The sequence below is a fragment of the Anolis sagrei genome, chromosome 4 (genome assembly GCF_037176765.1).
Source record: "Anolis sagrei isolate rAnoSag1 chromosome 4, rAnoSag1.mat, whole genome shotgun sequence".
NCBI lineage: Eukaryota > Metazoa > Chordata > Lepidosauria > Squamata > Dactyloidae > Anolis > Anolis sagrei.
Genome location: NC_090024.1, coordinates 146,897,998 through 146,966,027, shown reverse-complemented (window position 1 = coordinate 146,966,027; position 68,030 = coordinate 146,897,998). Strand labels below are relative to the sequence as shown.

At 42.3% G+C, this 68,030-nt stretch overlaps 1 protein-coding gene and 1 long non-coding RNA gene across 2 annotated transcripts; one reads left to right on the top strand and one right to left on the bottom strand.

Annotated features, from left to right (window-relative positions):
- Nucleotides 1-14,614: 14,614 nt before the first annotated feature.
- ALG14 (ALG14 UDP-N-acetylglucosaminyltransferase subunit) lies at nucleotides 14,615-57,204 on the top strand. Its single transcript, XM_060773957.2, has 4 exons — nucleotides 14,615-14,819; nucleotides 17,761-17,912; nucleotides 28,226-28,348; nucleotides 55,830-57,204. Exons 1-4 carry the CDS (start codon nucleotides 14,669-14,671, stop codon nucleotides 56,058-56,060), a joined length of 657 nt encoding a protein of 218 aa, XP_060629940.2. The 5' UTR covers nucleotides 14,615-14,668; the 3' UTR covers nucleotides 56,061-57,204.
- LOC137096962 (uncharacterized) lies at nucleotides 23,242-42,641 on the bottom strand. The gene is made up of 2 exons (XR_010909848.1): nucleotides 42,532-42,641; nucleotides 23,242-23,658 (listed from the first exon to the last, which is right to left on the bottom strand). It is a non-coding gene; the product is annotated as an uncharacterized lncRNA (long non-coding RNA).
- Nucleotides 57,205-68,030: the final 10,826 nt, after the last annotated feature.

The window sequence follows — 68,030 nt, the reverse complement described above, 5'->3', positions numbered from 1 at the left end:
AGAGCCACTCACATATCAACTAGATCGTTCCAAGAACTCTTAACTTGACTTGTAGCTATATATGAAATTCTCCCCTTCCCACCCTACCCCTGACTATACTTGTTAAAAAAGATTGTAACCTTGAAAGAATAACGAGAATAGAGCATTTCCATTATCCAAAGAGAATCTTTTTTCTCTTAGGCATGCTACTACCTTGAGGACTTGAGAGCTGAGATCAGACCAAAGACCAATTTGTCCCACCATTGTGTTCGCACAGGGTCTAGTTGCCTATAAAAATGCCTAAGTAGAACAGGAGTGTAATAGCATCTCCTCAATATTCAGAAACCAATATTCAATAGCATACCTCCAGCAGGGACAGGAGACAACAATAAAGTCAGTATGACTAGTATTCACTGAAAGCTTCACTTATTATTTAACTCTAACTCCCTTTCAAGGCCATCCAAGAAAGTAGCCATTACTACATCTTCTAGTAGTACAGCCGGAATGTCACTTATCCAAAATGCTTGGAATACTGTCTTGTTAGTCAGTCACAATGTTGCAATGTAGACGTATGAACACATGTAATTATTTCCTAGCAACATTCTTAAAAGCCAGACAGTCATCTTGAGGGATAGAGTTCTGCAATGCTGTGCAGAATGACTTTACCATCCCACTTCAACCAGTGAGTAAGTGTGTGAGAAGCAGAAGAAAAGACTCCTATGGGATTGTGTCACAACTTTATGTTGCACCTTCACTTGTTCCATTGCTCCCACAAAACTCCATTGCTTAGGGCAGCTGACTGATTTTTAAGGGTCAGAACAGGAGATGGAGTATAACTAAATCTCTGATGCATAATTTTAACCTTCATCACCCGGTGTGATACAACCACCAGATGCACCCTCTCATCAAATATTGCATTGGAAGAATTGACCCAAATCTTATTGGTATCCCTATCTAGAGTAGATCTACCGTAACTTGTATTTGCATATACACACATAATGAACTATCTCAGGCATGGGCAAACTTCAGTCCTCCGGGTGTTTTGGACTACAATGCCCATTGGCTGTTAGGAATTGTGGGAGTTGTGGTTGAAAACACCTGGAGGGCCAAAATTTGCCCATGCCTGACCTATCTTGAAGTTGGGATCCAATACAAAAGCCAAAATTCATTTTTGTTTCATATACAACTTCATACACACAGCCTAAAGGTATTTTTCTACAATATTTTAAATAATTTTAGTATGTAACAAATTTTGTGTACATTGAACCACCAAAAGCAAACGTGTTACTATCCCGGACTCCCATGTGGACGATTTTGGGAGTCTGGATTAGGCATGTTCAATCTGTACTGTATAAGCACTGTGTGAAGACATACTTCTTTTTATCTCACTTGAATCTCTCTTCATGACCTTTGTTTTTGTCTCTGTTCTAATTAGTACTTCACTACTTGGAGTTATGATAATCACCATATTGCCACATATCGAGAGAACTTGAAAAAAGTACCTCTACATCAAGATGCAATAAGTCCACATTATAACTTTGATATATGCTGCCACTTTCATCCTCAGACCTCTCAGCTTGGGCACTCTATAGAAAAGGAAAACAAGAAAGCTTAGAACCCTTGACATCACAATGGCAGGAGCCAATAGATTAGTGGTTCTCAATGTGGGTCCCCAGATGTTTTGGCCTCCAACTCCCAGAAATCCCAGCCAGTTTACCAGGATTAGAATTTCTGGGAGTTGAAGGCCAAAACAGTTAGGGACCCACAGGCTGAGAACCACTGCAATAGAAAAGAGATAGGAATATTACATTTCAAATTGATTACCTGGGAGTCACTCTGGACCATGCTCTGACCTACAAGAAGCACTGCTTGAATATGAAGCAAGAAGGGGGTTCTAGAAACAATATTATACGAAAGCTGACTGGCATAACCTGGGGATCACAACCAGATACAGTGAAGACATCTGCCCATGCACTATGCTACTCTGCTGCTGAGTACACATGCCCAGTGTGGAACACATCTCACCATGTTAAAACAGTGGATGTGGCTCTCAATGAGGCATGCCATATTATCACAGGATGTCTACGACCTACACCACTAGAGAAATTATACTGTTTACACAGTATTGCACCACCTGGGAAGTAGCAGCCAATAATGAAAGAACCAGGGCAGTGACATCTTCAGCCCATCTTCTGTCTGGATATCATGCCAAGATCGTAAATCAAGCAATAGTTCTCTAAGACCTATAGAAATACTAGCAGGAACACCTCAGCAAGCGAGAGTCCAAAAGTGGCAGGCTAAAACCTTGCACCCCAATCAGGGACTGATACCAAATGAGAGACTCTCCCTGGGCACAGAGAAGACTAGGTGACTTGGAAGGCACTGAACAGACTGTTCTGGCACCACGAGATGCAGAGCCAACCTTAAGAAATGGGGTCACAAAGTGGAGTCTGCAATATGCGAGCATGGAGAGGAGCAAACCACAGATCACCTATTACAATGCAGCCTGAGTCCCACCACATGCACAATGAAGGACCTTCTTATAGCAACATCAGAGGCACTCCAAGTGGCCAGCTACTGGTCAAAGGACATTTAATATAATGCCAAGTTGTACCCTTGGTTTGTTTCTGATACGATAAATAGTAAATATCTATTGGCTCCTGCTATATGTGATATCACAGCGGTCCACACTGTGAAATAATACTGGGGAAGAACTATCACAGTTTTTATAGTTGGCTTGGGAACATGGTTAGACAATCCTTCATTACTAGGCGATGGGAAATGCAGTCTATCAATTTCTGAACAGTCATATGCTCCCTACCCGTTTTATAACATGCAAAACAACAAACCTGAGAACTACCTAGTTGCAAAACACTGACTTGTCAACTGTTTTCACTTCTAATACATGTACAATATAACTACCTTATATTTGTTACTTAAGGAATAAGTTAGATTCTTTTGTGGTGCAACTGTAACTTTTTCATTCCAAGAACATGGCCTCATTAAATAGTAAAGGAAGAATGTCTCATATTTCAGGAGCTGGTTCATGCTGTGCCTTGTGCTCCTACCTCCAGAGATAAAATATTTCTGCAAACTAAAAAAAAGTATGCTGTGCAGAACAGAAAGACAATGTCAGTTGTAGCAGACAAGTACTGCAAATTAGACTATTCAGTTTTGAAATAAAACCAGTAGGTATCAAGACTTTATCCAGATTCTTAAAATTGCCATTCCCATCTGAAGAGCCTTTCTTTCTAAATGGAAACTAGTCAACATTTAATGGTTTTACATTAGCACATGTCCAAACAGCTGGTATCGTTTCAGCTGAATCTTTCCGGATGGTAATTGGAACATGACTAAGAAAGAATGGCTTATTAAGACATTTAAAGATAAGTTAGCATTAAAATCCCGTTAATTAAAAAGGTTAGGTAGCTCGTGCCAATGTACTGAGATATCCTGACAGTTTTAAAGGGCTTTCTCCAATTGTCCCTAAGCCACATTACCTAGGGCAGTGGTTCCCAACCTTTTATTTATTTATTTTGACCAGGGATCACTTTAACCAGGGGCCACTCTCCAACATTAGTACCAAAAGGGTTATGAATCAGTTTTTGGTCAACTTTAGATTCAGTTTGGTTATTTGGGGTGCTGATTCAGAAAATTGCATTGGATAGACCACATCAGCTCTAGTTTCTGATCCAGAACATATGTCATCCAGTAATCGCCATCTGCTTGCCTACAAAAAACCACATTGAGCTGATATGGTCTATCCAATGCAATTTTCTGAATCAGCATCCCCAAAACCCCAGGAACAGGCCTAAAAACAAAGACACCATGAAAAAAAATGGGGTTGTGATGTGTTATCATCCGTAGTAGTAACGGTGAGGCTGTGAACCATATTTTTGTTCTTGTGGACCACTGGTGGTCCACGGACCACAGATTGGGAACCATTCATCTAGGGAAAAGAATAATCCTCAGATATAGGGAGAGAGGAACCCCGGTAGCACAGTGGGTTAAACCGCTGAGTTTCTGAACTTGCTAACCGAAAGGTCGCAGGTTCGAATCCGGGGAGCAGCATGAGCTCCCTCTGTTAGCCCCAGCTTCTGTCAACTTAGCAGTTAGAAAACATGCAAATGTGAGTAGATCAATAGGTACCACTCCAGTGGGAAGTAACAGCACTCCATGCAGTCATGCTGGCCACTTGATGTTGGAGGTGTCTACAGATAATGCTGGCTCTCCGGCTTAGAAATGGAGATCAGAGTTGGACATGACTGGACTTAATGTCAGTGGAAAATCTTTATCTTTACTATAGGGAGAGGATACTTTTTAAAATAGTAATAACATATACACAATTTTAGCTACAAAATGAACAGGAATCAGGAACATTTCACTGGGCTAAGGACAGTTGCATCTTCAAGGTAAGGAAATAGGAATTTTTAAGCGTCATTGTTGATGTGAATGGAATATATTACTACAGTCGGCCTTCCACATTTATGAGTTTGTGATTTGTCTAGTTCATTATTTATGGATTTGATTGATATGTTCTCTCTAGAAATCTCTAGATGCTCCAATGCAACCCTATGATCAATGCCATCCATTCACACATGGTTTTAAATAGTTTAAACAGCAACAACTAGATTTAAAGAGTCTTGTTCTAATTCAATTATTTCATATGCTTTTAGTCTGTTTAAATTTTTCTTACTGAGTTGATATGTTGTATGTTGCCTAGAGGTCTTTGAAAATGGGCGAAGGTAGAAATATGAAAATAAATAAACTTTTTAAAAGCCTCCTCTATACTGGGTGCAGCATAATACAAGAAAGTGCAGAATGCCCTATGCTGTATGCTTATGAATGCAACCATATGTAAAAAGTATTTCCATTTCTTCAGCATATTAACATAATGAGGTATTCATTCACTCACATATGATGTATCTGTTAGAAATGTAATACAATGTTCTGGTTGCGGATGACACGATAAATAAATAAATAAATTCATTCACTATCAAGTTATAGGATTATTGATCTCTCTCACACACTTTCTCTTTCAAAGGCCTCTTCCAGACAGCTGTATAAAATCCACATCGAACTGGATTATTTGGCAGTGTGAACTCAGATAATCCAGTTCAAAGCAGATATTGTGGATTATCTGCCTTGATATTCTGGGTTATATGGCTGTGTAGAAGGGTCCTCGCTCTCAGGAATGGAGGCTGAATTTGTGGTTCTAGGACATGTGTAATAAACATGATTGCAGAGAGATGGGGCCGTCATAGCTGCACAGTCTTTCAAACAAGCAACAACTGAGTGTAGGCAAGGCCCTTTTCCAATTGCAGGAGATGTAACAACTAGCTGAAATGTTTGGGGGGCTGTGGTGGTGCTATGGATTAAACCCTTGCACTACTGAACTACTGACTCAAAGGTTGGCAGTTTGAATCCATGGAACAAGATGAGCTCCCACTGTTAGCCCTAGCTCCTGCCAACCAAGCAGTTCAAATACATGCATATGTGAGTAAATCAATAGGTACCGCTTTGGCAGGAAAAGGCAAAAAAATGCTCCAAGTAGTCATGCTGGCCACACAACCAGGAGGTGTCTACGGATGCAGGTTCCTCGGTTTGGAAATGCAGAAAGAGCACCTCCCCAGAGCCACAGATGAGCACCGCCTCCAGAGCAGGAAATGAAAGAAGCCTTCTCTGTGTATTTGAGTCTCATTGTATGTCATGTAACAAAGCATTGAATGTTTGCCTGTGTATGTTTATATACTGTGATCTGCTCTGAGTCCCTACTGGGAGAATGGTGAAATATAAATAAATAAATAAATAAATATTATTATTGGATGGCGTGATTTTAATAATTGGTTTTAAATTGTGTTGTTTAATGTTCACGCCGAGGCTACCCCAGCAGGAGCGGCTCAGGACTTCATGTCTTCCATGGCAACCATGGGGGTGTCCCAATGGGTATCTGGCCCCACTCACAGTGCTGGACACACGTTGGATTTGGTTTTCTGTCAGGGATGGGAGCATGGTGGCAGTATTGAAGAGTTGTCTATCTCTCCGTTGGCATGGACCGACCACCACCTGGTCAGATTTAGGCTCACTGCACCCCCTAACCTCTGCAGGGGTGGGGGACCCATTAAGCTGGTCCACCCCAGGAGGCTTATGGATCCAGATGGATTCCTGATGGCTCTTGGGGAGTTCCCCGCCACCTCGGTTAGTGATCCTGTTGATGCCCTCGTCACTCTCTGGAATGGGGAGATGACTAGGGCAATAGACACGATTGCTCCAGAACGTCCCCTCTCAAGTAGCCGAGCTAAACCAGCTCCTTGGTTCAACGAGGAGTTGGCAGCGATGAAGCGAAGGAAGAGGGAACTAGAGAGCGTGTGGCATTTGGATCCAAGCGAGCCAAATCGAGCATGGTTTGTGTCCTTTTTAAGGGCATATGCTGTGGCAATAAAGGCCGCAAAGAAATCTTTCTTCGCGGCCACTATTGCGTCTGCGAAGAACCGTCCGGCGGAGCTGTTCCGAGTTGTCAGAGGCCTTTTAAACCCCACCACTCAGGATGGGAGCCCTGACAACTCGGTAACTCGCTGTGAAGCTTTTGCTCGGTTCTTCGCGGACAAAGTCACTTTGATTCGTTCTGGGCTGGATACCATATTAACGGCAGTCTCTGAGGATGTAGCTGGAGCATCTGCTTGCCCGGTTTTGATGGATTCATTTCATTTGGTGAAACCCGAGGATGTGGACAAGGTGCTTGGAGGAATGAGGCCTACCACATGCATCCTAGACCCCTGTCCATCCTGGCTTCTAAAGGAGGCCAGAGGAGGATTGGCCGAGTGGGTAACAGTGGTGGTTAATGCCTCCCTTCGGGAAGGCAACATTCCAGCGAGCTTAAAACAAGCTATAATAAAACCGCTGTTGCAAAAACCATCACTGGACCCCACTCAATTCGACAACTATCGGCCAGTTTCCAATCTCCCCTTTTTGGGCAAAGTCCTGGAATGTGTGGTGGCTTCACAACTCCAGGTATTCTTGGACGACACGGATTATCTGGATTCGGCGCAGTCTGGCTTTAGACCGGGACATGGAACCGAGACAGTCTTGGTCACCTTAGTGGATGATCTACGCCAGGAGCTCGACAGGGGGATTGTGTCCCTGTTGGTTCTGCTGGATCTCTCAGCAGCCTTCGATACCGTCGACCACGGTATTCTTCTGGGACGCCTCACGGGAATGGGCCTTGGAGGAACTGTTCTACAGTGGCTCCGGTCCTTCCTAGAGGGTCGATCTCAGAAGGTGTTATTGGGAGACACCTGTTCTACCCCACAACCATTGTCTTGTGGGGTTCCTCAGGGTTCAATCTTGTCTCCTATGTTGTTCAACATCTACATGAAGCCATTGGGGGAGATCATCCGGAGTTTCGGGGTACGGTGTCATCTGTACGCAGATGATGTCCAACTCTATCACTCTTTCCCAGCTGCTACTAAGGAGGCTGTCGAGGTCCTGAACCGGTGCTTGGCCGCTGTAACGGTCTGAATGAGGGCGAACAAATTGAAATTGAATCCAGGCAAGACAGAGGTACTCCTGGTCAGTCGTAAGGCCGAACAGGGCATAGGGTTACAGCCTGTGTTGGACGGGGTTACACTCCCCCTGAAGACGCAGGTTCGCAGCTTGGGTGTGATCCTGGACTCATCGCTGAGCCTGGAGCCCCAGGTTTCAGCGGTGACCAGGGGAGCATTCGCACAATTAAAACTTGTGCACCAGCTGCGCCCGTACCTTGGGAAGTCTGACTTGGCCACGGTAGTCCACGCACTGGTTACATCCCGTATAGATTACTGCAATGCTCTCTACATGGGGTTGCCTATGAAGACTGCTCGGAAGCTACAAATGGTCCAACGTTCGGAAGCCAGGTTGCTAACAGGAGCGGCACTCAGGGAGCGTACCACTCCTCTGACAATCTGCTACCGGGCACAATTCAAAGTGCTGGCTTTAGCCTTTAAAGCCCTAAACGGTTCTGGCCCGACCTATCTGTCTGAACGCATCGCCCCCTATGAACCAGTTAGGACATTAAGATCGTCCGGGGAGGCCCTGCTCTCGATCCCGCCAGCCTCGCAAGCACGGCTAGTGGGGACGAGAGACAGGGCCTTCTCAGTGGTGGCCCCCCGGCTGTGGAACGCCCTTCCAGCAGACATTAGATCGGCCCCCTCTCTGCTAGCGTTCAGGAGAGGAGTAAAGACCTGGCTCTTTGAACAGGTGTTTAATTAAACAGTGCAATTAATTGATTGATCATGGAACATGGAATAATGGACAAAGAGATCAGATTACTATTTTGCTGATGAGACATGATGGATTAGTTATATGGATGTATTGATGTTATATTGATGTACTGATGTATTGTTATATTGATGTAGTTGCCTTGATTACTGTTTTAATGCTAATGTTGTCCACTTTGTATACTGACATGGCTGTAAACCGCTCTGAGTCGCCTATGGGCTGAGAGAGAGCGGTATACAAATAAAGTAAATAAATAAATAAATGAATGTGTGGGTTTTAATATAAATGTCATTGTATTATTGATGTTTTAATTCTATGTTTTATGCATACATGTTATTTTCAGCTTTATTTTCTAAAATGGTTAAAGTTTTAAATTTATAATTATATGTTATTGTCTAGTTATTATATTTTGGTTTTCACATGTATGTACAGCATTGAATTTTACCTTTATTATGTTGGAAACTGCTTTTCTCAGGGGTGAGAAAAGAAATACATAAATACAGTAAATAAATAATATAAATAAATATTAGTCCAAGTAGGAAACTAAGAGGCCAATCTGGTATTTGTACACATAGACATGTATATATCAGCAGAAGGTTTATTTTGGACCCCATCTCTTATATGCATCCTTCTGATCTGCATGAGCTGGAGTGGCAGAAGTAATGACCAAAATGAGGGTTACTGTATTCTCAAAAAGAAGACACATTTACCAATTTGTTGTTGAAGGCTTTTGTGGCCAGAATCACAGGGTTGTTGTGAGTTTTTCGGGCTGTATGGCCATGTTCCAGTAGCATTCTCTCCTGTTGTTTCACCTGCATTTGTGGCAAGCATCCTCAAAGGTTTGTTCAGAGGTCTGTTGGAAATGAGGCAAGTGGAGTGTATATATTTCTGTGGAATGTCCAAAGTAAAAAAAAAAGAACTCTTGTCTATTTGAAGCAAGCATGAATGTTGCAATTAGCAAGCTTGATTATAATTGAGTAGCCTTGCAGTAGAAAAGTCAATCAAGGCTACTCAATGGTAATCACTTGCAACATTTACACTTGCTTTAAACAAACAAGGGTTGTTTCTCCCACCTTTGACATTCCACAGGTGTATATACACTCCACTTGCTTCATAGAATCATAGAATCAAAGAGTTGGAAGAGACCTCCAGTCCAACCCCCTGCCAAGAAGCAGGAATATTGCATTCAAATCACCCCTGACAAATGGCCATCCAGCCTCTGCTTAAAAGCTTCCAAAGAAGGAGCCTCCACCACACTCCGGGGCAGAGAGTTCCACTGCTGAACGGCTCTCACAGTCAGGAAGTTCTTCCTAATGTTCAGATGGAATCTCCTCTCTTGTAGTTTGAAGCCATTGTTCCGCGTCCTAGTCTCCAAGGAAGCAGAAAACAAGCTTGCTCCCTCCTCCCTGTGGCTTCCTCTCACATATTTATACATGGCTATCATATCTCCTCTCAGCCTTCTCTTCTTCAGGCTAAACATGCCCAGTTCCCTAAGCCGCTCCTCATAGGGCTTGTTCTCCAGACCCTTGATCATTTTAGTCGCCCTCCTCTGGACACATTCCAGCTTGTCAATATCTCTCTTGAATTGTGGTGCCCAGAATTGGACACAATATTCCAGATGTGGTCTAACCAAAGCAGAATAGAGGGGTAGCATTACTTCCTAGACACTATGCTCCTATTGATGCAGGCCAAAATCCCTTTGGCTTTTTTTGCCGCCACATCACATTGTTGGCTCATGTTTAACTTGTTGTCCACGAAGACTCCAAGATCTTTTTCACACGTACTGCTCTCGAGCCAGGCGTTCCCCATTTTGTATCTTTGCATTTCATTTTTTCTGCCAAAGTGGAGTATCTTGCATTTGTCACTGTTGAACTTCATTTTGTTAGTTTTGGCCCATCTCTCTAATCTGTCAAGATCGTTTTGAATTCTGCTCCTGTCCTCTGGACTACTGGCTATCCCTCCCAATTTGGTGTCGTCTGCAAACTTGATGATCATGCCTTCTAGCCCTTCATCTAAGTCACACTGCCAACAGAACCTCTGAAGATGCCAGTCACAGATGCAGGTGAAATGTCAGGAGAGAAGGCTACTGGAACATGGCCATATAACCAGGAAAAAAACTCACAACAACCCTGTGATTCTGGCCACAAAAGCCTTCAACAGCACATTAAAAATAATTTTATAAAATTTTATGTTTACTGAGATTTATATAATACCAGTAGATATGAAACATAATTTCAAAATAGCTATTTTAATGCACATTTTTAACTTTCATGAGGGTCCTGTGTCCCTAGCCCCAGCAAATGTGGAGGCCTGGTTGCACTTCTCTTAAGGTTGCTATGTATGCCTTCCTTTTCCTCAATGTATTCTTCTTTTCAGAGGTAGAACTTCTGTTTGAGTAGCTTTCAAAATGTTTGGAGCCTGCCATCACCGCTTCCTCTTTATGGTTGCTTCAAGAGCTCCAACCAAATGAAAGAATGGAGGTTGGCCTGACAGAGCACTAGGAGACAAAGGAAAAAGACAGAGGAAGATGAAGCAATTGGAAAGACGGGAGAAGGAATACAGGCTGGGGAAGGAAGGCAGGTTAGCCAAAGAAGATCGCCAAGGGAGCCTCCAACCGCATGACTGCAATGAACATTAGATAGCTTGGTGGAGTGGATTGGGTGGCCATTGGAAGAGTCAGGGAAGGAAGGAAATGTAACATGTATCCATGCATTTCTTGTTGGCTGAATTTAAGGGACAGGATCATCCACACTGAACAGTTCAATAATGGCCTTATTTTGCAGTCTCACAAGTTTCTCCAAGACCTTCATACGCATATATGGTTGCTCTAGACAACTCGGAAACCAACTGAGCTTCATCTAGCAAAGCTTCCTTTACTCAAGACAGAACATGTCATATGACTTAGATACCCAGCAATTATAGCATATTATAATATATAATATATTGACACATGCTACATACTTTGTTCTATTGCCACACCTAACCTATTTTCCTTCTGTCCATGCAAAGCACCTTCATCTAACCTCACAAGATGCAATCTAGTCACAGATCTCATCCACATTGCCAAACAATGCAATTTCAGAATGCATTTATTATTATACTGACACAAAAACACACGATGACACAGCAAACGAGATATATTTGCTGGATTTCGTATCACATAATCACAAGTCGAACATTTCCCAAGCATTTAGGACTGTGCAATGTATTTTCGAATGATGCACGCAGATCCAAGTAAGGTGGCTTTTTACAGTTGACAGATCGTGATTTTGTCAATGTTTATTGTTTTCAAATGCCAGCTGAGATCTTTTGTCATGGTACCTATTTATTATTATTATTATTATTATTATTATTATTATTATTATTATTAATTTTTATCCCATGGGTGAGATTCAAAGCGGCATAACTGTATTATATGGCATGGTAGACTCATATAATCCAGTTCAATGCAGTTAAACTGCATTCTGAAACAGCATTATATGGCAGTGTAGATGGGGCCACAAGGAAAGAATACCACACCAGAGTTGATCAGGACATATATGCAGACAATATACACTCATGTAGAGAGGCAGAGTATGCAAAATCTTGTAGTTGTTGTAAACTTTAATTTTATCCCACCTTTCTCCCCATAAGGACTCAAGGCTACTAACAACGACACGACACAATACAACAGAATTTAAAAACAATACAAATAAATACACATATAAATAAAAAGTTTATAAAAATAAATATTTCTGTCAAATAAAAGTAAAAATATAGTTAAAATATAATTAAAATTCCTGGGTTGTTGTATGCTTTTCAGGCTGTATGGCCATGTTCTACAAGCAGTTTCGCCTGACGTTTCACCTGCATCTATGGCAGGCATCCTCAGAGGTTGTGAGGTTTATTGGAAACTTGAAAAATTGGGTGTATATATCTGTGGAAGGTCCAGGATGGGAGAAAGAACTCTAGTCTGTTGGAGGTAGGTGTGAATGCTTCAATTGGCCACCTTGATTAGCATTTGATGGCCTGACAGTTTTTAGGTGTGGCTTATTACTGCATGGAAAATTCCTTTGTTGAGAGGTGATTAGGTGTTCCTCATTGTTTATCCAATGCTAATCAAGGTGGCCAATGGAAACATTCCCACCTACCTCCAACAGACAAGAGTTCTTTCTCCCACCCTGGACCTTCCACAGATATATAAACCCAATTTTCCTAATTTCCAACAGACCTCACAACTTCTGAGGATGCTTGCCATAGATGCAGGTGAAACATCGGGAGAGAATGCTTCCAGAACATGGCCATACAGCCCTAAAAACCTACAACAACCCAGTGATTCCGGCCATGAAAGCCTTCAGCAATAGATAGCTTCCTGTTTCAACGATCTTATTTTCACAAAGCTATCTCCTTCACAGACACTGTACCTGCACCCTTTCTTCTCCTTCCACCAACAAGAGCGTTGGTATTTCTTGTGCCAGAAGGATGTCCCAAAAGTATTGTAGCCAACATAGCATCTTAGAATTGGAGGGGACATCAAAGACAATCCATTCCTGATCTCCAACAGATTGTAGTGCTTTGCAAAAAGCTGTGTGTTTAATTTGAGATTGTGTGGCATTGAAATTGAATACAGGTAAAACTCCATTCCTCTGTTCAACAACTTATGTGGCCTTTGGAGGCCATGGGTTGCATCATGGATAGGTGTGTCACAGCCAGAGGGATGAATACTGATGCAACCACTACAAGTGCTAGTTTACCTTCGTTTATGACACATTTATGACACAATATAGTGATTTTGCATCCTCCCAACGCTGCACATCTTTTGTACCTCGAGAGCTAACAATGCCCAATACTGTGAAGGTTGAATGGTATGTGAGTAAATATTTATTCACAGCACTGGATGCTAAACTGCAAACTACAGAAGCAACATTAAGAAAGAAACGGAAAGCTTTGCAAGGCTGCTAGGATGAAAGTTGAGGAATGCAAATGAGATAATTGAAGCCACGATCCTACACAGATTGGCACACCCAACTGCATTAAAACCAATGAAATTAAGTGAACACGCTTAACTCCCATCTTTATGTGGAAGTAGAACCTATTGCATTCCAGATATTTCTGGATACACGCCCTGAAGATCATGTTGGTAACTGCAAAAGACAATTCTCTATTTAACAGATTACCTTGTACTAGTTGTCAGTGTGAAAATATTGTGCCCATGTGATTTGGTGTGGTGAGAGAACATATTTCCTTCTTGACATCCCCTCACATTTCCGAAAGTATGTGGGAGGATTCAGTGTTCATATAAGTGGGAAAGATGGGATAGGAGAGAAGGTGAAATGATGTTAAGTTAAAAAGAAAAACAATCAGTAATAAAAAAACTTGGGATCATGTGCCTTATGATTAATGAAACAAACCATCACATTATTTGCAGTGCTGCCTTCAAAAATGTGGATCTCCTTCCAATAATTTTGCATTGGTTCATGCAGCACAGTGGATTTCTGATAGCTAATCTCTAAAGCAATGTCAATAGCATTCCACACAAATTCATTTTTCATTTCAGCACACTGTTACTAGTCAGGCATTGTGTTGTATCAGTACAGGAGAGGAGTTCACTATTTATGCCTCCACCCCACCATTACTTTTGCCACTTGCTGTATCTGGATGAAGGTCCTCTGGTGGCACAGCAAGTTAAACTGCTGAGCTGCTGAACTTGCTGACCGAAAGTTGGCAGTTCAAATCCGGGAAGCAGGATGAGGTCCCGCTGTTAGACCCAGCTTCTTTCAGCCTAGCAGTTTGAAAACATGCAAATGTGAGTAGATGAATAGGTACCGCTTCTGTGGGAAGGTAACAGTGCTCCCATGCAACTTGGAGGTGTCCATGGACAACGGCGGCTCTTCAGCTTAGAAATGGAAATGATCACAACCCAAGTCGGACACAACTAGACTGAATGTCAGGGAAAACCTTTATCTTTACCTTATATGTGAATGATCATAAAATCACTGAACAGGAAAAAACCCCAAGTGCCATCCAGCCCAGCTCCCATGATGATCAGTCTGAAACAGAGGCATCCCATGTGGATATCTGTAAAATCAGGTCCCAGCTACACTACCATATAAAATCCAGATTATATGCTTTGAATTGGATTATATTAGTCTACACTGCCATATAATCCAGCTCAAAGATTTTATATTACAGTGTTGACGGGGGCCCATTGCTAACCTTGGGCAAGTCACACTCTCTCAGCCTCAAAGGAAGGCGAGTCCAAACCCTTTCTGAAAAAAGATCTAGCCAAGAAAACTGCGACAGGATCTTCATTCATTGGACTCGACTTAAAGAGACACGACAACAAATGGATAAGAATGGTGGTGATCGTAGTGTGAACTTTGATGATTTTTGAACCCTCTCGGCTCCCGTAGTGCCCGTATATAGCAGAGGCTTCACTCGATATGGCCTTCCTATGAACTCCTTCCACGCAATGCTAGCCACCGTCGCCGCCGCTGCTCTCCTTTTCCTCCTGCTCCTGCTCTTCATGGTGCGGTTCTTCCCATGGAAGGAGACTCACGCCCCACGGAAGAGCACCGTCAAACTCCTCGCGGTGGCTGGATCCGGTAAGTCAGCGGAGTCCCATAAAACAGCCAGCGTGGTCTGGTAGGCCACGCGGACTATAATACCCAGCAGGCAAAGCGGCGGGCTTTTTGATAATGCGGGAGCGCTGCTTTCGCAAGTTGTCCTGGGAAATGTAGTTCCTTTGTAGAGTCGGTTTGTTTGGCAGCGTGAGGCCCAAAGGGATGGCACTTCAACTCCCAGAAGCCTCAGCAACCTCGGAAATGGGCCAGTTTTCTGGGGGATTGAATCCAAAAGATTGGAGAAAGCAAGAGTTTGGGAACTAATAGACCCCAAGTACATTTAAGCCAGAGATCACCATAGGTAAATGTAATATTAAGTCCCGTCGTGTCTGACTCTGGAGGTTGGTGCTCATCTCCATTTCTAAGTCGAAGAGCTGGCGTTGTCCGTAGACACCTCCAAGGTCATGTGGCCGGCGTGACTGCTTGGACCGCTGTTACCTTTCTGTCGAAGCGGTGCCTGGTGCTCAAAGCCAACCTTAAAAACTCTGGCATAGACACTGAGAACTGGGAAGCCCTGGCCTTTGAGCGCTCCAGCTGGAGGTCAGCTGTGACCAGCAGTGCTGTAGAATTTGAAGAGGCACGAATGGAGGGTGAAAGATACTGAAGTGAATACATATTATTACATGAGTTAAGACACAAGAAGATGTGCTAGGCAAAACACACACATTAATGCAAAGGCATTAGTTTCAGCATGAGTCTAGTACAAAAAGTTTTCTTATCCTGGCTATCTCAGAGATAAACTTGGCAATGTCTGTGATCAGAAATCTAATGACAAGTAGTCTCCAAGTTACATACACCCATCTTACAAATGACCCGTAGTTAAGAACAGGTGTGAGATAACAGGAAATGAGAGAAATCTACCCATAGGAAGGGAAATTCACTCCTGAAAGAGAGTTACCATGGGGGAAAAGGTGTTTCCATGGAAGCTTTATCACTGATCCTTGTTTCCACAACAAACCACCAAGAAAGTATTTTAAGATACTCTCCTAAAATAGTTTCCATCCTACCTGATGTGGGAAGCTACATTGTCCTAAGAATGGGACAACTGTGACCTTACAGACACTGAGGGACTACAAGTTGCATCATTCCTGACTAGTGTTCTGGCTAGAGCTGATGGGAATTGGAGTCCTGGAGGGTGACGGGTTCTTTCTCCCCAGTGAATACTGAGTGGGATTAGCCGCACTTGCCTGTTGAAAAGAGTTAGGTGCTTTAGGATATTTTTCAAAATATATTTTTGTACTTCTGCAAAGATCTATATCCCAAGCACTGCAATACTTTTTTTTAACAGTTGCCCATTTAGGGTACAGTCTTGTTGGCACTCCCTATGTGAGTTCTCTACTAGAAATTAAATATGGTGCTTTAATTCACTCTGGCATTTTATGGTAGTATCTTTTCAGTCCTACCTTGGAAAGGAATGGTTTATTTTATTTTATTTTTTGGAAAAATAATAAAACTGAGGGATTGATTTAACAGTAGGCATCTCCGCATGCACTTGATCTTATTTTGAGTCAATAGAAACAGTTGCAGCACAGTAGTAGGACGCAATTCACCTTAGCAAAAACAAAGAAAGAATATAACATTGACACCGACTGCAAACCTCTTATAAACGCATTGTGTTTGGCAGTAAAGGGTGTCACTATGAAATGCTACCTAACCTATTGCTAATTCAAGCACTTGTGGGCTCAGAGAAGTATCTGTGAAATTTATTTATTTATCGTGTCAGGGGCAACCAGACAGTTGTATTACATTTCTAACAGAACAAAACAAACAAACAAATAGACAAAAACACAAAGTTTGCAAGCTTGGTAGTTGATTAAATGTACTTTGACCAGTATCTGGCCACTTGGAGTGCCTCTGGTGTTGCCGCAAGGAGGTCCTCCATTGTGCATGTGGCAGGGCTCAGATTGCATTGCAGCAGGTGGTCTGTGGTTTGCTGTTCTCCACACTCGCATGTCATGGATTCCACTTTGTGGCCCCATTTCTTTAGGTTGGCTCTGCATCTCGTGGTGCCAGAGCGCAGTCTGTTCAGCGCCTTCCAAGTCACCCAGTTTTCTGTGTGCCCATGGTGGAGTCTCTCATTTGGTGTCAGCCATTGATTGAGGTTCTGGGTTTGAGCCTGCCACTTTTGGACTCTCGCTTGCTGAGGTGTTCCAGCGAGTGTCTCTGTAGATCTTAGAAAACTATTTCTTGATTTAAGTCGTTGACGTGCTGGCTGATACCCAAACAAGGGATGAGCTGGAGATGTCACTGCCTTGTTCCTTTCACTATTGGCTGCTACTTCCCGGTGGATGTCAGGTGGTGCAATACCGGCTAGACAGTGTAATTTCTCCAGTGGTGTAGGGCGCAGACACCCCATGATAATGCGGCATGTCTCATTAAGAGCCACATCCACTGTTTTAGAGTGGTGAGATGTGTTCCACACTGGGCATGCATACTCAGCAGCAGAGTAGCATAGCGCAAGGGCAGATGTCTTCACTGTGTCTGGTTGTGATCCCCAGGTTGTGCCAGTCAGCTTTCGTATGATATTGTTTCTAGCACCCACTTTTTTGCTTGATGTTCAGGCAGTGCTTCTTGTAGGTCAGAGCACGGTCCAGGGTGACTCCAAGGTATTTGGGTGTGCTGCAATGCTCCAGTGGGATTCCTTCCCAGGTAATCCTCAGAGCTCAGGATGCTTGTCTGTTCTTAAGGTGAAAGGCACATGTCTGTGAAATAACAGAACAGAACAAGATTGTGTCTGAAACATTGGGAAAGTTCTAATTATGATGTTTGATGTGTTATTGCTCCAACAATACCTGTCAGTCACCACTTGTTGTCTTAATCACCAAGTAATGTACACGCTTGTATGTTGAAGTTCCAAAGTGAAGACAACAAATCACATAGCTGATGAATCTTTCATAAACTGTCTTGTTTCTGAAATTTTCAGGAGGACATACTACAGAAATCTTGAGGTTACTCGGTAGCCTCTCCCAGGTTTATTGTCCAAGACATTATATTTTGGCTGATACAGATAAAATGAGTGAAGACAAAATCCGTTCTTTTGAGCAAAAAAGGGCAGAAATGTTCTCAGATTCTTTGGTAAGTTGCTATTTCTATTCAAATATTTCTTAATATTTTGTTGATTACAATGCTTGTCAAAATGCTTGTCATTCAGTAGAAATTTATTGTTAATAGAATCTAACACTATCTTTCACTTACACTTGAATTAATTGTTGTAGTTTATTCGTCATCTGACTTGTTCACCATCCTTATCCATGAAACATCATGTAAACTGATTGCTGAGATTTCATGATTAGTATGTGCAATACTCTCAAAGCCTGGCTGGTTCCTGCCTGGGAGAATCCCCGATAGGCTGTTAGGAATTGTGGGAGTTAAAGTCCAAAACACCTGGAGCGCTGAAGTTTGCTTAATTCTGCTGTAGGATGTGGATGTTACATGCTCCTTTTAACTTTGTATCTGAATCATAGTTAAACTTCATTGCAACTTTGCCAATGTCTCTAATCAGTTCAATGTGGATATATCTAATTCCCAATTCAGTTTCTACAGCAAAAAGAAACTTGGGGGCGGGAGAAGCCATACAAAGAAATCTTTTTCTTCAACCTCTTACTATGTTATAATAGCAAAAATGTCAGAGAGAAGGGTTGAATTTACACTGATAGGATCTATTGTGGATGTATATTAGCACCCATCTGTTTTCTTTTAAGAATCTAACAAGTCTGTGTAACCCAAACTCTGGAATATGAAAGCTATGTTTCACTTGGACTGGCTTCTGAAGCTTTTCATTTTTGCCGTTGTTACATGCTTCTATATTTGCTTGTTGTTTTTTGCTTGAAAACATTTTTCAGGCATTCTCTTATCTCGACTGAAGTGTCCTTTTACTTTGTAACAATTAGCATTGTATTATATTATTTTGTTCTTTTTTGTTTCTAGTTCTTGTCTGATTCAGTTCCTATCAAATCTCAAGGGCTGTGACTTCAGTAAGAATTGAAGTAATTGATCCCTGTTCTGCCTTAGATCTCAAAGATGAAATTTTTATTCCCACCAGAGCGGTGCTTTTCTTTTGTATAGACTGTCCGGCATGGATATAGAAGGAATTCTCCATCTGCTCCCTTTCAACATCATGAAAAATCAAAAAAGTCATCTCAATCAAATGAAATGGAGTAAAAAATGGAAACCGGTGTTAAGGCCAGGATATTTGAAAGACTGCCTTCTCCCATATGTGGCTGCCCAAAATCTAAGATCATCAGTAGAAATCTTTTTACGTACATATCCCACTATCCCAAGACACTAGGTTGATGAGTACAAATGACAAGGCTTTGGCTGGATCAACACTGCCATATAATCCAATTTGGAATTGCATTATATGGTCACTATAGACCAGTGGTTCTCAACCTGGGGTCCCCAGATGTTTTTGGCCTACAACTCCCAGAAATCCCAGCCAGTTTACTAGCTGTTAGGATTTCTGGGAGTTGAAGGCCAAAAACATCTGGGGACTCCAGGTTGAGAACCACTGCTATAGACTCATATAATGCAGTGTAATACAGTTAAACTGCATTATATGAGTCTACATTGGATGTTTTTAAATTGGGTTTTCATTGGGTTGCTGTGAGTTTTCCAGGCTGTATGGTCATGTTCCAGAAGTATTCTCTCCTGACGTTTTGCTTACATCTATGGCAGATATCCTCGGAGGTTGTGAGGTCTGTTGGAAACAAGGCAAGTGAGGTTTATATATCTGTGGAATGTTCAGGGTGGGACAAAGAACTCTTGCCTGCTTGAGGCAAGTGTGAATGTTGCAAATGGCCACCTTGATTAGCATTGAATAGCCTTGCAGCTTCAAAGCCTGGCTGGTTCCTGCCTGGCGGAATCCTTTGTTGGGAGATGTTAACTGGCCCTGATTGTTTCCTGTCTGGAATTCCCCTGTTTTTTGAGTGTTGTTCTTTATTTACTGTCCGGATTCTAGAGTTTTAAAATCCTGATAGCCAGATTTTGTTCACTTTCATGGTTTCCTCCTTGGTGTGAAAATTGTCCACATGCTTGTGGATTTCAATGGCTTCTCTGTGTAGTCTGATGTGGTGGTTGTTAGAGTGATCCAGCATTTCTCTGTGTTCTCAAACAATATGTTGTGTCCAGGTTGGTTCATCAGTTGCTCTGCTATGACTGACTTCTCTGGATGAATTAGTCTGCAGTGCCTTCCATATTCCTTGATTCATGTTTGGGCACTACGTTTGGTAGTCCCTATGTAGACTTGTCCACAGCTGCATGGTTTTAATTATTTAGTTCCTGCATTTAACATGTTTTATCAGTTCTGCATTGCCTCAGGGACCCTGGTGAGTTGAAAGGCAGTAAATTAATGCTTTGAAATAGAATAGTATTTCAAGGTGTTTATTTAAACGTGTGCCAAAGACTTTCACCTGATTGTAGAGCTCCTTGTTGAACAAATGAAAGTTTTACACAACTAATTAATTGAATGTATGTCTATGAAAGTACACATCTGTGAAGTAGGATATAAAATTTCAGTCTAAGGCTGCAATCCTAAGCACACTTCTTAAGAGTAAGCCTCATTGAACAACAGTGATACTTGCCTCTGGATAAAAATGCTGCAATTAATTTCAAGTTTAATTGAGCATCACTCAGTTGAACGCAATGGTTCTTATTTCTAAGTAAACATACATGGCTGTTAACCTGAATATGATGAATGTGCATAGAAATGAATCCAGAGTTCTGGATTTTATTCCTTGTTTCTAGAGCAGGTCTGGGCAACCTGTAGTTCTCAGCCTATTTCCCAAAAGCCCTCTGTAAGTAAACAGCTCACTTTGGTAAGAGCAATTTGTTCTTCCTCCAGTACCCTGCTGGGACGAGGGAAAGAGAGAAGAGAACAGAAGTTAGAAAAAGGAAGATGGAAGGAGAAAAGAAAAGGGAAGGGAAAAGCCTCATTCATGTGGCCATGACACTGCCCACCCCGGCTTTGGTCACATCCACCAGCAGCTTATAATCCCTGGTATATTACCTCCAGAGTGCGTGGACCATGAAAGGGAAAAAGGGGATCCTTATTCTTCTCTTATGTCAGAGTGAACTGGTCCAACAACCAAAGTGCTGTTTTTCTCTCCTCTGGAGTACCTGAGGGCCATAGTGTGCCACGCATCTTGCTGGTGACCAGAAGTGTCATTGCATCACTTCTGGTTGCCTTCTGGCTATGAATGGGAACTCCAGTATTAGGGTAGGGAACCATTTTAAATCACATAAATACATATTACTGTGTGTGTGCGCTGGCTCAATTTGAGCAATGGAAAGGAATGGAGGAAAGGTACCTGGTGCTATAGTAGCAAGGATTGCATTGTAATGGCTTTTGTATTTTACACAGAATGTCCAGTGTGCAACATATGACTTGGCCACTTGAGGAAACCAGAGAGAATTTCTTTCTCTTTTCCAGTGGTAAATTCATACCAATAGTGATAACTTCTTAGGAACAAGCTACTTTTCTGAACAGCAGTATTTATTTTTATTTATTTTTATGTATTGTGTCAGAAGCGAGTTGAGGGTATAGTTAAAATGCATTTAAAAACACAAAGTTTAAAAAAGAAGTTGACATTATGCTAAATGTCCTTTGACCAGAAGCTGGCCACTTGGAGTGCCTCTGGTGTCGCTGTGAGAAGATCCTTCATTGTGCATGTGGAAGGGCTCAGGTTGCATTGTAGTAGATGGTCTGTGGTTTGCTCTTCTCCGCACTTTTTAGCCCTATTTCTTAAGGTTAGCTCTGCATCTTCTGGTAGCAGAGTGCAGCCTATTCAGCGCCTTCCAGGTCATCCACTCTTCTGTGTGCCTAGGAGGGAGTTTCTCATCCGGTCTCAGCCACTGATTGAGGTGCTGGGTTTTAGCTTGCCACTTTTGGAATCTCACTTGCTGAGGTGTTACTGTAAGTATCTCTGTAGATGTTAGGAAGCTGTTTCTTGATTTTAGGTGTTGGCATGCTGGCTGATATCCAAATAGAGGATGGGCCAAAGATGTCAATGCCTTGGTCCTTTCATTACGGGCTGATACTTCCCAGCAAATGCCAGGTGGTGCAATACCAGCTAAACAGTGTAATTTCTCCAGTGGTGTGGGTCATAGACATCCTGTGATAATGTGGTATATCTCATTAAGAGCCACATCCACTGTTTTAATGTGGTGAGATGTTTTCTATACTGGGCATGCATATTCAACAGCAGAGTAGCAAAGCACAAGAGCAGATGTCTTTACTGTGTCTGATTGTGATTCCCAGATTGTGCCAATCATCTTTTTGTACAATATTATTTCTAGCACCCACTTTTGTTTGATATTCAAGCAGTGCTTCTTATAAGTCAGAGCGTGGTCCAGAGTAACTCCCAGGTATTTGATGTGCTGCAGTGCTCCAATGGCATTCCTTCCTAGGTAATTCACAGATTTTGAGATGCTTGTCTGTTCATAAGATGAAAAGCACACGTCTGCATTTTAGACGGATTAGGAATCAGCTGGTTTTCCCTGTAATAGGCAGTAAGAGCACCTAAAGCTTCAGAGAGCTTCTGTTCAACCATTTCAAAACTCCCTGATTAAGTGGTGATAGCATGATCGTCAGTAGTAACATTAACACATTGAATGGTCAGAGTACTGAGTAAACTAACCAGTCATTTTTCAAATAGAGGACCAGAGCTTGTTCACTTCAGTCTACACAAAAGATGTGCCCTAGGAAGGGGAAGGCACAGCAAAAGATGCGCCATATGTTCCTACATCTTCCTAAAACAAAAAAAAAAAGGCTTGTATATCAGTCAACAAATGTTACTTAGCCTCCTGGAGATTCATGGAGAAGGAGAGGGCTTTCCTTCTGGAGTGGTTTGCCTACCTTATATTCAGGGCACAATACATTCCATTCCTTCTCCATTCCTTCCACCCACATATGATTCCTGGTTGGCCATAAATATGAGACTAGCTTTGACAGTGCTAACCATCTGGAGATTGGAAGAGCTGATTGTAGCAGGTACATTCCTCCACCTCTGGATAATTTGACATTGAGAATATTACGTCTCCCATTTTATGTGAATAGATAGAGATACTTGCATGTGAATAGATAGAGATACTTGCTTCTGTCCACAAGGGTCTCCAGATCTGGAAGATTAGAGGTGAAATTATATTTTTAAAGTTCAAAATAATCTAAAATTATCCCTGCAGGGGTAAATCAGACTACCAGATTTAGTCCAAATACAAGAGGCAGTATATACCAGCTTTAATAAAATTCCTGCTCGGAATTCTCTGTTTTGATAACGCATTCCAAAGATCAAGGCGTAGACATTCTTAGCATACTCAAGAGGGAAGTAAACAGCAAAACAGAAGGCTTGGATGGGAGTGAGAGCTGGCAGCCAAGGCATCCTCTATTATTTGCGGCCTTTAAAAAAAAAAAGGCCATATCCCAGGGTATGAAAAGTTCATGTTTCAAGATGAACTAAAATACAAAGTACACAAAAGAGCAATACTTTTATTCGCCAACCGAAATATACAAAATATATCATGCAAGCTATTCAAGCTCCATTGCTCATTCATCAGGAAAAAGATGTTTAAAAGGCACACCAGATAACAAAAGTGAGATTGTTAGTGTCATCAGATCAGATGTTGTTTTGATTTTAGTTCAGTTGGTGCAGAAATAGGTCAATACAGGCAGAGGACACTCCCCTCTTGAACATGTAGGGACTGAGACAAAAGACAGTGAAATTTAAACTCCATTTACAGCTGCACAGTGATGATGATGATGGTGGTGGTGGTGGTGGTGGTGATGATGATGCTTTATTTACATCCCACTCCCCGAAGGGACTCGGAGCTGCTTGCAACAAAGAAAATAGAAACAAATAATAATAAATGCAGACACTGTCAAAAATAACTCAATAACAATAAAATAAACAAGGTAAACACAAAACATAGCACATATAACTCAAAAAATTGCAACTATAATCAAATAACTCATTGAAATTCAGGGTGCCTTTGGCCTTTGTGAAGCAACAGGTTCATTCTTAAAGCAAAGAACATTGGATTTCTCAAGAAGTCTCTGTACTGGTGCATCTGGAAAAAACTTGTTGCTTTGGCTCCAGTAGGAGCCCAGTTGTCCTTTCCATGGCTTTTATAAATCTAACTTTATGTTCCTTTCTTTTCAAGAGTCTACTATGGGCCAATATATATCTTCATCAATTTTGGTTGTGACAGTGCATTTAGTTATCTCTGTGCAAACTGCTTCTGGGGGAAAATTGAACACACTAAACTCATAGTGGTCCCACTTCTGCAGCATTGCTCATGACACCTTCTTTGTTGGAGATTTGCAGAGAGTTCCACAGCTGAACAGCTCTCACAGTTAGAAAGTTCTTCCTAATGTTCAAGTGAAATTTCCTTTCCTGTAGTTTGAAGCCATTGTTCTGCATCTTAGGACCCTTCCACACAGCCATATATTCCAGAATATCAAGACAGAAAATCCCACATTATCTGAGTGTGGACTCAGATAACCCAGTTCAGAGCAGATATTGTGGGATTTTCTGTCTTGATATTCTGGGATATAGAGCTGTGCGGAAGGGCCCCCATTCTACAGGGCAGCAGAAAACAAGCTTGCCCAACAGCAACAATCTGCTACCTAGATTGGGCTAATGATCAGAACAGAGTTGGGGGGCAAATTAGGGGTGGACTTGTATGTGAATGCAAAATGAGTTCAGCTTTCATACAGAAATCAAATTACTAAATTCAAGCAATGTCCAGAGTTAACCTGTTATTTTATTAAAAGAATGATCTCTCTTTGTTTAATCTGCTTTTGACAGTTCATCTTGTTGCCCACTAGATGGGGCACTGACATAATAGTTCAGCTGCAATGCCTGCTTCAGTAGACTCCCAGGCCCCATTTCCATTGCCATATAAAATCCAGATTGTCTGCTTTGTATTGTATTATATGGTAGTGTAGATTCATATAATCCAGACCAAAGCAGATAATGTGGATTATCTTCTTTGATAATCTGGATTATATGGCAGTGTGGAAAGGGCCACAGTTAAATGGTACCCATGGGGATTGGTAGATGCCAGATAATGTAGTTTCTGGGTGCCTGAGAGTTACTATTAAAATAGGCCTAATGAATACTATATCCCATGCTATATCATATTATAAACTCTGGATGACTTGATATTAATATTGAAATACAGTAATTAAAAGCAAATTAATACAAAGAAAATTTAATGTAACACAATTTTACTGTATTATAAAACTGATTTACTATATGAAAAAAATTGATTTTATATTATTTTTTATTTAAAGTATTATTTCTTCTTTTTTTGCCAGTTGCTTGAGTTCCAATTAACTGAGAATACGATATCCTGTTCAAGAACACACCAAGAGAACATCTATTTATATTTTCTAAGTAGTTTAATTGTAATGTTCCATCAGCTCCAGCCTTGAAAAAAATCTTTAAAATGTGATTGCACAATAGATTTTTTTCTACTGCCCCCTTAAGAGGGTGATGACCTTCATTCCCATGCTGGCCACAGATGTGTGAGTAGCGAAGCCTTGTCCTTCATGGTCAGCCAAGCAACACAGAATGCTACCCACATAAACTGGATCTGCACTGCCCTATATCCCAGGATCAGATTCCAAATTATCTGATTTGAACAGGATTTTATGAGTCTACATTGCCAGATAATCTGCTATAAACAGATAATCTGTGATCAGTTCCTGGGATATAGGGTGGTGTAGATTCAGCTTTAGAAAGCCAACAGGAAGTAAATCCCAAGTAGGCTTGCAGAAGAGCAACAGAATTGAAGAGCAATCATCTGTCACTCCACAAAAAGGCCACTTCCAGGACTCCACTCCCAAAAGACTTGCTAGTACCACACAGCTGCTGTTGAAGTTTGACAGTGAGCACCATTGTAGTGCCCCACTAGACCCAAGAAGTGAATTTCAGAGGCAAATACAACCAGCTGGGCTTACAAAAATGGCAGAAACAGGCTCCCTGTGGGCTACAGGTTGCCACCTCTTGCATTACTCCATCAGAAACACAAAAGCTTAACTAGACAAATAGAGTGCTCCATCAGGTCACCTCCAGGCCCCTTCTACACTGCCATATAATTCAGATTATCAAAGCAGAAAATCCACATTATCTGTTTTGAACTGGATTATATGGCATTATAGGTTCGTATAATCCAGTTCAAAGATTTTATATGAACCTACATTGCCATATAATCCAGTTCAAAGAAGATAATCTAGATTTTATATGTTAGTGTAAAAAGGTCACAGACAGGAAGTGGGATTAAATATCCTGGTATCTCAAAGAGAGTCCACACACAGAGCTATTAGTCCCGGGAAATGGTCCCACGGCGTCCTGAAAGGCTTGGTTAATTCGAATTCAAAGCCATTGCAAAGGTACTGTGGGACATCTGCCAGAAGTTCTATTTTTTTCCCTAATGACTCTCCAAGATGCATAAGCATTTTGCCAAAGTTGTGGTGCCGATGTGCCTCTCCTCTCCCTCACTCCTGGTGCCACCAAGTTTGCCCTCTAGAACCTTGTTTCCTTTTGGGGTCACTTGCCTGCAATATGCTGCTGCCCACTGGCTAATTTCAAGCTCTGTTTCCTTTCAGAAATACACAGGAAATGAGAACAAAGGAATGGTTAGAGAGAAATCGCATGGAAATTGCTTTCCTCTCCTGCTTCAATTTAGCCACCTGTGTGTCAACCAGCTGTTTCAGGATTTAAATATAAGGATAAGTGCTGAAGCAGTCTACACTAGCAAACTGCAATGAACTTTCATTTTGGGGGGAGCACTGGGATATACAGTGATCCGTAGCAGTACATTTTTGCCTGATACTGGATTTTTTGTTAATCTTTTTATCACATGCTTTTCATGCTGTCCTGCAACCAAACGCACATTATGGGTGTACATTTTGTAGCCCCACAGTCAGCCATTGCAGAGCATTTGATGAACCAACCTGGACATGGCATATTATTTGAGAACACAGAAATTCTGGACCACTCTAACAACCACGATGTCAGACTACACAGAGAAGCCATTGAAATCCACACGCATGTGGCCAATTTCAACAGAAAGGAGGAAACCAAGAAAGTGAACAAAATCTGACTACCAGTATTTAAAAGAACTCTAAAATCAGGACAGTAAATAAAGAACAACACTCTGAAAATGGGAATTCCTGAGAAGAAACAATCAGGGCCAGCTAGCACCTCCCAACAAAGGATTTCCCCAGGCAAGAATCAACCAGCCCTTGAAGCTGCAAGGCCATTAAATGCTAATCAAGGTGATTAATTACAACATTCACATTTGTCTCCAACAGACAAGAGTTTTTTTCTCCCACCCTGGACATTCCACAGATATATAAAGCTCCCTTGTCTAGTTTCCAGTATACCTCACAACCGCTAAGGATGCCTGCCATAGATGGGGGCGAAATGTCAGGAGAGAATGCTTCTGGAACATGGCCATACAGTCCAGAAAACTCACAGCAACCCAGTGATTATGGCCATGAAAGCCTTCGACAACACATTGAGATTCTTTCTGCTTTTTGGTTGCTATGGAAAATGCTAAATACAAAGCTGATCTGTGTTACCCATTGTTCTTAATTGTGTACCTCTGTGATCTCAGGCTTAGACCTTGAAGCTTTCCAAACATTTCATGTTTGTGACACATTTTTTAGACATGCATCTTTTTGTAACACAGTAATTCAATTTTACTACCAAACTGGAGGTTAAATCAACCCCTTATAAGAGATACAGACACATACTTGTATTATAATAACAAAATGTATGGGGATACAACATATCTCATGAAAACTTTTCATTTATAGTTTTTAAAATATATGATTTTATTCCTTATTTCACATAGACTCAGAGGTTCACGCGACATACCTACACACTGCAGCCAACACAACATGTTGCCACACACATCTTGGAAAGTCCTGCTTCAAGTGCAGTACCAAACTAGTAGTTAAGTGTGCATATGGATGAGGATGCAATACAGAGTCCATTCAACATAATAGGTGGTGGCATCCAGGCAGTGATGGAGAAAGATGTGTGCCATATAACTTGCCTTATATAGATAAGGTAGCATGCTGCCTTGAGTTATTGTGGACACTCTCCCATCACCAATCTTAAAGAAAAATTCAGCTGGCAGTCTAGTGGGCTTTTTGTACATGGAATGGGTGGGAGCAACACTTGTTATTCTTATCCAGCAGAAGAATGTATTGGGTTGGCCATGCAAAACAATAATCTGGAGCCAGTCAGAGCTTTGCCTGTGCTTATTCCTTCTTGGGCAAATTAGAGTTTTGCTGGAATACAACTACAAAAAGATATGGAACTAGGTGTTATTAGACTCATTTCTCTGTGTAAATCAATTTCTCTCCTTATTTTTCCAAGTTCACCCTCCATCGCATTCCTAGAAGCCGGGAAGTTCGTCAGTCGTGGAGCTCTTCAGTACTAACAACTATGCATTCCATGTTTTATGCGCTTCCTTTGGCCTTCAGACTCAAGCCAGATTTGGTATGTAAAACAATACTAGACAGAAAGAAAATATGAAGAAATGCTAATATGTTCCAAGAGGAAATTGCTTCACTATTTTGGTATCATCAGTTCTGGAGAATGAAAAAATGGATTTGTAATTATTGCCCATTTCCAAATGTTTCATTTTGTATGTCTTTACATCAGGGATGTCAAACTCATTTTTACTGAGGGCCACATCAGTCTTGTGGTTGCCTTCATTTTGCCCTAACACTGAAAGCCTTGCAGGCCACATAAAATAATGTGGTGGGCTGGATTTAGCCCACAGGCCTTGTGTTTGCCATATGTGCTCTACATAGAATTAGCAACCGGAAGCCTGCGGGTTGTTCCTTTGGGGTGTCACCTATTCCCTTCTACCATCTGCCCAGAAACAAAAGTAATATGTAGAGATAGACTCTGTTTGGGGTTGGCTGGAGCCCTGATCCAACATTTTCTCCATTTCCTCAGAGTGGCTTTTCCATAAAGCAAGGAGCTGACCTGGTGTCTTAAATGAAATCATGGTCTTTGTGATCCCTTTTCTAGTGCCCCCTGTCTCTCCCATTTCTATATATTGATTTTCCTTTTTCATTAAAGAGGAAGTAAAACGCCCCAGATCAAACTAAATAAGCATCTTTATGAGATGAGTACATTAGAGCATTGCCTTGTTACAGTGGTGGCTTAATTTAATTAGCATCAATGGTATTGAGTTTCCATCATAAGGGAAATTGTCTGGATAATTAAATAGAGCAGTACATTACTAAAGGAGATGATTTGTTAAAAAAAAAAAAGGAGAAGAAGTACCATGCAGTAACCTAAATGTTGCAGTGGCCAACCAATCCATTGTTTGTGCATGTGTATGCATAATGCTTTTATGTCACTTGTTGATTTATGGTGACCCCATAAATCTAATAGTTTTCCTAAGCAAGAAATATTCGTATATAGTATTGCCAGTTACAAAATAATTGTAGCCTCTACTGGGAATGGCAGTTGCTATATTTGCTCTTCTAGTGATAGTTTAACTTAGTTTGTGGGTTTTTTTTTTAACTTGCTAGAGCAATGGCACAAATACAGTGTTCTACCATGAACTTTGCACTGAGGTCTCACTTGTGTATGTTTTGTGCTGTGGTAATAATGAACCTGTGATAGCAGTTTTGACTATGAATTGTGAAACTGCGACACACTGTGCTTTCAAGACACGGCAACAGATACTAGGTATTTTGGTTCCTGGTGGGTTCTAATCTGCTTAATGAACCAATATGTATGATGGATAAGACTGTGATCTCTGAATCAGAATTCTCCTATACAAATTTGAGTTGCATCGGTGGCTGCAACAAAGGAGGAATTCATATTCTAGAACGGTCTCCCCTACTCTTTCCTTTGTAGACTGGTCAGGCTCCCATTTCAGAATTGCACTGCTATTGATTTCCATGACAAAGTAGCCCAAGGGATAACCCTCTTAATACTTCTTTTTTTTCTTTTCTTGTAATGTTACGTTTACAGTTGCCTGCTTAATTCGTATTACTACTAGATAGGATGCCCCACAGAAGTGATGGTGGTAGTAGTAATAATAATAATAATAATAATTATTATTATTATTATTTATAATGTGCCCTCTCTCCCCAAAGGGACTCAGGGTGGTTCCCCCCCCCCCAAAAAAAGGGCAAATATTCAATGCCCAAAAACAGACAAACAGTAATCAAACAACATGAAATAAAATGGACTCAATATAAGTTATTAACTACCAAAAATAGAGGGTTAGACTAAATAAACATAATAAACACAAGGAGTCAAACCAATTGAAACATAATACATTAAAAGCATAATATAGTACTGTATATCACATCGGCGGGCTGAGGCTAGCATCCGATGTCAAGGTGAGAATTTGTATAAGATGTGCTAATCCTCTTCCTCTCCGTAAACTATATTGCACAAATGGGTCTTTAAAAGCTTTTTGAAGGAGAGGAGAGAGGAGGCCATTTTTAGTTCTTTAGAGAGGGCGTTCCAGAGGTGAGAAGTGGCCACAGAGAAGGCCCCCTCTCTCATTCTCACCAATCGTGCTTGAGATGGGGGTGGGACTGAGAGCAGGGCCTCCTGTGTGGACCGCAGTGCTCATGCTAGTTTGTATGCGGAGATATGGTTTTTCAGATAGTCTGGGCCCAATCCATTTAGGGCTTTATACCTAATAACTAGCACTTTGTATTTAGCCCAGAAACGGGCTGGCAGCCAGTGGAGCTGCCGTAACATGCAAGTAGTTCTCTCCCTGTACCCAAAAGTGCCTACCCAAAAGTGATGGAAGAGAATGATGTGTCATCTGGGTAGACATTATGAAGAAAAGTGATATGACTGCTTCTATGCATCCAGGCAGAAAGCCATGTTTTTTTCTACACCCCTAGTAGGTTTCCACAGATATTGTACAGAAAAAAGCTATTCCTGCCTCTGTGGGGACAGCTATGCCTTTTCTCATGCAGTTTCCCTGGAAGTAGCATGCCATTCCCAGGGGGAATTCCTACTGTATATTTAATACAAATAGCAAGAAACTAGTGTCTGTTAAAAAAAAGAAAAAAAAAGAAAGAGAATCTGTGCCGACCCTTAGGCTATCTCTTAAGTACTTTTGAAAGATTTTCAGAATAATTAATTACTGCTGTTGTAGATTTTTCCCACAGAGAAATGGGAAATCATGGGCTTACTGCCCATCTCTCCCATGAGGCCATAAACAATCAGCACTCCTTTCTGCCACTCCTCTATCATACTTGCAATATTCATTATTGTCATTACTGTTTTGGTAGTCATTGCTGAAAGAATGGCCCTATTCACACTGTGTGGTAAGGTATAATTCCAAAGGGTAAGACGTTTTGGGAAATTTACTGGGAATACCAGCAGGCTGGTGCATGGACCCTTTTACCCTTCATGGCTTCTCTTCCCAGGAGGAGTGGTTGAAGCAGGGATGGACCGGCATTTGCCGCAGGTGACTCACTGTGATTTTAATGGACATGTCCTCTGTGGCATCTGCCCTCTGAGCCTCAATCCCTCTTCCTTATTTTGCTTTGATAGTGCTGCTTCCTCTTTCCTATGAGGTCAGGAAGCTAGAGATCTATCTATCTACCTCTACCTCATGCTAAATCCTCACATGCCGTGACTCCTTAATACAGTTCCTCGTGTTGTGGTGACTCCCAACCATAAAATTATTTTTGTTGCTGTTTCATAACTGTAATTTTGCTACTGTTATGAATCTTAGTGTAAATATCTGATATGCAGGAAGTATTTTTATTCACTGGACCAAATTTGGCACAAATACCTGATACGCCCACATTTGAGTACTGGTGGGGTTGGGGGGGATTGATTTTGTCCAACATGGCCAACTGTGAATACTGGTGGGATTTGGGAAGGATTGACCCACGATTTTGGGAGTTGTAGTTCACCCACATCCTTATGCATTTTCTAATGGGAGCATTAATAAAAAAACTAAAAGGAAAGACTGACTTTTTCTAATAAATAGCATTACAAAATACCTAAGCTGGTTCTATTGCTGCTCCTCTGTCTGATGATGCTGGACCACTCTCAGTCCCACCTCACGTGGGCGCTTTTCCCCCTGCCTTGAGGGGACTTGCTGGCATGAGGCTCCCTCCAGCCTCACATGCTCTCCCTAACCCATGCATGCAGACCACACTGCCATGCGTAGCACACGCCTGCTCTCCTCTCCCGCTTGGAGTCTCAGAAACAGCCCTCCACTTGGCTGAGAGGCCGGCCAATCACAGCAGGAGGAGAGCTTTTGGTGGGAGGATTTGCTGTCTGTTTCCAAAAAGGGATAGAAGGATAGGCAGAGAGATCTTCAGCCTTCTCTGCCAGAGGGGTTCGTAAGACCATCGGAAATATGTCCCGACCCCCAGGTTGAGAAACACTACTTTAGAGGATTTAGGCATCTGGAGGAAGGCCAATCTGTTTGAAAGGGAAGCCCCACCTCTCCCTTTAATCACTTGATTTCTGTTGTAAAACTGAAGTATGTGAGATGTTAATTGTTTCCTTTTATAACATGTCTCAGAAGACAGATCTGATAACAAATGAATGAAAGAATTATGTAGCATTTGATCAGCTCCCCCCCCCCCCTTTAGAGGGAGTGTTTGTATGTGCTGTTTTTTTTTTTTAATAAAAAAATCAAATCAGTTATCTTTTTGCTTGATTAATATATGGCATAGACACTTATTTAAATCAGAGTTTTGGCTTTGTAGCTTGAGAGTTGAGAGTTGACCAGCATACATTTAACTGCCTTTGGGTGAGAGTGTGTTTACTGAACAATTGAGTGCCACATTCTTGGCAGCTTCCCAGGTCTCTGTAGGTTTATGAGCCTCCAGAGGAGTGGAAGAAAAAAGTTGGTTCTGAGTTGACAGCGTTTATCAAAGACTGCTGCCATGGAACTCAACAGCTAAGTGTTAAAAATAGGAAACATCGGAGAAAGGCATTAAATGGTGCCAAAAACGCATAGTTGCCACGCTGGAATTTATGGAAAGCTGAGGCATGATCAGTGTAGGCACCCCCTTGTCTTTCTGCTAAACTGCTAAAAGGAAGGCAGTAGGATTTTGGAATGCTTTTTAAAAGTCACTTTCGTTGATTAAAAACTGATCATGCAAATTCTTGTGCCCTCCCAAACTCCTCTTGACTGGGGCAGAAATCCAAGGAGTGTAAAGAATGCACAGTTTAAGCAAATACAGGCAACAGGGCCTGGCTTTCATTCTGTAGGAACAGGAGACAGTCAAGCAGTTCACCAGACCGGATCTCACAATGATAACCTACTATTGCAATTGGCTGTGGTTCAAGTGTGCAGTGATAGGCTCTGAAATTCAGCATTCTGAAATTTAGCATTTTATTTATTAGGTGCTTCTGCATCTTGCTTTTCATCCAAGGAAGTGAAGGTAGGACACACTTCTTGGTCTTTCCCTTATCCCCACTTTTACAGCATGCTGTGAGATGTCTACAGGGAGCAGTGAGTTTTTGCTCCCCGTAGACTATCCCAGCCAGCCACTTACCCACAATATTTTCACACAAAATTCAACCCCATGTAAAGGGCGTTGTAGTCGTTCAGACAGGGTGTAATCCAAGTATGTGTCACTATTGCCAGGTATGACTTCTCAGGGAACTTGGCATACTAGTTTCAACTGTGCAAGTGCTCTCCTTGCCCCTGCTGAACCCTGGGTCTCTAGGTTCACGTGTGAGTTCAAAAGTACACAAAGATGTTGGGTTAAAGACAAACTTAGTCATGCTGACAACAGATCTATTTGAAAGAAACTTAAGTTAATAGTGGCTAACTTGTGTCATTCATTTCAAGAGACCTAGCTCCATTTCACTATGCTTGAACATTAGTTTCTTTGCCTGCAATAATAGAATCTACTCCACGTCTTCCTTGGCCTTCCTTCCATCCCTGTTCTGTCTATTTCATCCCTAATGAATGCTATGTACGAGCATCTCTCGGGGGAAATCAGGGCAAGGATCATGCTTACATTGAATATTTAGTGTTTAGCACAGGGATGGGGAGTCCCATCTCAAGGAAGCTGGATTCTCCCCTCCCTCCCAAGCCATCTACACATGAGACAGGGGCAAAAGGGGGCAGAGAATACTCTTCTGGCAATGTAATTAGATGCTCAGCCAATGATATTTCTCTGCATGATTCTTTAATTGGAAACCCAAATTCATCCATTCATTTTTTCTGGCAAACAGCAGGAGGTTCAGGTTCAGATGGCCCCTGCAAACACTGACTGGGAATGGGATGCTGTGAGTTTTCCGGGCTGTATGGCCATGTTCCAGAGGCATTCTCTCCTGATGTTTCACCCACATCTATGGCAGGCATCCTCAGAGGTTGTGAGGTCTATTCCCTTCTATCATCCAGCTAACACCTCCCAACAAAGGATCCCCCAGGCAGCAACCAGCCAGGTTTTGAAGCTGCAAAGCCATTCAATGCTAATCAAGGTGGCCAACTTGCCTCAAGCAGACAAGAGTTCTTTCTCCCACCCTGGACATTCCACAGATATACAAAACTCCCTTGCCTAGTTTCCAACAGACCTCACAACCTCTGAGGATGCCTGCAATAGATGTGGGTGAAACATCAGGAGAGAATGTCTCTTGAATATAGCCATACAACCCAGGAAACTCAAAGCAACCCAGTGATTCCATCCATGAAAGCTTTTGACAACACACTGACTGGGAGAGGTTGTCTTTGTTATACCCCATCGTCCCTTCCAAAGGAAGAGAAAGCTGTATAGGGTGGTTCTTTTATTACTGGAGATAACGGGGGAAGGGGGGGGGTTGCTCACCTTTAACCCCTATAACATAAAAATGTGGGTCTTGGCTAAGGGATAACCAGGGCTGAAATCATACACTTCATGGCCACAAATACCTTCCCTCTATCTTACTGTGTTTCATGTGCTTAACAGGGAGATAAAAATACCTTTCCATGTTCTTCCTTAATCTGGGGCTCGGTGTGTTTGTTTATGTGAACTGTCAACCTACGGCAACTCCTTGAATTTCACAGGGTTTTGACTTAATGAGAATTCACCAAACCAGGCATAAAAATTATCTGGGGCATTTGACAACACCTCAACAGAAAATACATACATCCATGAGGCAGAAAATGTCTTCAGCCAGCCCTATTTGCAAAACATACAACCCACATAAACACAATAGATTTCTTGAAACAATCTTTGTCCCAGCTGTTTTTAATGTGCATAGAGGTGTCTGGAACACAGCAATATTCTTTACACCTCCTTAGGTGGCAATGTTGTAAAATGCCAACCTCACAGGTCTAGTACTGAGTAGATTCTGTCACGAAATTGACTTGGTGGAAATTAAAATATCTAGTTAGGATGAAGGTTAAAATGACCCATGTACAATTAACAGGGCAGAGCTATATTCAAGAAGTCACAAATGAGGAAAAAACAGGGTGCCATATAAATGAATGAGGCCAGGGTTGGCAAGTACGTTCAAGGTTTTGTTGAGATTTGAATGCATGGCATGTTCTTAATTTATTTGCCTGTTTTGTGGAGGTTTGTTTTGTTTTTCTTTTTAAAAGACTCCTTCAATTTTCCTGAATTGAGTTGTTTGCTATAGTTTTTGTCTTTTCCTTTATCAAGGTCATGTTCAAGCATACATATGCCCATACATGTACATACCATACCTGAAGGGATGGAAGTCTATCACAGGGAACTGGCTTTCATTCCAGTGTTTTCCAGTGTATGCAGAATTACATCTGACTCCTTAGCCTCAATAGATTTCATACTTGGTTACTGCTTGGTAGACTAAAAGCAGCTATCTCCATTAAGGCTGAGAGCACTGTGATGTTCAGTGGAACACAGTACGGTACTCAATGACCTAACGAAGTACTGCTTGCCATTTGGTTACCATTGTTTTTAAAGATGCCAGGTTAGACACCTCAAAGGATGCGGGAAATATCCCCCCCCCCCCAAATTTCTAAAACCCATGTTTTTGACACAAGTAAGCCATGTAAGATGCCAGATTCATGAACTTGTTAAATTCACCATAACAAACAGACACGTTTGTTATAGAAACGCTTGCACAGTGGAATTATATGAAAGGCGATCTTTATTTCACTTAGCTAAGACTTTCCATTCTCTCTCCAGTTCTCCAAATGTCTTAAGTTCATTGCACTTCAGTAGCATGTTAGGATGGATAAATGAGCTATTGTTTCTTTATATCGTGATTCTCATTGGCTTTTTCTCCCCTTTTATTGGTGGAATATGTTCAAAACACTGGATTGTTTTCCAATATATTTGGGTATTGTGTGACTAGATCTTAGAAGATTTCACTTACAAGTCACTTAGGTAACATGATAAGAATTTTGTTGTCCCCCCCCCCCCCTTCGTTATTTCTAAAAAGCAGACTTTCTCTGTTAGAAGAAATCTGGCAAACTATTTTGTGGGATTTCCCTCTATAAGATGTCTTGCATAAAACTGCTACTCTAATGTTATATTTCTTGGCTAGTTTTGTATGAGTGGGGCATGCTGTTTTCCCCACAAAACAAGTGTTTAAGGTCAAATATTTTACTGCTGTAGACAGATCAGTAGTTCTCACTTTTGGAAAAATGATGCCATAACCTTTTGGGAAACGGCATTCATTACAGTATGGGAAAATTAGGAATCTTCCTGAGAAGAGATAAAAACTCGCTTGAGTCAACCTTCTCCTTAGCGGTAAATATCCACTAGTATGCATGCAAGGCAAATAGGTTTCTCATCTGTTAAACTGATACCCTAAATATCTCTTTGAACTGTTAGGGACAAAGATGTGCCAATGCACTGTGGGAGATACGTATGTTCCTGAACTTACCATGGAACAAGGAAACCACAGAGAATAGTGAATGCAACTGAAATGAATGACTTCTATCAATAACTATTAGAGTTGCCATGGAAAACCTTAAAAATCCTAAATAGTTATCCTTTCTAGGAATTTGATAGGCCCATCAGGGTGACTCGATTTAACTTCCAGTGGAAGTATACCATACAGTGTAGCAGGGGTTTCCAATCTTTTCGTTTCCCTGAGCTACGTTGAGAGAAAAAGAGTTGTCTTGGGCCACATAAAAAATATGCTGACACAAAAGATAGCTGATTAGTGAACTTAAAACATATCCCATTACCTTCTGCAATGAGCTGGGCTCACTGGATGTCAGATGACTCCACCCTCAGCTGCAGGCCCTGCCAGACTCAGGTACGTAGGACCAAAGCCTGCACCCATAGGCCTGAGCGCTTTGGGCCTATGGGTGCAGTCCCCTCCCTCAAATGTAAACGAAATGAAAATGAAAAACAAATACTTGACCTCCTGATTTTAAGAGGTTCAAATGAAAACAGATCGGGGGGCCCACCGAAAGCCAAACACAAAACAGATCAAGGTAAGTCTCGAATGCACAAGTCTAATATTTATACATAGCTATCGTGTCTCCTCTCAACCTTCTCTTCTGTGGGCTAAACATACCTAGTTCTTTGAGACACTCCTCATAGAGCATGGTCTCCAGACCTTTGAGCATTTAACTCTCCCTCCTCTGGACACCTTCCAGCTTGTCAATATTTGTTTAAACTGTGGTGCCCAGAATTGGACACAGTATTCCAGGTGAGGGGTACTGACCAAAGCAGAGTAGAATTTCTTTACCTGACCTCTCAGAACAATCATACGGTTGCAAACCTTCATCATTACTGCCTAAATAGCAAAGCATAGGCAGATGCTGCCCTCAGATTTGTGGGTTTTTTTATTCTATTCTGGCTTGGTATGAAATCCACATCCAGTTAACTTGCTTGCTGATCACCTGCTTGTGGCAGAGCACAAAGACCACAAAGAAGAAATTGACTTTCCTGTCATTGTGGTTCTGTGAGTTGTCATCCATGAATTCACACAATTCACCTTTCTTCCCAGTATCCATGTGTGCACCTGCCTACCTTTGATGGTAGACTACAAACCGTGTGTAGTAGAGACAGGGATGCTGCTAAATCGAGACAGGAATGCTGCTGAAAATCTCAGTTCTATAATGTTAATATTGTGGCTTTCAGCAGGTCCAGAATACGTGTGTGTGCAGACTCAAAGTCACCGAAAAGCAACATACTATTCTTTTTCTGCGTTTAATAAATGGACACAAATTAACACAGCCCTTTCTTCAAAACTATTTTACCCCAGAGAGAGCCACTCATAGGGAATTTAGAACAACATGATCACGTTGCTCTATGTTACATTGATTTAAATGACACTTAGGTCCAACTAATTTACTCTAAATTGGAACCATTCCTGTGTGTTAGCCTACCGCTAAGTTTATTTCTTATGTGGTTTTGTTTTAATTTTTTATAATGGTGAAACTCTTCCAAAACCAGTTATCTCCCCACTACCACAAAACACATTGGGGATTAGTTTGTTGATGCCAATTCTGTGAATGGCTTTGCTTCCTCACCTTCTGCTAACCCTGAGACATGCATGATTTAATACAGCACCCCTCCTAAAGACCTGGAAGGAAAGTAATGATAAGATCTCCAGAATTCATAAAGAACACCGTGTGGCTGGTAATTACCTAAGCAATTGCATGTGATGATAATATAAGAGAGATCGGAATGTTCTTTTGTTTTGTCAACAGCAGTAATTGTGTTCCTTTGGATATTTGCACTGAAAATAGCCAAGCTATCCAGTCTCTCTTTAGTTAGAGAATTTTTCGGAAATGGAGAGTGGAGCTTCGGCCTGGAGATTTAACATTGGCCTACAACTTGAGACCAGAGTTTGTATCCTCACTTTGCTATGGAAATCCATGGGGTGACCTTGGGCAAGTCATTAGTCTCTCAGAGAAGGTAAAGGCAAACTTCCTCTGAATAAAACTTGATAGGAAAACTTCATGATGCCTTGGGTCAGCGTAAGTGAGAAACAACTTGATGGCACACAACAAAAGAGAGAATATTTAATCTTCCCGATATGGTTTCATCAGGTGACAGTCTTCCTCCTCCTTTTGTGTAATAGAGCACACTCCACGGTCTGAAGCACTATTCTTCTAATAAAGCTTGCAGAGTGGCAAATTAGGATTTTGAAGTCCAAATCATTCGAGTGTACATTTTTTCAGCTTCATACAGTTCAGTCTTGTCTCGAGCTTTTATGAAATTGCGCTCTTGCATCTGAAGAGAATCTCAACAGAGTAGAAGCCCAGAGAATTAGTAAAATACTTTTGAGATGATATAGAATACAGCCTTCATATTACCGTATATGCTCGAGTATAAGCTGACCTGAATATAAGCGAGGCACCTAATTTTACCACAAAACACGGGGAAAATGTATTGACTTGAGTATAAGCGGAGGGTGGGAAATGAAGCAGCTATGGTAAATTTCAAAATAAAAATAAATACCAATAAAATTATATTAATCAAGGCATAAGTCAGTTAAATGTTTTTTTAATATTTACATAAAACTGTAATTTAAGATATAGCAGATGGGCTGCAGTGTACACTTTGTATACCAAAGGTCAGAATTTTAATCTTCAGCATTTCTAGTAAGTACTGCCAAAAACCCACACGCACACAATTATTATTATTATTATTATTATTATTATAACTTTATTTGTACCCCGCTAGCATCTCCCGAAGGATTCGATGCGGCTTACAACAGGCCGAAGCCCACACAATACAACAATACAATACCTAGCAAATAAAAACAGATTAAGCAGGAAAACAATACAATAGCAATACAACAAGACATTGTTAAAAACGGAGCCGGCCGGAATAGGGGTACAGGATTAAAAGTGCTGATGTGTCGGAGGGATATGGGATTATAATATAGGTGCGATGTGCAGTGTGAGGTGATCTTGGTTCTGACTAAAGTGCTTCTGGGATTTGGTCCTGGGATTCCCAGTCTGAGAAGGCACATGGGGTTCCTAGTCTGGGAAGGCACATTTGAACAGCCAGGTTTTCAAATTCTTCCTGAAGACTGCCAGTGTAGGGGCTTGTCTGAGGTCTTTCGGGAGGGTGTTCCAGAGGCGGGGGGCCACCACGGAAAAGGCCCTGTCCCGTGTCCCCACCAAACGCACTTGTGACGTGGGCGGGATCACGAGCAGGGCCTCTCCAGATGACCGGAGTGAACGTGTGGGTTCGTAGACAACGATGCGGTCACGCAGGTAGGGTGGTCCCAAACCGTTCAGGGCTTGCCAACCATCTGAAATCCTAAAGAAACACTTTTGACCAGTCTAAACAAAGATCTGACTTGCTATAAAATAGTATCATATATTCTTATCTCACAAGTTCAATTATAGGCCTAAATGAGATTTCCATTAGCAGAGTTGCTAAAGATACTGGGATTTGATCTCAGAACATAGCACTGTATTTCTTTATAGTTCAGTGGTTTTAGATGCCAGTCTCATATTGCTGATGACTTAGCTGTACTAAAATTGGAGTACAGAACATCTGGAAGATAGGGTTTGAGAGCCAATAATATAGATCTGTGTTTTTGAACTCTTAGTACAATGCATTCCTGCCATCATACCTTTCTTTAACTAGCTTAAGATGCATTTGCACTGTAGAATTAATGCAGAGCCCCCGGCTGCACAATGGGTTAAACCCTTATGCCAGCAGGACTGCTGACCGACAGGCCAGCTGTTCAAATCCAGGGAGAGTGGGTTGAGCTCCCGCTGTCAGTTCCAGCTCCCCATTTGGGGACATGAGAGAAGCCTCCCACAAGGATGGTAAAATATAAAAAAAAATCCAGACGTCCCCTGGGCAACATCCTTGCAGACAGCCAATTCTCTCACACAGGAAGCCACTTGCAGTTTCTCAAGTCCCTTCTGATAAACACACACACACACAAAAGTAGTTTGGTGAAGCAATAGTACTCCATGGCAGAGATAGCTATAGGGAGCATACAACACCCCTATTAAAACAGTTTCGTTGGCTGCCGATAAGTTGCCGAGCCAAATTCAAGGTGCAGGTCATGACCTATAAAGCCCTAAACGGTTCAGGCCCCGCCTATCTCCGCAGTCGCATCTCCTACTATGAACCGGCGCGAGCTCTAAGATCTTCTGGTGAGGCCCTCCTCTCGGTCCCACTACCGTCTCAAGCGCGGTTGGTGGGGACGAGAGAGAGGGCCTTCTCAGTGGTGGCCCCCATCTCTGGAACGCCTTTCCAAAGGAAATAAGACAGGCCCCATCCCTCCCCTCCTTTCGTAAGAGCTTGAAGACCTGGTGGTTTCAACAAGCCTTTGAAAATGACCAGTTCTAACTCAGCTCCACACATCGTCTAAAACGGCCTTATTCTTTCTACCAGTTATGAACAGCCACAGACCCGTACCTAATATTATTGTTGCCTGCCATAGCATTGCACTTAATTCCCGGGCCCCCTAGAATTTTTTGGGCTTGCACAAATCTTGGCCCAGCCTTTTAAATTTTTAATTGCCTTGAACAGGCAGGATTACTTTTAATATATGTGTGTTATGGTGACAATTTTTATGTTTATATTTTGTTTGTTAATCTTATGGTTATGTTGTTTTTACTCTGTATGTTTTGTGATATTACTTGGGAACCGCTCTGAGTCCCCTCAGGGAGATGGAGCGGTATATAAAAAAAGTATTATTATTATTATTATTATAGCCAAAGACTTTACAAAACTACAGCTCCCATGATTCCATAACATTGAGCCATGGCAATTAAAGTGATGTCATATTCTATTAATTCTACAGTGTCACCCTCTACCACTTATATCTAAAGCATGTTACTATGCTCTTATTTGATTATGAGACATGCTACTTTTTTCCAATGCTAGTCTACACATTTACGATAGATAGATAGATAGATAGATAGATAGATAGATAGATAGATAAGGGTCTGGTGCAGTGGTTCTCAACCTGTGGGTCCCCAGATGTTTTGGCCTTCAACTCCCAGAAATCCTAACAGCTGGTAAAATGGCTGGGATTTCTGGGAGTTGTAGGCCAAAACACCTGGGGACCCACGGGTTGAGAACCACTGGTCTGGTGGTATAGTCCCACCAGGAAGAAACAAATATTGGCAGGAAAAGTCCTGCAGGTTTTTTTTTTTAAAATGGATCATACAAGTAGAATATAACATATTCACATTTCCTTGCAAGAATGAGTAGAAAACTACAAAAGCAATGTATACACAAAAAAGATTTCCATATATACTCTCCCCCTTCTGGTGTCCCCTATTGTCAGCACTTATCTCCTACTTATATTCATCTCTTTTCCTCTGTTTTCCCCCTTCTCTCCCCCTCCCTTTCACCCCCTCCCTCTGCGAATAGACATATATTCTCTGTATCATTCATTCTATTTATTTGGTCATAAGGATAGTCTGGTTCACTTTCTAGTATTTTATATTTCCCTTTACCTTGGCTTTCAGTTCTTCCCATTTCCTTTCTCATTTTCCCCTAGGATATCCATTAATATATTTATTTTTCCTATCCATAATGTAATCTTGGAGCATGTAATCTGCTAAATATTCGTACCATTTTTGTATATTCCATTTTTATACTCTTTCTATCCCAAGGCGATTGTAGCTTGTGCTGCAGCAAGCATATAATTTATCATATCGGTCCAATCTTTATTACCATTTCCCCCTTCCAGTTTCAGTTAGGCAGAGTGGAAGATCTGCTTTAGACAGCAGATCTGAATGATCATCAAAGGACAGAAAACTGTTATTTAATTTGTTTTCATTGTATTCAGTCACTTACAGTTTTTCCTGTCTCAGGTGCTGGGGAAAGGGGCCAACTTTGGATATTATGCATCTTTTCCACTTCAGGCAATAAAATGTTCTGGTTTAGCTCTGAATATTCACAGCCATTACCCTGCAGAAATAAAAATTTACAAGACAGCTGACATGAGCCTTGGAACAATCATACCCCCCAAATGCCCCAATTTGGCAGAACATTCTAATTTAATCCTTTGTCACACTTGTTCAGTGTTTTCAAAATCTCTTGGTTTTTCTCTTCTTCACCCTCTTTCTCCCTTTGTGTTCAGCTTTCTTCAATTGTTGCAGGTTCAAAGTACAAAAGTAGCGGAGAGGACAGGACAGATTCTTACCCTTTGCAATAGACTCAGCAAAATCTAAGCTGCAGCAGCCTCTCAAGTCTTTCTGCATTCTTCCTCATTAATAACTTTCCCCTGTTTTCCCCACGTTCCGATGTTGCTTGGCTGTTGGAGCTCAGCCTGTGATTGTGTTTAAGGATCAGGGTGTTTTGGATGTGGGGAATGATGACAATGAGGATAATGACGGTAATGGTGTTTCCAATGATATTGATGCTGAGAATGACCAGGAGTTCCCTGTTCAAAGTGTGTTTTCTCATGAGAATGTCCCTGAAGGGTGTGGGGATGATGTATGCTTCCTGAATTGCTACCAGAGAATTCCCATGATTTGGAGCTTGAGAACAGCTTGGCACCTGGACCAGCTGCAGAAATTAGTAAGCAAATAGATAGCCGGGATGTTATTAGTCAAAATAGAAAAGCAGATCAATGGCTCAGACATTCTTCCCGGCTCAGAGAAAGAAAGATAAGGGATTCAAGGCTAAAGCAAAACCAATTTCTAGCTGCTTGGGACATAGCTTAACAAGAAGATAAAAAGTCCCAAGTACAGGATCTGTAGTCAGATGAAACATCGTTTGGAATCAAGTCAAGATCTTGTGCCTGTTCCTTGGAAGCCTTGCTTTGAAAAGATTCATGTTTAAGTGCATTTGGTTCATGGTTTTAATTCTTGGATTTTATGATTATGTGTGTAAGTCCTTTGGATTCATGTTTCTAGTTTTTTCGATTTTACTGTTCCTGTTTCTGTTTTTCATGAACTTTGATGGACTAATTCCCTGGACTATTTTGTTCCAGCTTATCTTCCTACCTAATTGGATTTACCTATTCCTTTAAAGTGCTTTTTACTTTTTACTGCTTTTTAATTATCTTCAATAAACAGGGTGCATTTCTACTCAACTGTGTGGTGTTTAAAGTCAGAGGGCTTTTCCTGGTTCGGAGTGCCACATTGGCCATATAGGTCCCGGTTTCTTTTAACAAATGTTGGACGTTCTTTATTGCTGCTTTGCACTAGCTTTGTATTCACCGGAACAGTTTATGTTTCACTCCTTCACATGAGGCATTTTTGCCTTGTTTTGCTGCTTTGTTGTGCAGCAAGGGCAGGGTCTCTTGTGCGCCATCACATAATGTATGAGAGGTCCCACCCACATTCTCCTCCACTGCAGGGGGGGGGGTGTAGTTTGGGTAGCTCCAATGGAACTACTCACACTTTCCTTCTCTTTTCCCCATATGATGGAAAGGGCGGTGGGGCAGCACACATTGCTGCCCTTTCTCCCATGTGATGGGAGAGGGACAGAGTTCCAATGTGGCCTCTCCCACCCCCACTGTATGATGGAGGAAGGAGGGACAGCATGCGGGTCACCACAAGCTGTCCCACGCGCCTTCCCTTTCGCCAGCGATTGCCAGTTCAACAGCACAGCCCAAAAGGGCCATGTGAAGAGGTCCTCTACTCCCAAACCACAAAAGTGGAGTCCAGATATTCCAGTGAAGTAACCCATTCCAGTTTTGGGAATGATGTCTTTAGACAACAGGAGTAAGTTCACCATCCTACTTACTACTGCTAAGAAGGCAGAAAAGAACAACTCAGGTTGTTTTGGCACTTCTCCTACTTGGGAATGGAAAGAACCATTTGAATATTGTTCTTTTTAGTACCTTGTGAAATTATCCATTAACCTTTCCATTAGACACAATGGAATGTTGTTTTGATACAGTAGAAGGACAAACTACTTTGAAGCATGTCCTTGATCACCTGTCAAGTTCTTGAGAGAGCTGCCTACTGATCCTAGTATAGCCAGTGAATGGGGCTTTGTTTGCCTGCAAATGGTGTTTCCTTATAAATGAACAGACATGAATAATATCAAGAAGTGATCACTTAGTTTGTAGTGCAGGCTCTGTGCCCCCACTTTTTGGTGTAAGAATAAGGTGTTCGTGAATAAACCCACATGCATTTCAACCTATTTTAAGTATGGCCAACACTTTAATAGGCCTATCCCACATTCATTGGCCAATATGAACTGTTGTTGTACTGGGGCAATTTTACATCATACTGCTAGAAAAACAAGTTCTTCTGCAGCATAAACCTGCTCTGTTGCCATGCTTCTCGTAACAAAGAATGTAAGGGAAATATAAATGGAAAACAAGGTGAGGCTTCCTTATCTCTCATTTATATGCAATTGTTATGTCACCACTTGTCACAAATCAATTGCAACCATCTCTCTACACTCATGCTCTATAGCCCTAGGCAGAGAAACCTACCCATCACTCATCCTGTTCTAAACACTTTCCAGGGCTATCTATGTGTTCTCAGAGCTTGTGGTAAAGGTAACATAGGGTGGTGGAAGAAGAAAATGTTCAGCCAGTCTGCCTATGGACTCCAATTTACCCAGCTAACCAGTTCAGGACAGGCCAGTATAGTAGAAGCTAAAAGGCTGACCCAAGATCTTTTGCTCCCTGATATGAAATATAAGATGGCACCCCCTCCCATCCCATATGCAGAAGCAGATGAAGATTGTCAGAGTAGCTGATGGTGCAGCACCATCCTCTACCTCACCTGACGGCAGTAGATAAGCATAAGGACTGTAGGCCCATGTCTTGCTACACTTCCCTGCTTCCTCTCTCCTGCTTTTTGGCAGAGCTGATCCCCATAGAATGCACAAATTGGATTTCTCCAGGTGCAAAATAATGAAAACAAAAATAACTCTCAGATTGCATTTCTGAAGAGCCACTTTCACAATGCATCTTACCTGACATTTAACAAAGGTGGTGCTATGGCGTTGGGATCTATGTGCAGATTACTGTTGTTATTATTATTGTGTTGTAACTCCACGGTTCAAGGTGGAGTTACAACACAGTTCAAACACATCACCATAAAATACATATATTAAAATAGATTGCAATAAAATGCATATATTAAAAACATAGTACAAGGATTAAAATACAATATTAACAGTATGTAAATTTAAAATTCATAGTTTAAAATTGAATGGGTGCAGGAAGACAAGGCTTGCAGGAATAAATGGAGCTTTAATTGTGTTTTACATTCTGACAGCTCATTTCGGTTCTTCTGGCAGGTTTTTCTACTAACTAAGGGCAGCCAATGAAAAGGTCCTCTGGGTCACAGTTCCCATATGGGTTCCAACTGGTTGGAGTAAATGTCCCCCTTATAATCCCCAGGATACGGGAGAAGGCCATCCTATAGGTAACCTGGACCCAAACCATACAGAGTCATAACCTGCACTTTGCCACTACTCTGGACACTAATTGGCAGCCAGTGGAATGATTTTAGTATGGGTGTAATATGCTCACTCCTCGATGTTCCCATGATAAATCTGGTTGCCATGTTTTGAACTAACCGGAGTTTCTGAACTTGCTACAGAAGGAGCCAAGTGCATTGTAGGAGGCCAACTTTGAGGTTACCAGTACATGCACTACCATCCAGGAAGGGGCGCAGCTGATGGATCAGCAGAAGCTAGTTGTAAGCACTCCTCATCATTCCATCTACCTGGGCTGACATTTGGAGATGTAACCCCATCCAGAACTAGCTGACACACCTCCATTCCCATGTTAGGACCCTTACTAGGGATGGAAAGGATAGATCTAGGGTGCTTCCCTCCTTGCAAGCCAAATCTGAGTCAAGATGGTGTTGCTGGGGCCTTTATTTCTTTGCAAGGGATGGAAGTAAAATGTTGATACTGTTTAATGTTACAAAAGTGATCTATAAAATATTAATAGTTTGAGCCTCTCAGTGTGAACTCATGTGGGGTATATGGTTGTGGTGAAGTAAAAGCAATGTATTTTAACTAATGTCTTGCCTAAGGTTTTGCAGAACACTTTTATTGCCAGTCCATAAAGAGCTTTCTTATATATCAGTTACAGTAAAACCATGCGTGCATAACTACTGGCAGTAACCAAGCCAGGATTTGAACTCACAGACAAATCTGACATTGTAGCTACTTTGCCATGCCAGCTTGTTCTGGGAAAGGCCATTATAATTGCTCTGCATTTTCTAGGACTCTGGCAAGAAGAGAATACAAAGATGTTTGTTAGGTGCCTTCGTGAGTCACTGCCAAAATTCAGGCAATTATTTCACTCCGGACTAGGCCTTGGCATGGAACATGGAAAGACAGTGTCTTGCCCTACCACTGTTAGGCTCACAAAGGCTAGTTACAGTGGTTTTCTGCTCTGATAAGGCCCTTAAAGCTTTCGTCGTCAAAATGGCTACATATTAAAGACTAGTATTTGCACTTAAGACCTCAAGCCCATGTCCTCTATTCACTTCTTTTTAGTTTGGGAACATCTCAAGATTTCCAAAATGTAACAAAAATACACGTAGGAGTCTAATTTCTTCCAACACATATCCAAGAACTGGCTTGCCTCCATTACTCTAGCCAGTTTGGCTGATATTTAATCCCTGTAAGGCAAAGGAATTCTGTTTTTTTTCAGTGGATCTAGTAAATGTCATCCGAATACATTGCCACATTTGAAAGACTGAAGCAGTTTCCAGCTGCAGTGACAGAGTTCATTGGGTGCCAAGTCTGGGAAGAAATGAAGAGCCTTTGTCCATATGCCCAGCAAGGATGAATGTACACCAGATAGACCTGTAGTCTCCTTTGGGTGTTGTAAGTGTAGATGTGAGTGTTCTGTGCTTTTGTGTATTTATATAGAGATTATGCTGGGAGACTTTTTAACACAATCCTGTATGTATGTATGCATAGTATTTATACCATATTGTGCAATTGGAAAAACTCAAAGATATTTGCAACCTGAAAAGACATGACGCAACAGAAGACATGACACAACAGAAAAAGGGAAGGTTGCACAAAAAGAAAAACACAAAAATGCATAATTTCTTAATAGATTGAAGTCTTTGTAATAGCCATCTTTAAGATAGGTGTAATGCAGACATGCTTAATTTTATTACCACAATCACTTAGATTAGAAACAATCTAAAAAGAGGAAGAACTGAATTGATGAGGTAGTCCTGCTTCTTCTCTTTCCCTCTTCCTCAATCGGATGGATTGTTAACTAGGTGAATGTTGGAGAGATGCAAAGCTCATTCTAAGGCAGTGGTTCTCAACCTTCCTAATGCCGCAACCCCTTAATACAGTTCCTCATGTTGTGGTGACCCTAACCATAAAATTATTTTCATTGCTACTTCATAACTGTAATATTGCTAATGATATGAATCGTAATGTAAATATCTGATAAGCAGAATGTATTTTCATTCACTGAACCAAATTTGGCAAAAAAAACAACACACCCCCAATATGCCCAATTAGAATATGGGGTGGGGGATTTATTTTGTCATTTGGGAGGTGTAGTTGCCGGGATTTACAGTCCACCTACAATCAAAGAGCATTCTGAACTCCTCGAATGATAGAATTGAACCAAACTTGGCACACAGAGCTCACATGACCAACAGAAAATACTGGAAGGGTTTGATGGACACTGACCTTGAGTTCTGGAATTGTAGTTCACCTACATCCAAAGAAAATTGTGGAGTCAAACAATGATGGATCTGGATCAAACTTGGCACTAATACTCTATATGCCCAAATGTGAACACTGGTGGAGTTTGGAGAAAAGAGACTTGTCATTTGGGAGTTGTAATTCCTGGGATTTATAGTTCACCTCCAATCAAACAGTATTCTGAACCCCACCAACGATAGAATCGGGCCAAACTTCCCACACAGAACCCCCATGACCAACAGAAAATACTGTGTTTTCTGATGGTCTTTGGCAATCCCTTTGACACTCCCTCACGACGCCCCCCCCCCCCCCAGTCCCAACCCCCAGGTTGAGAAACACTGTTCTAAGGACAAATGATAGTATCCCAGTGAATATAGGATGGCTTTTTGGACTCCACTGTGTTGCATTTCTGCCCTGTGAAAGTGGCGGGCAGTATAGGTAAATCCTGGAGGACACATTTTCATCCTCTACTTCCCTCTCACCCTGCCCCTGCTCCTGGCACACAGCAATTTGCTGCTCTGAGTTATAACCATTCAACAGAACTGGGACTACCAGCTGAAGAAATCTTACCAAATCAACCAAATGAGTTTCAATCAGCATACGCTTTCAAAACAATGGTTTTGAAGTCCATAGCTTACTTCTCATGTTTTTCGATAGTGCATGTGCTTATTGCAACAAGTGCTATTTTAGACCCTTCTGTGGGCAAGCAAAGAGAGAAACGCTCCTTCTCTGGTGATCCGTACCGCCCACAGTTTGAAAAAGGTTTTATGCTGAGTAAACCAGTCAGGGATGCCTGCTGAGTTGATTTATAAGATCTGGTTAACTAACTGGTTAATGAAGGGAAGCTTGCAGCCTTAATTAAAGAACAGAGTCCTCCAAAGGCCATGGAAGGTGGCCTGCCAAACCACCAATCCCTAAGAGCTATAGGCACTGCTTCCTTTATGTCTTGCTTGTGGGTTGGCAACTGAAGGGGAAGCCATTGGTACACTACAGGGAATCATGCTTGGCCCAATGGCAGCCACTTGTTGATTCCTAAAATAAATGTCAACGATGATCCAACCCTTGAAGAAAGTCATTCTGTGCTAAATTGCAGCCTGATAAACATGTAATATGGAAAATGTAGAAAAACACTGGCATTTGCATACTTTGTTTAGTAATTCCCTCTTGAATTAAAGCTGCTGAGCACTGACTAAGAAACAGAACAACTAAGACTAAATTAAAACTACAACGTATAATGTTACTCTTCTGTCCTAAAGGAGGAAGCAATCCTCATTTATTTCAGTGGAAGAGTAAGTCAAGAGGGAGTCTGGGGGACTCTTAAAACAGACTACTGCTGTTTCTTTTTCTTATTAGCTGTTCATCTCCGTCACGGCCCACGGAAATAGTTCTCTGAAGTCCAATTATAATAAATTCATGGATGACTCATACTAACCACATTTGCAATTCTTTTTCTCCCCGCAGAAATCTTGGACAGTCCCAGAACCCTTTATCCTTTCCTCTCATTTTGGCTGGTAATTTTCTCAGAACCTCAGTCTCTCTGCGCTAGGGTTAAGGCATACAATTTTAGGTAGCATTTGTACACCCTCACCTCAATGTTTGGGAAAATGTGACTATCAGCAAAAGTAGGATTCCCATGTTGGGCTCTTAGTGTGTGGTACATTTGCCCCCTTTCATTACTTGATCTTCTTGTAAATGGATTATAATCCTGGAGGTGTAGCCTTGTTAATTTTAACTTTCTAGAACACTTAGTAAATTTAAGTGCTTTTGCAGCAATTGATATCATTAGTGAGTTTCCAGTTCTCTTTGCTTAATGGTCCATTTCTCTGGAGAGTGCATCATACAATTCCAAAAAATTCTGTGTAAAAGTATGTGTATATACTGTATTACGCAGCATAGTGTAAATAGTGGAATTATATTTTTTTAGCATAGCCCCCAAGAAAGGCCACCTTGGTTAGTGGCTGAAACAGGTTCAGCTTTCAAAACAAATAAAGCAAATTACAGTCTACATTGACACATGGAGCTTTGTCTCCTAGTTTGCTTTGACTTTGGCACACATATCCTAGTTTGTATCTGTGAAATGGTAAAGGGTAAACGAGGAGTGTTTTGCCTCTCTACCCACCCCAACTCCCAATTTAACCTTTCCTTGATATTATTTAGCAAAGAATGCTTCAGGCCAAGATTATTTTAAAAACCACATCTCTGTATACAAACCAATATGAGCACTGCATTCTGCGGAGGAGGCCCTCTTCTCGGTCCCACTCCCATCTCAAGTGTGGCTTGTGGGAACGAGAGAGAGGGGGCCTTCTCTGTGATCACTCCCCACCTCTGGAACTCCCTCCCTAAAGTATTAAAAATTGCCTTCTCCTCTTATTTAAAAAGCTTTTAAAAACATATTTATGCATTTTAGCTTATGGGGGGGGGGAGGACTAAGTATACCTATATGCACCCTTTCCTAATTGCTGAACATCTACTTTTGTTAATCTGCTGTTTGCCATCTTCTCTCCAACATTTAAGTTGGATTTTAAAGAGATTTTTAAAGACATTTTAAAGAATATTAGCTAGTGTGTTTTATTTTGTTGCAAGTTACCTGGAATTCCTTCAGGGAGATAGGGCAGGCTATAAATAAAATGTTGTTGTTGTTGTTGTTGTTGTTGTTGTTATTGTAAGAGGAAGGCTTTTCTTCCTACCAATGTTTCCTTTAGGTGAACCTTCACCAAGCTCTCTTCTTCACATGTCAGATTACAATTTCTGGAGGAAGCCAGGATGTTAGATATTGAAGTCTAGTATAGCAAGAGGGAGGCAGATTGCAAAAGCCAGGCTTAGGGGAAGACTAGAAATCTGTGGCATGTGCCTCCATGCCTGTCCTCTCCTTTCAGAACCTTTTCATGGCAAGGATTACAAGGGTGAAGAGAATTGGGCTGATGGTGAACAGTTCCAACCCCAGAGCATTTCATCGCAGCATGATGTGTTTCCTGCTTTGCTGCCAAAAGGACACAAGGGGCGATGGTAGCAAGATTGCTGCCAAGGAGAGGAAACAGGAAATGTGTAGCAACAAAGGAATCAAGAGCCCATTGCTTTCCTCCCTCCCCTTCTCTGTTCAGTGATCCTGTGAATTATTTGAGAGTATCCCATGTGTATGTGTGCATTCCAACGTACACCCGTGCTTACAATGCTATTATTATAGAAGCCATTACTTATTATTTATTTATTTATTTATTATTTGCACTTGTTAACCGCCACTCTCAGCCCGAGGGCGACTCGTGGCGGTGTACAGAACATGGAAAAGACAACAATTTACAATAGATCAAGACCATAACACAACATCTTACTAATACAACAACTAATTAAACTAAAAATCCGCTTCGTCTAGTTTGGGGTCATAATCAATCTCATAGTCATAGTCCATTCCGGTGGTCATTCCAAAAACACAGCACTTAGTTGAAGGCCTTTTCGAAGAGCCAGGTTTTCAGGCCCTTGCGAAAGGCCATGAGGGAAGGCGCCTGTCTGATTTCAGCAGGGAGGGAGTTCCATAGCCGGGGGGCCACCACCGAGAAGGCCCGCTCTCTCGTCCTCGCCAGGCGTGCCACCAGGCGTGCCTGTGAGGCAGGCGGGACCGAGAGAAGGGCCTCCCCAGATGATCTCAAGGTCCTCGTGGGCTCGTAGGCCGAGATGCGGTTCGAAAGGTATTTTGGGCCGGAACCGTTTAGGGCTTTGTAGGATAACACCAGCACCTTAAATTGGGCCCGGTAGCAAATCGGCAGCCAGTGGAGCTGGGACAGCAAGGGCGTTGTGTGCTCCCTGCGTCCCGCTCCGGTTAACAACATGGCTGCCGCGCGCTGGACTAGCTGGAGCTTCCGGGCCGTCTTCAAGGGCAGCCCCACGTAGAGAGCGTTGCAGTAGTCGAGGCGGGATGTGACCAAAGCGTGTACCACCGTGACCAAGTCAGACTTCCCAAGATACGGGCGCAGCTGGCGCACGAGCCGAAGCTGTGCAAATGCTCCCCTGGTCACCGCTGAAACCTGGGGATCCAGGCTCAACGATGAGTCCAGGGTCACACCCAAGCTGCGAACCTGCGCCTTCAAGGGGAGTGCGACCCCGTCCAGCACAGGCTGTAACCCTATACCCTGCTCGGCCTTGCGACTGACCAGGAGTACCTCTGTCTTGTCTGGATTTAATTTCAGTTTGTTTGCCCTCATCCAGACCGTTACAGCGGCCAGGCACCGGTTCAGGACTTCGACAGCCTCCTTAGTAGCAGGTGGGAAGGAGTGACAGAGTTGGACGTCATCTGCGTACAGGTGACACCACACCCCGAAACTCCGGATGATCTCACCCAGCGGCTTCATGTAGATGTTAAACAGCATGGGGGACAGTATGGAACCCTGAGGAACACCACAGGTCAAAGGCTGTGGTGTTGAACAGGAGTCCCCCAATAACACCTTCTGGGTACGACCCTCCAGAAATGACTGGAGCCACCGCAAAGCGGTGCCCCCAAGGCCCATCTCTGCAAGGCGTCCCAGAAGAATACCGTGGTCGACGGTATCGAAGGCTGCTGAGAGGTCCAGGAGCACCAACAGGGACACACTCCCCCTGTCTAGCTCCCGGCGGAGATCATCCACTAAGGCGACCAAGACCGTCTCAGTACCATGTCCCGGTCTGAAACCAGACTGTGCCGGATCCAGATAATCCGTGTCTCTCAAGAATACCTGGAGTTGTGAGGCCACCACGCTTTCCATGACTTTGCCCAAGAAGGGAAGATTGGAAACAGGCCGAAAGTTGTCAAATTTAGTGGGGTCCAATGATGGTTTCTTCAACAGCGGCTTTATAATAGCCTGTTTTAGGCTCGCTGGAATCTTGCCTTCCCGAAGGGAGGCATTAACCACCACCGTTACCCACTCAGCCAATCCCCCTCTGGCCTCTTTCAGAAGCCAGGATGCGCAGGGGTCTAGGATGGACGTGGTAGGCCTCATTCCTCCAAGTATCTTGTCCACATCCTCGGGCTTCACAAGCTGAAAAGAATCCATCAAAATAGGACAAGCAGGTGCTTGTGTCACGTCCACAGAGACTGCATTTAATGTGGCATCCAGCCCAGAACGGATCAAAGCGACTTTGTCTGCAAAGAACCGAGCAAATGCTTCACAGCGCGTGGCCGAGTTGTCAGGGCTCCCACCTGAGGTAGGGGGAGTTAAAAGACCTCTGACAATCCGAAACAACTCCGCCGGACGGTTTTTTGCAGACGCAATAGTGGCCGCAAAGAAAGTTTTCTTTGCGGCTTTTATTGCCACGGCATATGCCCTTAGAAAGGACACAAACCGTGCTCGATTTGGCTCGCTTGGGTCCGAGCGCCACACGCTCTCTAGTTCCCTCTTCCTTCGCTTCATCGCTGCCAGCTCCTCAGTGAACCAAGGAGCTGGTTTAGCTCGGTTACTTGAGAGGGGACGTTCCGGAGCGATCCTGTCAATTGCCCTGGTCATCTCCCCATTCCAGAGAGCGACCAAGGCCTCGACATGGTCACCTACCGAGGTAGCGGGGAAATCCCCAAGAGCCGTCAGGAATCCATTCGGATCCATAAGCCTCCTGGGGCGGACCATCTTAATGGGTCCTCCACCTTTGCGGAGGTTAGGGGGCGCAGTGAGCCTAAATCTGATCAGGAAGTGGTCGGTCCATGGCAACGGAGAGATGGACAACTCCTCCACACCGCCACCCTGCTCCCATCCCTGGCAGAAAACCAAGTCCAATGTGTGTCCAGCACAGTGGGTGGGGCCAGTTATTTGTTGGGACAGCCCCATGGTTGCCATGGCAGACATGAAGTCCTGAGCCGCTCCTGTGAGGGTTGCCTCGGCATGGATGTTGAAGTCCCCCAGCACAAGAAGCCGTTGGGACTCCACCACCAGGCTCGAGACCACCCCCGCTAGCTCAGGCAGGGAGACTGTAGTGCAGCGAGGTGGACGGTACACTACAAGAATCCCTATTCTGTCCCGGTCACCCACCCTCAGGTGGACGCATTCGAAATTTGTGGTCTGCGGGATGGGACTCCTGGTCAGATGGATGGAATTTCTATAGACCACTGCGACCCCGCCTCCCCGTCCTCCGGCTCTTGGTTGGTGTTGCACGGAGAAGCCTGGAGGACAAAGCTGGGAGAGGTTTACGCCCCCCGCTTCATCCAACCAGGTCTCCGTGATGCACGCCAGATCTGCCCGCTCCTCCAGGATTAAATCCTGAATCCAGGTCGTTTTTCCGTTGACAGATCTGGCGTTCAACAACACCACCTTCAAACCAGAGGGCCCGCTCACCTGGTTACACCAATTTACCTTAGGAGACCGGTTGGGAATTGTTAATATGGATAAGCGGTCCGAATTAGGCCGAATTCGAGGTCTCCTTTTCCCGCATCTCCTCCTTCCCACCACGACCTCTATGGGGGCCCCTCGGCTAATGGAACACCTCCCCCCCTCCATGCCGCAGTCTAAAGACAAGATCTTGCTTTCTGCTTTGTTCGTTGTTTGATTTTTCGGTCCTTGCCAATATTCTTTCTCCTCCTCTTCCCCCCTCCCCACCTCATTTTTGTTTACAGGCTCCAGCCCACCTCCTCCCCTGTCCCTTACACTATACAGTAGTAACAGGGATAGTACACAAAGGGGGATGGGGGACCACATGGATAGCAGCAGTACAAGGTGGTGTAAGATGTTCCGGCCACACCAATAGGACAGTTCAGAAAGTGTACAAGTCTTAGGTGCAACACCGTCAGTAATAATAATTCAGTCAGCAACTACGTGCCGTTGGGCGCATTTGTAAAGTGCTAGGTCTAAAGTGCAATGAGTACCCTACATTGATTACTCAGTAAGGCAGCACATTTCTTGCGCGAAAATTTTATATACAGTTTCCAGTTCCACTCGACAAACTAATGTCAGAAGGCAGGGATCCAAAAGACCATTTTGTTGGAGAGAGATCTTACCAGTGCTGCAACTCTTATATTGACAATGATGTATGATCAGCAGTGCTCATGACAGTTTAATATTCAGCACTGCATGTTACTTTTCGATGGGCAATATAAAGAAATAATTTATAAGCAGCATTGAAGAAAATTGTTCCATCCAAACTTGGACCACAGTGGGAGCAATAAAGCAACTTTTAGCCCTAGGATTGCATTTAGCCCTCATTTTGAGAACTGATTTCTAACTCCTTTGGAAGTATCAGCACTAGATAAAGAGAGGGGGGGGGTTGAAAAGGAAGGTGATATCAATAGACAAAGAATTTATAAAACAAAGGGCAGCCCTTGACAGTAATAAAAGTTATCCAACCTTTCAAGAAAGGGAGATGAAGCAAGGGAGTCAAAGGATTTCTTTTTTCAATTATTGTTTCCTTTTGTTTGAAATCAAATCTTCTTTAGCTTTATACTTAGTCATCACTCATGTAATTGATTGTATTTACTGTTCATGGTTGGTGGGTTTTGTAGATATCATTTTCCAATCAACTTTTTTCTTTTCTGTCAGGTGCTGTGCAATGGTCCAGGAACCTGTGTCCCTATATGTGTATCAGCCCTTCTACTCAAGATGCTGGGACTGAAGAAAGTAACGATTGTCTATGTCGAGAGCATCTGTCGGGTGGAAAATCTGTCCCTCTCTGGAAAGATTCTTTATCACTTTTCAGATTACTTCTTTGTGCAATGGCCTACACTGAAAGAAAAATACCCTAAGGCACTCTATCTTGGGCGGATAGTGTGAGGGAAAAGGACAAAGTCAACTGACAGCAGTACCACATTTAAATGTTTTAGATCTTTGACATTTCTTTCTGACACTTTTTGGTTCATACTTTGGTACAGAAACCAAGCAAAACATGTCAGTAGATTCCTACACAAAGTGTATTATACCACCTGAAGATTATATAGCTGGTAATGTAGGAATTGGAGTTCTGCAGCCAGTTTCCATCAGGCTCTTGCCCGACTTCTGCTGTGTCACTTCGGCTTCCTAAAGTATCATTTTTTTTACTTTTCCCTCAATAGAAGCTGGACACAGACTAAAGAAAGTGGAATATGAGAGGGGAAGAAGAGCCCTGCTGAGTATGTTATGGCACAGTGAAAAGGCTTTTAATCAGTATAGTGAGCCCGCCATATCCACAGATTCAACCTTCCATAGATTCAACTTTCCACAGCTTGAAAATTTATATAGATTGTATTCAAAAAAGCCAACCTTTTTACTATGCCATTGTATGTTATTGGTCTTCATCATCCACGGATTTTGGTATCCGCGGCTGGTCCTCGTATCAAATCCCAGTGAAAACTAAGGGCCCAATGTAACATGGAATCAATCAGAGTGCAATGAAAAGAGCAGCAAAGGTGCAAAATAACAAGTTCCTCCAAGTTTGTTATGCCACATTCACACATAGTTATTTTTTTATTTAGATATTTTAGTTTTCCTTTTTATTTCTTTGTTGTTCTCTCTCTTATTCAGCTGAATAAGATTCAGTTCAAAGAGATTTGGACTTATGCTTAAGGTACCATCTTGGACATGGCAAATTACAGCAAGGGCCTCCTCGTAACCTCAATCTTATTGGTTCACTGTGTCAGTGATGACATTTTTACTGGATTCACTTCGGGCATTATTCCAGACAGTCCCATTTCCACACCCCAGTTTTTTTAACACTTCTAAAACAGTTTCCTACTGAAGCATCACAGAGCAAATTAAACGATGTAGATAGACTTCCATCTGGAGCGGTGGTTCCCAACCTGTGGTCCGTGGACCACCAGTGCTCCACAAGAACTAATGTATGGTCTGGGGTCTCACCATTACTACACCATTGCAACGAAAGCAGCTGGTCTTGCGAAACCCTCTGGTATGTTGTAAACCGCCTTGAGCCCCTCCCCCCCCCCCCCCCGGGTTGAGATAGACAGTATATAAATACAGTAAGCAAATAAATAAATAAATAAATTTGGTGCTAGCGTTGGAGAGTGGTCCCTGATGAAAGTGGTCCCTGGTCAAGTGGTACCAGGTCAAAAAAAGGTTGGAAACCACTCGTCTGGAGAAAATGGAAAAAACAGAGGGGAACACATGGGATGGGCATGTCAATTTTACCATGCTTCAATGAAGTGGGGTAATGGGCATTCATATCATTGGTCTCCTACCAGGCATTGACATTTCTCTCCCAAAATCCTGCATTATGAACCTGGCATGGTAATCTTTTAACATTATATTTAACATTCAAAATACTGAAAGTTCAAGATATCACTACTTTGTTTTTCCTATCATTACTCCTCCTTGGCTTTTGAAACTGCACTACTGCAAACTTTTAAACTTGTGTTTCAGACTTCTGCAATTGAGAGGAAAGATTGGGAGGAAAGGATAGGAGTCCAGAAAAGGGGGGGGGGGAGGTCTGCCTTGAGAGCAATGCCTCCTGTCTCCTCAGGAGTAAGGAGTCTGGCTGGGAAAGGATAGGAGCCCAGAAAACAGGTCTGCCATAAGAATGATGCTTCCTATCTCCTCAGCAGTAAGGAGTTTGGTAGGGAAAGGATACTAGACAAGAGGAGGGGGGGGGGTTGCCTTAATGATGCTGCCTGTCTCCATGGGAGTAAGGAGTTTGTCAGGGAAAAGATAGAGCCCAGATAAGAGGGTTCTGCCCTAAGAATGGTGCCCCCTGTCTCCTCAGGAGTAAGGGTTTTAATAAGGACAGGGTAGGAGCCCAGAGAAGGGGGGTCCGTATCAAGAATAATGCCTCCTATCTCATCAAGAGCTCAGAGAAGACGAGGGGAGGGGGAGAGGTCTGCCTTAAGGACAATATCTCCTGTGTACTTGGGTGTAAAGAGGTTGGCAGGGAAAAGATAGGTGCCCACAGAAGGGGGATCTGCCTTAAGAATGATACCTCTGTCTCCTCGAGGCATTGGAAGAGAATGGAAGGGAGCCCATGGAGAGAAATGGTGTCTCCCTTAAGAATGATGCCTCCTGTCTCCTCTAAGTGGATGGTTGAGCTGTGAGGAGGCAATCCTGTGTGATGGGGGTAAGTAAATTCCCCAAGATGAAACTCTGCAAAGAAGATAATTTCCATCATTTCCCCTAGTTCTGTCTGATGAAATCAATGGTGATGGCAAGAAAAGGCAGACATAATATGCCACCTCTAAGCCACCTGTTCTCCAATCCCAGCCTCCCTTCATAGCTGCTGCATTTGCAGCATTTTTTCTTATTTCAATTGTCTCTATTGGAATAATGAGACAATAATGGATGCTCTGCACTGTTAAGTTCCTTTGGAGACAACCAATGGGACTTAGTAGTAGTAGAGTGTTATGACTCTGGAGACTAGTGTTTGACTACAGCTTGGCCGTGGAAACACACTGAGCAAGTCATACTATCTCAGTCCCAGAAAACCCTGTGATAGGTTTGCCTTAGTGTCACCATAAGGTGGAAATGTCTTGAAGGCACACAACAGTAACAACAACACATGGAGAAATTGCACTGAAAGGCTGGTCTTGGTCAGTGGTTATTTTCCCCATCCCTTCTGCCTTCTTAGTGCATGAAGCAAGGAACAAGTAAACTGTATTTACAGGGATGCAAATTCTTTTTGGCTCATTTCCATGCTCCCTTTCTAAAGTTTGACAGTACTGAATGTTGGGGGGTATATAGTCTCCCTTTGGAGTTCACTGTGATGGGTAGCCATAGTGGCAAAGAGAGATGCCTTGGTCATGCCTTAAATTGTAAGAAACAAGGCCGTGGTCTCGGACAACAATGCTTGTTTCCTGTATGTGGAAGCAGTGAAATCCCCAGTGAGTATTCTGAGCATAAAGGAAACAGTCGTATTTGCTTGGCTTTGTGACAGTTTTCACTCCACAGCCTTTCCGAAACCTCAAAGCATTAAATCCAGTATCCTTTTTCCTTTTGGCCTGTCAGAGCCGATTCTGTCATCTGAAGTGCATTTTCCAAAGCCTTGCATTTAATTGTTACAGCAAATAAAAAGGTAACAGATGTCACAAAGAGACAGGTTTTCCAAGTTGAGCGTTCTGTCATTTTAATGGCATTAGATTTCAGAGCGCAAACTGTCATTAGAAAACAGCAAGACTCGTTAGCATGCTTTGCAGCCTCATGTGTAGATACTTAAATGGACATTAACAACACCAAAACAGGAAGAAAGAGTTGGAGAGAAATAAAAACCAAATTCATACTTAGTGAACCGAGTTCGTCATGTTTAGGTTTCAAGTGTTTAAAAGTCCAAGGCGGTTGTACTTAGAATAGGAAGCATGTTCTTCCTCACCTTAAATGGCATAATATCAAATATTATTACGAAATAAATGTTGCAGTAGACTAAATTTCAGTAAGACTGCCTTAGCCTTCTGAGTTCATGGAGACCAGCATTATTGTGAAAAGTTCTGTATGAAGAAGAGTAAATCTGTATGTCTTCTACATCCAGGGTTACACTGATTAACAATATCTGGCTAGAGCAGTTTTCTCGATCTGGGGGTCAGGACCGCTGAGTGGGTCATGGGGTGGTTTCAGAGGGGTTGCCAAAGACCATCAGAAAACATACTTATGATTGCCTTAGAAACCCCTTTGGCAAGGAAGGCTGAAGATCTCCCCGCCTGTTTTTCCCTTCCTCTCAACCAAGGAGAGGACAGTTTCTGAGACTTCAAGCAGGGAAGGGAGAGCAGGGAACCTCAGCGCATGGCAGCATAGTGCGCATATGCGGGCAAGGGAGAGCATGCAAGGTGGGAGGGAGGCTCACGCCAGTGCGTCTCTTCAAAGCATGGGGGTTCTATGTGGAAAGTTTGGCTCAATTCTATTGTTGGTTGGGTTTAGAATCCTCTTTGATTGTAGGTGAACTATAAATCCCAGCAACTACAACTCCCAAACATCAAGGTTTGTTTTCCCCAAACATGACCAGTATTCACATTTGGACATATTAAGTATTTGTGCCAAGTTTGGTCTACATCTATCATTGTTTGAATCCACAGTGCTCTCTGGATGTAGGTGAACTACAACTCCCAAACTCAAGGTCAATACCCACCAGACACATCCAGTATTGTTGGTAATTGGAGTTCTGTGTGCTAAGTTTGGTTCAATTCCGTCATTGGTGGAGTTCAGAATGCTCCTTGATTGTAGGTTAACTATAAATTCCAGCAACTACAACTCCCAAATGACAAAATCAACCCTACCCCACCATCAAATTCACCAATATTCAAATTTGGGCATATTGGGTATTTGTGCCAAATTTGGTCCAGTGAATGAAGATATATCCTGCATATCCGATATTTGCATTACAATTCGTAACAGTAGCAAAATTACAGTTATGTAGTAGCAATGAAAATAATTTTATGGTTGGGGGTCACCACAACATGAGGAACTGTATTAAGGAGTCACAGCATTAGGAAAGTTGAGAAACACTGGGCTAGAGAAACAGAGACCAATGCTTTTTAACTTTCAGTAGTAATTACAAATGTTTTAACAATTGCTTGAGAAGGAAATTGCTGGGAAGAAGAGGTTCACAAAGCCGATTATATCCACAGTTTGCAAATGAAAAGAACTCTGCGTTTTAGAAGAAGAACGCCATGTTGTCACTGAATATTGGTACAAAAGGCGCTGAGTCTGTTCATGAAGTATATTTAATATCTCATGGGATCTGGTTCGTATTTTCTGAACTGCTTGGTTTTCATTTCAGCAGAGAAACTGGAAATCAGTCTAGTTTGTGATGATATCATAAATCACAGAATTTGGCTTGGCACAGACTTCTGAGGTTTTCAGCTTTTACGACATTATAATAGTATGTTTCTGGACTTTGTAGAGAATGGGCAAGACAGCTTTGATAAGCAACTCAAAAAGCTGTCCAGGGACCAATGCATCCATCTTCCAAAATGTTTCCATTATAGTGTATACAGCTAATATCTGCAGCTCTTTTCCAGGGAGTGTTTGATTCAAATGTCACCTACATGCAATTCATTGTCATTAAACAAGTCAATCTCAACTGTTCATAACAGAGGAATAATATCCTACTTTACATGGATATTGTAAGAATCCATGAGATAATGAATGCAAAATATCTCTGAGCACTTGGAAAATGTCAGGTTTAAATATTAATTATTATTCATTCTTTATCAATGAGATTAATTAGAGTGTAGCAATTATGATTTCAATTAGTCTTGAATATCTAACCTGTAATCTTTAATGAACAGGGTTGCTGTTTAGGATTGTCCCAGGCCTGGAGGTTTCCAGACCAAAACCTCAATCTGGGAGGGTCCCAGTGATATTGTTAAGCCTGGCACATTTAGTTCCAAGCACAATTGCTCACCATCTGTCATTGAATGCACACCTATATACACACAGAGTGTACATTCTTGTTGGGAAATTAATACAAAAATCTTAAACTGAAATGAGAGAATTACTCTTTCACACTGACTTATGGAACAATTAATCTAGCCTACTTGCTTTTAGCTGGAGGATAGATGCAGAGCAGAGTGGGGCAGTTAAGCTTGTTCTCACGATGATTGGAAAAGGAGGAAGTTAACTCCAGTGCACCCTCTGCTACTCGTGGGGGATACATTCCTGAACTTACCATGGAAATGAGAGACCATGGATTAGAGCAAACCCTATTGAAATTACCATGAAGTTATTATTTATTTATTATTTTGCATATTTGTATCTCATCCTTCTCACCCCCGGAGGGGAACTCAGGGCGGCTTCACTACAAGCATTCATTCAATGCCAACAACAGTAATAAATGATAAAAGCAATTAAAGCAATTTGTTAATGCTTTAAAATTATTAAAACATTGTTTAAATCATGCAGGTTTGAAATGATAGTCCAGGTCAGTCCACTGTTATTCACACAAATTGGGTCTCATTCTAAATTGTTGCCTTTACTTTTCGAATGTTTTGTCCTATAACCAGGTTTTGAGTTTCATTCAACAGGATAAGAAGGAGAGGGCAATCTAATGTCACTGGGTAGAGAGTTCCACGGGCAAGGGGCCACCACTGAGAAGGCCTTGTCTGTCATCTCCAGTCGTGTTTGCAAAGATGGTGGGACTGAGAGCAGGGCCTCTCCCTTTGATCTTAGACTTTGCGGTGGTTTATAGCAGGAGATACGTTCAGACAGGTAAGCTGGGCCAGAACCGTTCAGGGCTTTATAGGCTAAAGTCAGCACTTTGAATTGTGCTCAGTAGCAGATTGGCAACCAGTGGAACTGGCGTAGCAGAGGGGTTGTATGCCTTGAACCCATCATAGCCTCTCCACCTGGCCTATAGCTCAGGTTGTTATGAGGATACAAACTAGAGAAGAGCCATGTGCAGTGCCAGAACCAATTGGAAGAAAGGGATGGGGGATATACATATATATGTATTCTGGGATGCCCAGCTTTTCTCTCCTTCAGCAGGCTGGTCTGAAACAAACTAAAAATACAGTCCTAAACATAACTGCTTGGAAGTATGTAAATGGAATCTGTGGGAGTTGCTTCTATTTAAAGATGCATACATTTAGGATGTAAATTAATGTTTTGATTAGGGAGCGGTAACGAAAAAGTGCACACATTTAATTTATACTGTCTAATTCTTTGCATATTTCTATGGAAGCTGGTTTCTGTTGAGTTGGGTCGAACTTATCCCAACACAGAGACAAATAGTAGCCCCAGATGTTACTGGTTTTCTACTCAGATAATATCTGCCTAACTGCTATGTCAATGGCTGGTGAGAGTTGCAGTCTGACAGCATCTCGAGAGGTCCAGAATGTCTACTCATGTATTAAGAGAGAATGGTATATTTAAATATAATAAATTGCAGGCATTTTATTGTGTGTTGGCATTTAAAAAATAAGGATTTTATCATCCCAGCCCACTGTTTCGTCACAATTGTATTAGTGAGGGAAATAGACACAACTTTACAGTGTTTATTATCACATTTCTGCATTACTGCAACTGCACTGCTTTGAGAACATATAGTACTGTGATCAATCTTCCTCGCAACCTACATAACCCTACTTTACTTGATTATGCTTTGCCCGTTTTGCCTTGCAGGGATTTTAAAGCTAAATGTGGAATTACAACAATTAAAAATAATAAAAATTATCAGGAAAAAAATGGGAGGGAAAGGTGGAGAAGAGAATCATACCCACTGATGTCACATAACTGTCAGCATATTGGCACAGAAGTGAGTCTATTGCATTGAATCATCATGGAATCATAGAGTTGAAAGAGACCACATGGGCCATCTAGTCCAACCCCCTGCCCTGCAGGAAAAGCACAATCAAATTACCTCTGACAGATGGCCATCCAGCCTCTGTTTAAAAGCCTCCAAGGACAGAGTTTCCACTACATTCTGAGGCAGAGAGTTCCTCTGCTGAACAGCTCTTACAATCAGAAGGTTCTTCCTAATGTTTGGGGCGAACCCCCTCATTGATATAAGGAATGGGAAGGTAGCAGGACTGGTAGGCATTGCTGGGTTTTAGTCGTCATTTAAAAGGAGCTCTACAGTCACAGAAAGAAGCAAAACCAATAACTGGATTCAGACAACATTGTGTGATACCTACCGGCAACAAATGAGCTTATCCTACTGCAATTCCAGTTTGCCAACCTCATGTGATAAAGTCCTAAATGCTTGCCCTGGCCTTCTTCCATGTTTATCAAACCAAGAAGCATTGTTCCTTTCCTCCACACCTTAATTTTGTCGTCACTGCAACCCTATGAGAAACTTTAAGCTGAAGGACAATTATTCGCCTATGCCTATCGAGCAACTTTAATAAATGAGGATGCATTCATCCTTGATGTTTAAAACAATAACAACAAAATCTGTAAGGCTGGTCTCTTTAATAAAGTGTTTGTTGTGTAGTAATTCTTTGGGAAGCAGAATCAGAAGACCACAATATAGTGGAATAGCAGGAAATGCTTTTAGTTTGGGGCAGAAGCTGGGAGAAGCAGCTGGAGCCTGTATCTCTTTTCAAGAAGCCAAAACAATCCTGGGCTTATTTGATTGAATTATGATTGTTTCTTTCAAGTCAGATGTTGGTCTGTGTTCCAGGAGGTTTAATTAGTGATAGTTGAAGACAGTTATATGAAGTGCTGTTTCCAGTAAATAAAGGAATTCATACGAAATATTTTGGATTGGTGAGAGAGGAAGTATTCCAATACAGCTTCGTAACTGTGGGCAGGCATGTAATAAATATTGGTATTTAGAAGGCACTGCAAAAATATGCTTGTCATTGAAGCAGACTTGTTTCTACCATATATCTCAATTATATATTTAGTTAAATTTGCATAAAAGCTAAGTGGACAAAATGCTTCCTTGGGAGGAAATCTGTGCAATATGTGTGGGTGAGTGCTTTAATATCCTTGGGCATGACTTGACCTTACTGCTACTTATGTGTACTTGCTTTTGGCCTAGTAACTCAAATTAGGGTTATGCTATCAGGACTTTCTGCTGAATTGCATATTGTTTGGGTAAATAAGAGGAGATGGCGTACTCTTTGTTATGACTAAGATTCCTTCTGTTCCCTGGGAACATTCATTATATGTCCCTTTAGATTTTTTTTTTGTCAATTAATTAATTACTTTTGCTGTCCCAGCTCATTTGTTCCCATACACAAGAATTCCTGTAGGTCAGTGTTTTACAACACAGATGGTAGCAGAATTATGATTTAGAGCCTCATGTTTTCAGATAATTTAACAAACTTGGGATTTTGGCTCAAGACACTGGGGATCTCTAGCCACAATAACAATAGAGGATGTGATGGATGCAACATCTGAGTAGTGGTCCTTCTATAAATGGATTTGGTTGTGTTGTTGTTATGTACCTTCAAGTTATGTCTGACCTATGGCAACCCTAAGACAAACCTACCACAGAGTTTCCTTGACAAAACTGGTTCAGAATTTGTCATTACCTTCTGCTACAGCTAGATTGAAAAATGGTCTAAGGTCATCCATTGAGTTTTGTGGCCAAGCACAAATTCAAACCCTGGTCCCCAGAGTTAGACTCCAATGCAGAAACCACTGCATCACACTGCCTCCCATGGATGGCTTCTACTAAGCCAATTAATTGTGTTTCTAGGAAGTCCACAAATGGGTTAGGACAGGCATGGGCAAACATTTTTGCCTTGGGGTCACATTGTGGGCCTGACCAAGAGGACTGTGCCAGGACAGAGGGTGGCCAGGCATACACTGGATGGGGCGTGCCCAGGAGGGAGATGGACTGTGAGAGGGTGGGGCCAGGAGGAGGCAGGGCAGGGCCCGGGTCATCCTCAGGTTGTGCTCCTGAAATAAGGATGAGGCTGCTTGCCCTTTCTTTACTCCAGGAGGAAAATGAGACATGCGGTGACTGCCCTGATCCTCCTCTCTCAACCTCCTCCCCTTATCTTCAGACTCCTTGCAGACTCCTTTTACAGTTTTTCAAGTTGCTCCTAACACACACACACACACACACACAAATCCTGAAGATCAGGGGAGGAGGATCGGAGAGGAGGATCAGGGGAGTCGTCGTATGTCTTGTTTTCCTCCCGTGGCAAAGAAGGGACAAGCTGTCCTCTCAGCATTATGCCAGGTGAAGGGTGAGACAGGCTATGGCTGAGAGCACTCCAGAAGAGTCCCAGCTGCTGCTTGCCTTCCTGTTAGGGATTCCTCATCTTCAAAAGAAGAAGGGGAGCAGGAAAGTGTTCAGGAATTGGAAGGAGAATTGGAATCAGACAATGAAGTCTTGCAAGTGCCCACATTTCTGGAAAGGCAGAAGGAAACAGTGCACAGAAAGTGTTCAGCTGGAATAGCTGCTAGAAATGCCAAGGTAATTGGGAGCTGCCCTAGCACCTCTTGTGTGGGGAATTCAGGGCTATAAATCAGAAGTAGGAGCAGTTAGCTTTTGCTGGTAATGAACGACTCAGATGCTGATGTCTTCGCTCCAATTGTACCTGCTTCGAGTCTGCTTCTAAGGATTTAGTGATCATTGCTCATTGTCTGATGTAAGATTGCTGTTTCTTTTGGACTTTATTGGAGACTTGAGCTTTGTGTCTGCTTTAAACCTTCCCTGCTTTCTTTTGCATTTTTCAACTGCATTTGCTGTTCTTTTGTGTTTGCTGAAGTAACACACGTTTCTTTTACTTTCAACTTTGTATTAAGGCTGTTCTTGAAGGGCAAATCAGGACACTTCCTCAGGTCATCCTCTCGGCATAAGGAGAGGGCCTCTTGCATCATCTTTATGCCAGGGGAAGGGTGAGACATATGGTGGCTGAGAGTGCTCCAGAGGGCTCTCAGCTACTGGGTGCCTTCCTCCCCCATCCTTTCTGTATGTGTACTTGTGCCAAGAGGACAGGGAAAACGAGAAGGGCCTGAGGTAAGCACCCAGGGCCCACATCCAGCCCCTGGGCCTTAGTTTGCCCATGCCTGCGTTAGGATAACATGAGATGGGCATTTCTATCCAGCAGGCAATTCGTTTAGCACATGGGACAGAAACTAGGAAAACCGAATTTAAATTGTACTCATTAGATCATGCAGCCACCCATGTGCACAGTAGCAGTGGAGGAGTATATGTAGAAGATATGTTAATAGGAAAATAGGCATGAGCAATCTCCCGCCTTCAGCTTTTCTATGAACCCCATTTCTCCTGCACTGTTCAAAAGACATTGATCAGGTGGAGAAGTCACAGGGCATGAACAGGGGAGGAGCACAGCACTCACCTACCCACCTGCTGCTTCTTTCCTTGAAACATCCTCTCCCTTCTTTCCACATTGGTTGAGAAGAGAGAATTGTAAATCCTCATCAGTTTTACATGCATCAAGATTGTTAAAATCTAGGGAGGGCTGCGATTAAAACTCACGTACACCCCATAAGCAATGTGGAACAGGGTGGGGTAGGCAGGTGTCAGCTGCTACTCCAAAGGCTGGGCAGCAATAAAGGAACTGCAGCACATATTTTGCAACGTCTTGCTCTGTCAATGGGCGTATTACAGGCAACCCTATTATTCCAAGTAGGGCTGCACAAGGTAAGCTGTGTCTGTCTGTCAGGTTTTTCATTTGCAAAGTAGAAGCCTGACTTTGATCTTTGCAGCAGTTTCACAGCCTGATATCTCTCCTGAAATCTTTGTGTCAGGTTTTTGGAATTAAAGGAAATCACCACCTGGCTTGTTTAGACTTGGTTCACACCTGTTTTGACAAGGAATCTGATTTCATCTATGAGTGGACTTTGGAGCAGATGGATTTCCCCCAACATTGAGGAAGCAACATATTGCTAGCAGGACAATTAAAACTTGATACAGTTCTGCTGAAGTCAAATGTGGTTCAAATGCACGAAGAAAGCGTGAGCCAGAGCAGAATGCCCTTAACTTTTGTGACCATACCATTACAATGAATAAAATGGCTCAATTTTTGACTAGTGGTCACAAGACACAGCTGGGTTCCTGATGTAGTCCAAGAAAAAGAGTCCTGCTACCAGTTCAGTTTGGCTTTTCCTTCTCTACTATTTATTTTACCAATGTTAACACATTGGTAGTAAAACTAGCAATTGTTTGGATCTTTAATAGCTCTTACCTTCCTCTGGTCCTTCTATTAACTGGAGATACACTAATACAATGGTTCTCAACCTTTGGGTCCCCTGGTGTTTTGGCTTACAATTCCCAGAAATCCCAGCCAATCTACCAGCTGTTAAGATTTCTGGGAGCTGAAGTCCAAAACATCTGGGGACCCCCAGGTTGAGAACCACTGCACTAACACCTTGATCATTGGCAATGAACTATTAAGTGTCAAGTTGTCAACC

Bases quoted from the DNA above. Each gene is read 5' to 3' on its own strand.
- ALG14 (XM_060773957.2), top strand. From the start codon at position 14,669: ATGAACTCCTTCCACGCAATGCTAGCCACCGTCGCCGCCGCTGCTCTC. The intron at 14,820-17,760 runs GTAAGTCAGCGG...TGAAATTTTCAG, and splicing joins CCTCGCGGTGGCTGGATCCG to GAGGACATACTACAGAAATC. The intron at 17,913-28,225 runs GTAAGTTGCTAT...TATTTTTCCAAG, and splicing joins AAATGTTCTCAGATTCTTTG to TTCACCCTCCATCGCATTCC.